Source organism: Oryza sativa, chromosome 9 (assembly GCF_034140825.1).
Source record: "Oryza sativa Japonica Group chromosome 9, ASM3414082v1".
In the NCBI taxonomy this organism is placed as follows: Eukaryota; Viridiplantae; Streptophyta; class Magnoliopsida; order Poales; family Poaceae; genus Oryza; species Oryza sativa.
In genome coordinates, this window is record NC_089043.1 from 4,922,852 (window position 1) to 4,989,101 (window position 66,250).

The 66,250-nt window shown below is 40.3% G+C and overlaps 4 protein-coding genes and 1 long non-coding RNA gene across 5 annotated transcripts; 2 read left to right on the forward strand and 3 right to left on the reverse strand.

The window, feature by feature from the left end:
* Positions 1 to 3,467: 3,467 nt before the first annotated feature.
* On the forward strand, positions 3,468 to 6,463 carry LOC4346389 (probable LRR receptor-like serine/threonine-protein kinase At4g37250). Its single transcript, XM_015756620.3, has 2 exons — positions 3,468 to 5,500; positions 5,572 to 6,463. Exons 1-2 carry the CDS (start codon positions 3,790 to 3,792, stop codon positions 6,243 to 6,245), a joined length of 2,385 nt encoding a protein of 794 aa, XP_015612106.1. The 5' UTR covers positions 3,468 to 3,789; the 3' UTR covers positions 6,246 to 6,463.
* A 1,808-nt stretch (positions 6,464 to 8,271) lies between these two features.
* On the reverse strand, positions 8,272 to 10,600 carry LOC112936461 (uncharacterized). Its single transcript, XR_003238668.2, has 2 exons — positions 10,495 to 10,600; positions 8,272 to 8,720 (listed from the first exon to the last, which is right to left on the reverse strand). It is a non-coding gene; the product is annotated as an uncharacterized lncRNA (long non-coding RNA).
* Positions 10,601 to 12,218: 1,618 nt separating this feature from the next.
* Positions 12,219 to 14,936, reverse strand: LOC4346390 (pentatricopeptide repeat-containing protein At1g79540). Its single transcript, XM_015756621.3, has one exon. The coding sequence runs from the start codon at positions 14,800 to 14,802 to the stop codon at positions 12,418 to 12,420; it is 2,385 nt and encodes a 794-aa protein (XP_015612107.1). The 5' UTR covers positions 14,803 to 14,936; the 3' UTR covers positions 12,219 to 12,417.
* A 2,566-nt stretch (positions 14,937 to 17,502) lies between these two features.
* On the reverse strand, positions 17,503 to 23,001 carry LOC4346391 (cyclase-like protein 4). Its single transcript, XM_015756622.3, has 6 exons — positions 22,412 to 23,001; positions 22,246 to 22,290; positions 20,120 to 20,192; positions 19,658 to 19,755; positions 19,128 to 19,198; positions 17,503 to 17,861 (listed from the first exon to the last, which is right to left on the reverse strand). Exons 1-6 carry the CDS (start codon positions 22,800 to 22,802, stop codon positions 17,736 to 17,738), a joined length of 804 nt encoding a protein of 267 aa, XP_015612108.1. The 5' UTR covers positions 22,803 to 23,001; the 3' UTR covers positions 17,503 to 17,735.
* Positions 23,002 to 23,916: 915 nt separating this feature from the next.
* Positions 23,917 to 30,575, forward strand: LOC4346392 (DNA-directed RNA polymerases II, IV and V subunit 3). Its single transcript, XM_015756899.3, has 3 exons — positions 23,917 to 24,543; positions 25,387 to 25,624; positions 30,057 to 30,575. The coding sequence occupies exons 1-3, from the start codon at positions 24,050 to 24,052 to the stop codon at positions 30,315 to 30,317; spliced, it is 993 nt and encodes a 330-aa protein (XP_015612385.1). The 5' UTR covers positions 23,917 to 24,049; the 3' UTR covers positions 30,318 to 30,575.
* Positions 30,576 to 66,250: the final 35,675 nt, after the last annotated feature.

Here is a 66,250-nt window from a genome sequence, read left to right on the forward strand (position 1 = left end):
TTTCTCTTTCTTTAGAACAGTTCATTCACATATCACTCTCACTCCATCTTTTTAATTTGTTGCCAGGGCATCGTATTCTTACAAATGTACTACTACTTCTTTCTATTTACGTTTTAGATAATAACACGATCCTCATGACATGTCTTAACTATTATTTTTTCTATTATAGTATAACAGAATTAAATAAATGTGTAATTTTATTATTAAAGTACTTTTTAGACTAATCTATACATCATGTCAAATGTCTTCAAACTATAAAGGTTATTGATAGTTAAAGTTTTAATTATTTAATCTTGACCTTGTTTAAAACATGTAAGAATTATGAAACATGAGAGTATATATATGCACTAGGGTGTACGTAACTGAACTAGTGCACTCCTAGGTCCAGATTGTATGTAGTATAGCAGTTGTTTCAGGAGCTTGACATTTCCCACAAAATTACAACTGTCGTATTCAACAGCTTGATTTCAATAGCAGTTTGATCAGCTATTGTTTCGTGACAATTCTAGAATAAACTTACACCGATATATATAAAGCCTCAAGTTTGGCTGGAGCCCTCTCCAAACACTTCCTCTGGCCTACATTTTATACTACGGGCTCCTTTGGAACGCTAGAATTTTAAAAGCAAAGGAGATCAGGATGTCATGGCTTATTGAATCCTGCAGGAATTGTACAAGGTAGATATTTGTGTGTCTCACATGAAAAGTACAGGAAGTTTTAAAACTGTATATTGATTTACTAGTGAGAGGAGGGAGAGAAATAGAGATAAGGCCCCCTTTTGATTTAAAGGAAAATTGTAGAAATTTTGGAGGATTTCATTTCTCTAGGATTTTGATTCAAAGGTGCATATTGAGACATTCAAAGGAATTGAAAACACAAAGTTAGAACTCTTGGTAGAATTCCTCTAAGGGTCCATTTGAATCGAAGGATTGAGAAAACAAAAGAATATGAAAAATATAGGATTTTGTAAGGAATTATACTAAAAAAAACAAAGTATTGTAAAACACATAAAAATACAGAAATGGTCACTTGATCGAACCACTAGAAAAACATGGGAATTAGATAAGAGATAGACTCATAGGAAACTTTCCATGAGGTTGGACCTCATGTTAAAAATCCTCCAAAACTTATATGGACTGAGCTGATCCTTAGGACTCCTTTGAAACATAGGATAAAAAAACATAGGAATAGGAAAAATACATAAATCTTGTAGGAATGTAACGGTAAAAATAGAGAATTGTAAAACATAGGAAAGTTGTGTTACTAGTCGTTTGAAAGGGTATAGGAATTTCACAGGAAACGGAATGCTAGGAAGTGTATTAATACATGTCATTTTGGTCTAATCCATAATATCGCAATGTACATTTTCTTCTAAAAGAATAACAATGATGCACAGATCTGTCATTTACCTAGATCCTACATGGAAAAAAGAGGTTAGGATGGATGTTTTCTTTTCCTATGTTTTCCCCGTGAAAATAAGTTCCAAAGGAAAACTTCATCTAACTTTCCTGTGCCCTAATCATGTGAATCAAAGGCTGCTACAGTGCCAAATCCTAAATCCTATATTTTTCCTATGAAATTCCTATGAATCAAAGGAGGCCTAATTAGGAATTTCATAGGATCCAACAGTTTTCAATCATTTTATTTCAAAGGACCATATAGAAAAAAATCCTATAGGATTAGAATCCTACAAGATTTCTAAGGTTTTCAATCAAATTAAAAATACAGAGGAAATTCCCCTATCCCATGAAATTCATATGAATCAATTCTACCATCTAAAGGCTCTCAAAGCAAAACTTTCGGATGGATTTAATTCCATCGTATTTCGTACTACATCTGTCCTAAAATATATTGCACTATTAATTTTTTTCATAACATTGGATCATTTGTTTTATTAAAAAATTAGTATAAATATGTAAAAATATAAGTTAAGATTATATTTCTTTGATGATAAAACAAATCACAACAAAATAAATGATATTTAAATATTTCTCTTAAGTAAGATGAAAGGTTAAACATTATGTGTTAAATTAATAGCATCATACTTTTGAGACAAAGGGAGCAAAAATTTCTTCAATCCAAAGGAGACCTACAAGACGATGATGATTCTATTTGCAGCCGAGGAGTTGGGCTCCTGTGCAGCTAACTTGCAATTTTGTGAAATTATTCTAGTCCTGGTCTACATATATATTTACATGCTTTCAGCTTGTGCCCTACACATACATACACAGTGATACAAAATGCACACGCTTCGAGCGTTCGATCAGGGGAAAACAAAAAGGGTTACACAAGTGACAGAAGACAGGACCCAACATATATATGTCACAGGTCGACTCCCTGCCTTTTCATGGACAAAATAGTTTAGGTGGTGTTTAGATCCAGGGACTTAACTTTAGTCCCTGTCTTTAGACACTAATTTAGAGTATTAAATATAGACTACTTACAAAACTAATTACATAAATAAAAGCTAATTCACGAGACAAATTTTTTAAGCCTAATTAATCTATAATTAGAGAATGTTTACTGTAGCATCACATAGGTTAATCATGGATTAATTAGGCTCATTAGATTTGTCTCGCAAATTAGTCCAAGATTATGGATGGGTTTTATTAATAGTCTACGTTTAATATTTATAATTAATTTTCAAACATCCGATGTGATAGGGACTTAAAAGTTTTAGTCCCATCTAAACAGGGCCGTATTTTGTGCATGCTTGTATGCATACCCCTTTTCATGATTCAGCCATATCCTATTCTCTTTTTTTTCTCTCTCTCTTTGTGAAAGGCCACCCCTTGGCAATGGATTGGACCAAAGTATACCAGACCAGAACTGGCTGGCTGGCATGCACCTTTTTACCAATACCCCCAATCCTTCATCCATCCATCAGCCCCATTCTTTTTTTTAAAAAAAAAACAACAACAACTCCATCCATCCATGCATGTGGGGGCCCAAAAGTTGGCAAACAAAAGCATCTAGCATCAAACAAACAACCTCACCATGCCAATTCCACAACAGCCTCAAAATTTCTTGATACCACTAGGAATCATTCAATTCAATTCATGGATATCCACTAAGAGCAGGTATAATAGAGTACGATAAGCCGGCGACACAAGCATCCACATCATAGAAATCATAGGTGGAAGAGAGAGAAAACCGGAGAGAGAAGGCAGTGGGCGCTAATGCAATCGCTGAGCTCCAGCACAGGAAACGATGTAAGTCCTGAGAACCAGCCCTCAGTCCTAGATTTTGCCCAATGACTTAACCATTGCTCCATCAAAGATTGGGTAGAAAGAAACAAGTCTCATTAAAAAAATAAAAATCAACTGCTTAGAGAGGTGTGGGTAGATAACTTAGCAGCTAGTTATTATACGTATCATCTATTAGTACCATCTATTAATTACGTGTACAAATTTTCAGCCCATCAAACGGGCGACACTATTAAACTTGCTCTAAAGGGTGATGATGAGCTATCCATTTCACTCATTTATTCATTCACATTCTTGCATGATTGAACACTCCCTTTCATCCCTCATAACCCCTTTTGACAACATAGAAAGAGGGGCAGAGACAGACAGACCCCTTTTGATACTACTTTAGTCAGACAGAGCCCCAGAGAGAGAGAGAGGGGGGGATCTACTACTACTCCACTCCACTCACTCACTCTAGAGTGAGTAGAGCCTAGCTATCTATCCAACCATCTTCTCTTCCTTCCCTCTTTACAACAAGAGAGTTTTTGGTGAACTACCATCCTACTATCCCTAACCAATCCAAAACCCTCATTCCCTTCTTATGCCCTCAAATCTCCATGCATGCCATTGGCATCTCCATTCCATGTCGTCGTCCATGGCGATCTCGTTGCTGCTGCTCCTCCTCCTCCTTGGCGCCGGCCACATGACCCAGCCGACGGCGGCGGCGCTCAACCAGGACGGCGTGCTGCTCCTCTCCTTCAAGTTCTCGCTCTTGGCTGACCCGCTCGCCTCCCTCGCCGGCTGGGGCTACTCCGACGACACGCCCTGCGCCTGGAACGGCGTCGTCTGCATGGCCTTCCCGTCGTCGTCGGCGTCGGAGGCGGCGAGGGTGGTGAGCGTCGTCCTGCCCAACGCGCAGCTGGTCGGCCCCATTGCCAGGGAGCTCGGCCTCATCGAGCACCTCCGCCACCTCGACCTCTCCGGCAACGCGCTCAACGGCACCGTCCCCGTCGAGCTGCTGCGCGCGCCGGAGCTCCGCGTGCTCTCGCTCGCCGGCAACGGCATCAACGGCGCCCTGCCCGACCAGGTCGGCCAGCTCCGCAGCCTCCGCGCGCTCAACCTCGCCGGGAACGCCCTCTCCGGCCCCATCCCGGCGAACCTCACCCTGCTCCCCAACCTCACCGCCGTCTCCTTGGCCAACAACTTCTTCTCCGGCGCGCTCCCCGTCGGGGGCTTCCCGGCGCTGCAGGTGCTCGACGTCAGCTCCAACCTCCTCAACGGCACGCTCCCGCCGGACTTCGGCGGCGCCGCGCTGCGCTACGTCAACCTCTCCTCCAACCGCCTCGCCGGCGCCATCCCGCCGGAGATGGCGTCGCGCCTGCCGCCCAACGTCACCATCGACCTCTCCTACAACAACCTCACCGGCGCCATTCCCACGCTGGCGCCCTTCACCGTGCAGAGGCCCACGGCGTTCGCGGGCAACGCCGAGCTGTGCGGGAGGCCGCTCGACAGCCTCTGCGCCTCCGCCGCGGATCCACCCATCAATGGCACGGCACGCTCGCCGCCGGCCATCGCGGCGATACCCAAGAACCCCACCGAGGCGCTGCCCGGCGATGACACCGGAGCGCCGGCGTCAGGATCAGGCCAGCAGGGCAGGATGAGGATGGCCACCATCATCGCCATCGCCGCCGGCGACGTGGCCGGCATCGCCGTCCTGGTGGTGGTGTTCATGTACGTGTACCAGGTGAGGAAGAAGAGGCAGCGGGAGGAGGCGGCGAAGCAGAGGATGGGCGTCGTGTTCAAGAAGCCGGAGCCCGACGAGTCGCCGGACGGCATCGGCCGGAGCCTGTCGTGCTGCCTGCGGAAGAAGGCCGGAGACGAGAGCGACAGCACGGAGGAGGTGACTGACACGTCGGCGTCCAAGGAGGGCGTCGTCGCCGCCAAGGCCAAGACGGACGACAAGAAGGGCAAGGACGGCGGCGGCGGCGCGGTGCTGGTGACGGTGGACGGAGAGGTGGAGCTGGAGATGGAGACGCTGCTGAAGGCGTCGGCGTACATCCTGGGCGCGGCGGGCAGCAGCATCGTGTACAAGGCGGTGCTGGCCGACGGCGCCGTGCTGGCGGTGCGCAGGATCGGCAGCGACGACGCCGGCGTGAGGCGGTTCAGCGAGTTCGACGCCCACATGCGCGCCATCGCCAGGCTCCGCCACGCCAACATCCTCCGCCTCCGCGGCTTCTACTGGGGACCCGACGAGATGCTCCTCATCCACGACTTCGCCGCCAATGGCAGCCTCGCCAACATCTCCGTCAAGAGTAAGCCCAAAGCATCGCCATCGCCGCCGCCGCCGCGTCGCGCGTTGCTAACTCGCGTTTGTGCACTTCAGGGAAGACGGGGTCGTCGCCGATCAGCCTGAGTTGGAGCTCGCGGCTGCGCATCGCGCGCGGCGTGGCGAGAGGGCTGGCCTTCCTCCACGACAAGAAGTTCGTGCACGGCAACGTTCGCCCCAGCAACATCCTGCTCGACGCCGACATGGAGCCGCTATTGGCGGACCTCGGGATCCACCGGCTCATCCGCGGCGGGGACACGCTCAAGCCGGCGGCTGCGGCGGGGGCGGGGCGGTTCGGGAGCAAGCGGTCGGCGAAGAGCTTGCCGGACCTGTCGCCGCCGCCGGGCGCGAGCCCGCTGGCGGGGCCGTCCGGGTCCGGCGACACAGCGGTGGCGCAGTACCAGGCGCCGGAGGGCGTGAAGAACCCCAAGGCGAACGCCAAGTGGGACGTCTACTCCTTGGGCATGGTGCTCCTCGAGCTGGTCGCCGGGCGCGCGCTGACGAGCCTGGAGCTCTGCCAGTGGAGCTCCGCGGAGGAGAGCGGGCAGCAGGTGTTCCGGCTGGCCGACGCGGCGCTGCGCGGGGAGATGGCCGGGAGGGAGGAGGCGCTGGCGAGCTGCCTCCGGCTGGGGTTCGCGTGCTGCGCCATGGCGCCGCACAAGAGGCCGTCCATGAAGGAGGTGGTGGCGGCGATGGACAGGATACCGTCGCCGTCGTCGTCGGCTCAGTGACGCACGCACGCCGTTCATTCTTCATCTCTTTTTTCTCCTCCATGTCCCAAACCTGTAAACTTGTTGAGTTCTTGATGCTTTGCACCATGCATGTAGTAGTTTGCTCGCTGTTGGTTTTGCCATGGTTTTCCAGCCCAATTTCTGAAAGGAATTGGTGTGTTTTGTTCATACCATCATATTATCTTTGCCTGTTAATATGAGTTGATTATTCATTTGCATATGGCCATGATATGCATGGAGTACTAGCTAAGAGCAGAGCAATTTGGGACCAACAACATCAAACCTAGAAAGCATCAAAGCATTCTGTTGTCAACATCAAAGCTTTGCTGCTTTTTTTCACTAATTTCTTTCTACCTCCAAACCTTGAAATTAGCAATCAACTGGTGCTAATCAATTTCTGATGTATTATTCAATTGAACTACATGAATACTTTGCTGCTTAACCTTTTTTTTCTTTCTCTTCTTGTAGCAATATACACCTTTTTTTTTCTTTCTCTTCTTGTAGCAATATACATTTCAGGATTAATAAAAAGAACAAACATAGTAACTAGGTAGAGAGAGCAAGCACAAGCATATGCACATGCAATTGCAGTGCAGCATCACCCGTGACCATCTCTTGATGCAAATGCAGACAAGGGATCCCAGAAATATTCTGTTTGTGTGAGAAAACTCCAAATGGTGTTGGGACTTGGGAGATGGGCACCAACCACGCACATAGGAACAAAATGTGCCCACTCCCTAGCTGCACCTTGTACGTACTCATGTGTCATTTGTTTCTTTATTTGCATACAGTTTATACTAATATATGCTTCCTCTTGCTGGCTGTGTAACGTTTACCTTCACGTACCATTACACATTATGAAAATGATGAAAAGATTACTTTGGAGATCTTGGTAAAAGTGAAACCACCTGCCCTATTTCATGCTCACAATACAAATAAAACTACGCTAAATATGTTAAAAGAAACTACACCTCTAATGCCCCCCAAAAAACATCACACACTACAGATAGCTTCACAAACTGCACTTTTATTTACTTGCAAGCTGTTTTATGAAACTATACTTTTAGGGAAAAATATAATTAACATATTACTTATGTTAAACAATGTGCTACCAACGGTATAGTCTTGCCAAACTATTACTTGCAAATGCAGTTGTTTGATATTTTTTTTCAAACAAAGCCAAGGATTATGCATCAAGTCTTGTGAAACTACTACTTTTTATTCTAATTATAAAGTGTAGTTTTGTTAAGTTTATTGGATAATAATAATACAAAAGAACATAAATACATAACATGAAAAGAACGTCATTACAGCCCTCATTGAGGATGATCTTATAAGATTAAACACTTTCTACCTGTTATGCAAAACAATGGTCAAAAATCAAAACATACGTAAGTCTATGGATATCCAAAAACACAGGCATTTTGGTAGTTTTTTTTTCTCAAACACAGACCATCTACTGTTTGGATAAGCTAGATACAATCCAGCTATGCTGTGTTTATTCCAATGTTCTAAAACTACAGTAATAATATTGACGACAAAAATGCTTGGTTTAATTTTTATGCTTACCACTAAGATCGAATTGCCATTTGTCAAGTGGGAAAGCACAAGCATGCACAGAGCAGGGCATTTGCTAAATGGAAAAGGGAGAAGATTCGGCAAATAGAACCTCTTTTGTCAGCGTGTATTACTTTCATACAGCAGAATTGGAGGGTTTTTCTTCTATGGGGTCAACAGATAGTGGATTAGGCCAACTGACCTGTTGAAATCTTAGCACTTGTCTCCATTTCAGAAGTTGTATTCCAAGTTCCAAATCTAAATTGTTTCAAACAATTGTGACCAGTTGACAGTGACACTGGTCAATAAATACAACGTGGTGGCACATTTAAATGATCTTAATGAACATCAAGAAAGAGGCCAATCATCACTAGGGATTTCACAGCTAACATTAGACAGAGGATTCATATTTGAAGAAAAAAAATCGATCTACACTACAAGTGTAATCACGATGTCAAGAAACACCAGAAAATATTTTGCATTTCAGTTAGTACCATAAGGAAGGAAGGGAAGTTCATTTCTTCTAAAAATAACACTACTGTAATGTGTAGCACTAACAAGCATGCCTAAAGATAAATACTTTGCTGCTCCATCAGAATGCTAGGGCACGTCAGGAGGAGGCGAGAACAAGAGTAACAAAAATGGCGGCATGGCCATCGAATAGAGCCAGGCGCTTTCGAGTCAATGCTCATAGTAATATTAGGTTTCCACCCCTTTAGTTAGTCTCTTAGTGTATAATTGCTGTTAGTGCTAAACTGCTAATTTTGTAACTTTTTATCAGCATCAAGTTGAATCTGTAATTAATACTACAGTGTTCCAGAACAATGAAACCAAATTTGATTCCCCATTTCAAAACTAAACTTACCTGTTTACCAGATTGACTGGCTCCTTTATTCTTGCTGTAGCCAAGGGCAATACCTGACCCAATGAGTGCCAAGGTTTAAAAATTAGTTAACAGAAATAACATCAATGCATAAAACGAAAATTTATAAACAAATATCATTTAAACTGGATTCCGGATGATGCCATGCCACAAAACGATCGTAAATCAAAATGTTCATCAAGGACAGAAACACTCCAGCAACAGTTGATGAAAATATATGATGAAAGCTACCACGGTACAAACCATGGAAACCACTCTATAAAAGTTTTCAGAAAAACAACATATGTAGAATTATAAGTGCAAACTCGATTTTGGTTGAGATATGGAATTGGCAAACTGCATTCAGGATGTGCGATTCTTTATTTGTTGTTACAAACGAAATTATATTTTTTATTTAGAGATTTTTTATGGTTGTACTATTCACCTCCCCTACATATGACTATTTTTTAAAAAGCTTTTGAGGAAATTTCATAGCTCCAGGTAGTGTGCCCACATCTGGTGTTGTCCTGTGACATAGCCCCGTGCCCATGGAGCAGACAGCGTGCACACGCGTGTGAAGCAAAGCAAAGGAGAATGGGCTCTGGACCAGCAGTAGCAGGCTCAGGCTACTGGGGGCCTAGGTGGGTATGAGGGTTGGTGGATGGGAAGAAATCCTAACCCCTAACCCAAACAAGGGCTCACCATATATCATGTTATGGCAAATGTACTTGGACTGCAATGGGCCAACATGTACCCAAGGCAACGGGCCAACATGTACCCAAGGCAACTACAGGAACAATGCAGATAACACCCTATAGAAGAGGTTAAATAGACAGCTAGCAATGGTTTACACCATGTAAGTATGTCCCACTCCCACCACATACTCTCTCTCATAAAAGGGCAGATTTTGAGCATCAACATAGTTTCCAACACACATGTTTTCTAGTTTCTCTTACAAAATATTTGTAACATGTGATACAATTATAAATATTATGAAAGAACTTTTTGAGGCATACATTAGCATTTCATTTCTATGTCCAATTCAATTTTTTGTAGAATAGCTAAAGTTTATAAAGTTTGGTTACACTTAGAAAAGGACATCAGCAAGCTTTTTTTTTTTCTTGAACACGCAAGAGAGCTGCGCATCATTATATTGAGGAGGGAAAGATTCAAAAGGACTCAAAAAAACCCCAATAGGACAGGGTTTAGAAAAGGACGTCAGCAAGCTGACCTGAGCAATGAGTCGGTGGTTCGAGCTGAGTAGCTGACCTCAGTTGAACTTTGAATAACTTCATCAATGCAATTATATAATATTTTTTTATGCAATATAATATATTGTAGGCTTGAATAGGTAATAGGTTTGATCTTGGCTCAATAAGGCAATACTGTGCTGTGTGAGTATAGAATAGGCTCAGATAAGCTTGCACGTAACCCGATAAGGCTCACTTTACAAACACATATGTATTTGAGCCTAATCAAGCCAAGCTGGGGCTTGGTTCACTAAGAGTACAAGCCATCAAGTATATGCCAGAGACAGGCTTTATTGACAATCCAAACTGGAGGGAGTAGATGGCCACAATTTAATAGGCAATAGCTATAGAAATCATATAAGCCATAAAAAAAATAAATGAAGCAACCAAAAATATTAGGGTAAGACCTTTATCCGTCTATTCTTGGCGATTCAAAAGCCGTGGCTGGAAAATAGAAAACTATGAAAACACTTCACAACCAACTTAAAAATCAAGTTTTAAAATTCAATTCCAGCAGCGACTTATAAGCCAACAAGCAAACAATTAGTTATAGAATGCAACAATTTATAAAGATTATCACCTTTATCTGCAGCTATAATCAGGTTGCCTTCCCGATCATCCTAAGCTTCTGATTCCTGATATCCAAGAACACACTAAATAAAATTCTGAGATATGAGAGGGTCCTCATCTGTAAAGAGCAGACGCACAAAGACCATGTTAGAAAAGGAACTATATGTTAGAGTTATCCATCTGAACTAAAAGGAACAAAAAAACTTACACAGGGGTACTCTTTGTCCAAATATTCAATTGGCTGTCAGATGCTTGAGAAGGCCTGTAATTCGAGAAACAGAGTATTTGCACATCTCAAATATCACAAAAGCATTTGAATGTCCTAATACATTGCATGCTCTATAGTGCAGATGTCTTAATGATAGCTGTATAGAAGGAGCAATGTCTCATTTCAACTTCCCTTGGATGTTAAATAATGTAAAGGTTTATACCATATTATGAAGGTTATGGTATGGTATGATGTACATCATAGGCATGTGACTTGTGGTCCTTCATAGAATATTCTTTGTCACCTCCAGACACTACATTGGTAACCAGAACAAGTAGCTCAGTTAAGTACAATCAAAAGGTATGTCATGGATTAAACTCTAATATTCCATTGAACACTGAATAACTTGGTTGCAACTAATCAAATTCTTTTTTATGTTTTTTAGTTGATTTTATACAATCACAATTTCTTTAGACCATTGACCACACAACTACTATGTAGTGGTAATAAACGATACTCCTCTACACAAATATGATGCTGTATATACAAGGTGCAAGTGTGCAACATTCCAACATTCAATTAAATGGCACATCAAAAAGCTAGATCAACAGTCAGATTTAGTTGATCAGTTCAGGGCAAATCAAGGCAAGAAAAACCCTGACATCTGTATGTGACATTTAGGCCCCATCTGGGAGTTGGGGCATGGGAACTTCCTGTAGACATGTAAATTCATGTCTTCCAAACAGGGCCTTAAAAAACTTGACTAAGAACTAATATTGGATATAACCATTAACCACTCAGTAATTTGCTTGTAATTCATCAAGTTCTTCTAGGTTATTTTCTTAATTGAATGCCATTAACCATACAACAAGTACCGAAAAATATTAATGGCATTAGATATGTAGCTCTGTTTCAAAATGATTGAACATACCTGAAAAAATTGATTGAGAACACCATCAACTTTTAAGATTCATGGATAAAGATATGAAAAAGAAACTGCGGATTAGAACAGAAGAAACAAGAATATCATATACAGGTTATGTGCAATTTTCACAATAAAATACGGAAGCAGGGGAAACAATATCATATAAGTAATGTTTTACCTGCAAGGCTGCAACTTACACTACCAGCCCATTTTCACCTCCAGAATGACAAGACGATATACAAAGACCCACACAAAGAGGATAATAAATAGGGAAAAACCGATGATGTCTATCGCATACAAAGAATAGCTCAAGATCAATGAAAAAGCATAACTAAAAACTTTAAATATTATTGCATTCTTGTTGCAGCTGAGACATGTGAAATTTACTACTTCCTCCGTTTCATATTATAAGACTTTCTAGAATTGCCCACATTCATATAGATGTTAATGAATCTAGACACATGTAGATTCATTAACATCTATATGAATGTGGGCAATACTAGAAAGTCTTATAACCTAAAACGGAGGTAGTAGAATGCAAATATCTCAGCCTACTGAGTAACAGCACATTAATTGTACCGGATCAACAAGAGGTCTATGATAGACTGTGGAACATCAAAAAATTTGACTCATTATTGAAGTTACAACTCAACTGATGGTTACAAAATCCCTTGCAAGAGCTAAGAAATCAGTAAATAACACCCTATTTTGCTTTCTTCCTTAGAAAATTGGTACAGAACAAAAACATCAGCATCCCTCTTCAGGGCAGCTCTGTAGTCCTACAAACACTACAGACTTTTCTATTGACTGTATAACAAACTTTTTGTAGGCTCACGGAGATATACATCCATATCATATCCTACAAGATGCATTCTCCATGCAAGAGCTTGTGCATCCTGCCTTCTGTAACAGATACAAAGCCACCTAAGTAAGCGGTTGCCTACAGGTTGTGACAAAATGATGGATTTACTCAATGCATACAGCATAATATCAACTGCCGCATTTAGATTTCTATCCCAACATAAGTAATTGATAAGAAGGGCACAGCATGCTGGTGTGATGTCAATGCCAAACTCCTGAAGAGTATGAAAAATCCTAAGTGCATCATCAGTTCTCCTTACCTGACAAAGCCCAATTAGCCAAATGGTATAAGGGTTTGAACTAATATAACCATATTCTTGATCTATCTTGATTAACTCCCTTACTCCATCATCCAGGGAACCATCTTCAATTTCTTTGTGGGCATTAGCAAGTACTTCACTCTCCACTGGGAAATTGTACTTTTTTGGCAGGTAATCCAACCAGAGGTTGATTGCTTGCGACAATTTCTTCATCCTACATAGCGATCTCATCATAGAATTGTAGATTGACAAACTCGGGGAGCTACCGCTCTGCAAAATGTTCTGAAACAACATCATGGCATCATTTTCTCTGTGCGCCCTCAACAGCCCATCAATAAGAGTCCCGTAAGTGATTTCATCAGGAGAAATTCCTTTGAGTTGAAGCTCTTTGAAGAGCCTTACTGCTCCATCAAGATTCCTCGCTTTACAGAGTCCATTTATCAATGTGTTATACGTGACAACATCAGGAACGACTCCACTGTCTATTATACTTCGAAGAAGTTTGTATGCTTTTAGCACCTGGCCAGATTGGCACATATCATGAACCAGTTTACGGAGGCTCTCACTGTCACACACCTGGTTTGCACCGAGGGTCAACCGAAGGAACAAGGAAGGATTATTTCCCATCTCCATCTTATGGAAAAGCATACGAGCTTCCTCCAGTCTGCCCTCCCTGTAGAATCCGTCAATGAGTGCGTTGTATGTCATAACTGTTGGATCACAACCATGCTCTCCCATCTCATCAAAAATCTGCATTGCCTCATCAACAAGTCCTCGCTTGCACAGTCCACATATCATGATAGTTTGTGTAGTGGAGTCTAGGACCAAGTTATTCTGCAACATCTCTGACCTCAACGTGTGAGCTCTCTCTAGATCACCGTGATCACATAGAACCTTGAGCACTGTGTTATAACAAAAGGTGTCAGGCACGAAACCTTTCTTTTTCATTACATCAAGGAATGATAAGGCATCCTCAATTCTGCCGGCCTCTGCACAACCACGGATCATTATCGTATACAGAACAACGTCTGGTGAGATGTTGCGCTCTAACATTGTCTTGTAATAGCCAAAGCCCTCATCAAAACGCCTGGCCTGGAACAGACCATCAATCAAACAGCTATACCCTTTTAACCCCAGTGCAAATCCACCATCTTGCAGCATCACCAGGCGCTGAAATGCCTCATTGACCCTACCAACTTTGCACAGACCACTCAAGAAGGCGTTGTAAGTGACCTCGTCGGGCAGGCACCCCTTGTCCTTCATCGACCCCAGAAGCTGCACGGCTTCGTCAATCTTCCCTGCATTGCACAGGGACGAGAGCAGGACGGTGTAGATCTTCACATTGGGCATGATCCCCCTGTCAAGCATTTCGTCGAACATCTTGAGCGCATCCCCCGCCATACCCTGCTTGCACAGCCCGTCCATGAGTACATTGTACGTGGCCCTGTTGGGCGCGCAGCCGGCGGCGACCATCCGGTTGTAGAGAGCCAGGGCGAGGAGGATGACCCCGCTGTCGACGAGGGCCTTGAGGATGGTGTTGTAGACGAAGGCGGTGGGGCGGCTTTGGAACTCATCCATCCGGGAGAACGCCTGGACGGCATCGGCGTGGCGGCCGGCGGAGGAGTGCGCGGCGACGAGTGCCGCGAAAGCGGAAGAGGAGGCCGGGAGGCCGGCGGCGCGGGCGTCGGCGAGGGCGTCGAACATGGCCTCGTCGGCATGGGAAGAGAGTCGGAGGAGGAGGGATACGGCGTGGGCGTGGAGCGGGCGGGAGCGGAGGCGCGGCGAGAGGGCGGAGAAGAGGAAGAGGCGGAGGCGGGAGGCGGCGGGGATGGCGGCGCAGAGGAGGGCATCCGAGACGGCGTGCGGGGTGAGGGTTGGCGAGAGGAGGGAGAGGCAGGGGAGCAGCGCGGGGAGCGAGGGCGGGAGCGTGGAGAGGAGCGTGTGGAGGGCGTCGGCGGCGTCGAGCTCGGCGGCGAGAGATGGAGACGATGCGGTGGCGGTGGTGTGGATGCGGGTGGTGGAGGGGAGAGGGAGGAAGGACCGTGCCGCCGCCGCACATCTCATGCGGTCATCGAGGGAAGGAATGGGAGTAAGGCTCGGCGCGGCGGCGGCGGCGGCGGTGGCGGTAGCGGCGGCGGGGAGAGGAAAGGAGGAGAGGGTTTACTTGGGGCTCGAGATTGGGGATGATGGATCGAATCGATCGCTCTTCTTTGAAAGATTTGTTTTTTACTCTTTGATTTGAATGAATTCCTTCTCTCCGTTTCTATTAGATCCCCAACCAGCAGCCTGCTGTCTTATTCGTATCCTTTCCATCCAAATTTCATTTTAAAAAAAAAATGGTTCGTTTTAGAATTACATCTCTTAACAGTAAAACTAGACAAAATAAACATCATTCACATTTCAAAAATAGGCAAAATGTATCTCTTGTGCATCCTATTTGGCAACTTCGAAAAAGAGGACTGAAAGTTTAGTATTGAGTTGGTGGTGGGATTAGTCATTAGATTTTAAAATTGTTCAGGGTTACTTTGGAATGTATATTGTAAAATCGTAGAGATAGGAAAAATACAAGAACATGATAGAAATTCATATGGAAACAAACACAGATGATACATATGACCCAGTTGTACAACTCATGTACAACTAGAGATATGCAACTATAGATCAAAGGAGAACATGTTCATATGCACTACAACTGTTTACAACCATTGATCAAATTCAGTCGTTCGTATGTGAGTCGGACAGTTGGATCGTATGCATAGTAATTTCTAACATAGAATTAGAAACACAAAAAACTTTTATCGTTTGAATACGACAATAAATATATAGGAAGTTTTAGGTGCGTTTGAACCATTAATATACAAATTTCACACATTAGGATCTCTTTGAATCAAAGGACTCAAATCATATATGAAATTTTTCTATTTGGTCCTTTGATACAAAGGATTGGAGCTTACTAATGCTATAAAATTTCTATAAAATGGCTCATTGCATGTGAATTTTGAAGGAAAATCATCGGATTCATGTGTTTCTCTAGTGTCCAAGCAAACGGTCATTTATGTGTGTTTCTTGTGTTTTTACACTTATTTTTCTTGTCCCAGGACAACTACTACCGCCACCCAGATCCCATCAAGCCTGATCGAGGATGCCAATATCAGGCATGGCCGTAGACGGCGACACAAGCCCGAACACAAGGTTGCCGAGAAGATCGTCACAGTCCATGGTGCTTGTATCTCCTACACCGAAGCTTTCGTCGTTGACTCTGTGAAGCCCTCCGAGCAAAAGCCATCCATGGAGGTCAATGTTGACGCCACTGCATAATTGGAATCCTCACCTTTTCCTTCTTACCCTAAGGTAACAACAACCTACTCCATCTTAATTTCCATGGCAAGGTTGACTCTTTAATTTCTCTATAGCTGCAAGTGATCGAGGCCCTCAACAACAGGAGTGGCTCCAACAGTGCAGAGATCAAGGGCTACATCAGTGGCGAATCCAAGATGAAAATAGAGCGGTGCCTTGTTCAAATGAGAGTTTCAGATATGTAGTTACCCATCTTATCAGATAAGCTTCGTAATTAACATATTAAATGTTGACTATTAACATATTAAGTCGTCTAGTTAAGTGTTGACTACTATAAAGTTTAAATTTTGATTTATTTGAATTTTGATGAAACTTCTCTATAAGAAGTTTTTTTTCTAAAAAATCATAATGTTCAGCGGTTTGATAATCATTTACACAGAAAGTACCCAAAAAAACTAAAAATCTGAAAGAACATGGCTAAAGCTAGTAAACTATATGTACACGGCAATCAATTGTCAATCAAATTTTAAATTTATATCCGAAAGAACTCAAAATAAAGAATTAAAAAATAGTAGTAACAAGTATTGTAGTTGACCGTAAATATATATATGAAAACGGTGCAATGTACATTTTTCCCCTTTTTTGTATTTGGTTGCACTTACAATAAAAGAACCAGTTGGATATATGTGACCACAGGCACTAGGCAGTACTGCTTCCCAAGCCAACTTGTTTGTTTCTTGCTGTGATGGCTCACTAGAGCACGTGGATGGATGCGGATACCTGTTAGCACCTACTCCCTCCGTCTCAAAAAAAAAAACTAACCTCGTACTAGCATTATATTCAGATTTGTTGTATTATGAGGTATCACATCCTAGTATGAGGTTGGCTTTTTTTAGGACGGAGGGAGTATGGGCTATAGCTGGCTGAAGTTGGGGCTAGAGCCCCGACCAGCCCCATCGATGGATTCGCCGCTGCTTAAATAGGATAATTTAAAAATAAAACTCAAGGATCAAAGTCACAAGAACACCCATTTGTAATGCTAGTGAGCATATTAGACACCTTATTTCACTTGCCACTACCGCTTTAATGTTTAGCCTCCTTAACCCTCTCCAATTCACCTACCTACTTGGCACACCGCTCCCCCTCCCCCCCCCCCCCTCCAACTTATCTATCTTTTGATTAGATTATGAAGTATTTCGATTACAACATTGCTTCATCTCCTCACCCTTTCCCCTTCTATACTACATCTCACTGCACTGCTAAAGGTCCATGGCTAAAGGAAGCACAAAGGCATAGGTCCTCATACTGTTGCAAATAGATACTTGGATCTATGGTTTGCCAAGCAATAGCCTCTTAAATATTAAAATAAAGAGGATTCAAATTGGCATTCTGTTTTGCGCTAGTAGGCTTTTATTAACCTTCCTTGTTTGCGGAGGTAGCATTGGTGTCATATATCCAACTGTTACATTGGTAGTCAATTACAATAGTAATATATATAAGTTTATAGCTGATAGATGCACAGACATTAACCTGTTAGAAGGCAACATGATCTTATTTTACAATCATATATATGTGTCAAATACTATGCATAGTTTGTCATATACATATGTCCTAGGTGGATGCATCTGACTTGACAACCATCAACACCATTCAACATTTCAACACATATAAGATGTCGATGTAAACCTTATAAGCATATGTTACTTGATGAGAATACATCTTGCCGGGGAACCTTCAGAACCACGTAACCTTAGTGGCAAGCAATGCAAGGTATATATTCCTGGGGTAACATGCTCTAAATGTAAGGCTTCCACAAGGATGACTTCCTACATTGAAAAGCAACAATATAGACATTACTATCATCCTTCATAAGTAATCTACATCCCAAGAATTAATATAGAATATATAGGTTCCAACCTGCGAGAATTCACTTAAAATACTAGTTATTTGAGCCTCTTCTAAACTATATCACTTTCTTACCTTAATGAAATTACGATCCAGGTGTGTTCACTTTTAATTATCACCTTCTTGTTATTTAGGCCTTAAAATCATGTAACTTTGAAACCAACTCATTTTTTCTTTCTTTTCCTTGAAAGCATTGCACACAAATAACATCATCTATACACTCTATTCCCTTTCATCCATTTTTATAAATTTTGTGTTAAAACAATGTTAGGGAAGAAGAATATAATACTTAACATTGCAAATGCAGATAAGAATAATCATTTATAAATGTCAGTTTGTAGTAGTGGAACTCTAGTTGTTACTATATATAAAAAAATGTAAATTAAAGTTGACATTAGGTTAAAAAACACTGATGTATGTTTACAATTGTAAAATTTCTCATTAATAAACATGAGGGCCTGGCCCCACATCTCATATTCACATTGAATGTTTGTTTTTCAATTAAGATATGTTGACAGGGTTATGTATTAAGCTTTTCTGTTCCAGATATCAGAGCTAGCAATTGTACTTCTTTGTAAAATTGCACGTTAGTGATTACTGTGAACTATTTAATATTGGGATTGTATCTTTATCTTGGGTATAGACCTTCATCCCTTTGTTGGTCTAGTGGCGGTCGGTCACGCTTAACGGCGGCCAGTCCGGTGTTAGCCTTCTCCTGGGCTTGTGTGTTGGCGATGTCGGCATGTGGGTGGTGGTATAGTTTTTTTCTTTTTCCTGGTTACGAACCTCCAGGGTTGTAATCTTGTAATTTTTTCCTTCTCTATCAATCGAACTTCGCACCGTCTTGTGCGAGTCGTTCAAAAAAAAAAACCTTCATCCCTATCCAATTGAATTATTGTAATTTGTTCAAAGTTAGACATAGTGGCAATACCTAAAAAACATATGGATGAATTGTCCTAGAAAAATTTCCTGGATGATGTATAATGGAATTTAGGAAATTATAAAGCAACTTGAAAATATAAAATACATTTGAGCTAAACTTAGTTGTGCTAAGCAAGTAACGACAAAAGGGGGAGATATATGTCACGAAAAGTACAAATTTTATTCCTTAGAGAAGGTAAAATGACCGGTTGATAGTAACACAAAGTAATAATATATAGATATGTCACGTTAAAAAACAATCTTACTCTTTTCTCAAGAAAAACTAAATGAGCAGGAATGCATTCATCAAACGCTCCGACTGACAAGTAGTCAACGCCTGCATGAGAGAGGATAATAGTAGACTATAAGCCAACTGTAAACTTACATGAAAGATAGACAAAGAAAAGTGAGAAGTGTTGGTTCTTCTGCGAGAGCTAGTTCTACACATGCTCTAAGATATATGCATTAAATTATAGTGAGAGAAAGAGAGAGAAGGGAACAATTAAACTAAACTTATTGGTAATTTATTATACATATTAGCTCTAATATAAGCTAGCTAATAGCTAGCGTTACCTCTACTATTAAACTTGCTCTAAGTTAAGGTGCCAGACTTAAGGAAACAAAGGTGAAAATGGCACAACAAAATAATACATAAACATAGGTTGCAACTGTAAATTAAAAAAATGTATTTTGCATGAACGTGTCTTGTTTATAACAACACTATATTAGCAAATAACATACCTTAAAAGAACTACCATAGTTAAATACCAAGAGTAAGCAACTTAATTTAGCATACCAACTAGTCTAATGTCTGTGTTATCAATCAACCATTGAGCACCATCTTTCATGAAACCAACATAGCTTGTATCAAATTCTTTCTTCCACATAAGCTTCCTGTGAAATAGAAATCATTAAATATATTATTTATTAAATATATACTTGATTCAGATGCCATGTACTGGACGACCAGTTCAGAGAAACAACACAATATTGTTGAAATTAACTAACTCAAAGTGCCTCATTCTATATACTACGGTTAATAATATGTGCAAATGACATGTTTCCTTCAATATCTTGTTTATGAAATACTTGGAATTAATACTTGATTGTTCTGATATTTTTTTACGACATTATTACAATGGTACCTTTTAACATGATGTTGGGTTTGTCTTTGTAAAAATATATGTGTGAATGCAAATGTATTTTGCCTTAAATAATATATATTTTGTGTGCAAAAACAACATGGGAATAACAATACCTGTCTGTATTTAAAGTTCGAAAGAGAACTCGCCGAACTCCTTTGGGAATATGCAAGGATTCCATAACGTTAGCTGCAGGAACATGAAGGAACATTTTAGTGTTTTCTTTAGTGTATGCTTGTCAATTTTGCTATAAATTAATTATGGTAATTTAGTTTCTTTGTTATTCTAAATTGATGTGAAATCTATGATTTCAATTTAATATTCACTGTAATTTTCTTTCCTGATACTTGACACTCATAGATAAATCTATTGCTTATATTGCCGCTATTACGTTATGTAGAATGCAGGGACTATTGTTTCCGTTTCTCAAAATAACATAAGATTTTATATTTTTCCCAATTAATGCAGGACCCTCTAGCTTATTTTGCTTCTTAGGATCAATGCAGTTTCATGAATGAATCTAGCCATCCATTTAGCTAGGAAGACAATAAGAGTCACGACGTATTAATTACTAATTTCAAATTTTGAAATCATGAAATAAAAAAACTATAATTGAAACTCCAAACTATAAAACTTAGTACTTATTAATTACAGATCTTGGAATTATTAAATCTTAAAAACACCATGATTGAGACTTAAATTGAGTACAACTCAGCACTAATTTATTATGTATTATGGAACTATTAAATCATAAATGAAACTACACAATAATTCAAACTAAGAATTTAGCACACCTCAATATTTATTAAATTCTAAACCGCAGAGTTACTAAATCATAGAAAAAAATGATGATTGAGACTCTAGACTGGGTACAACTCAATATTTATTAATTATATATTTTAGAATTATTAAGTCAACAAAGTACTATTATTTCTGAATTATTGATTTCTTAAATTATCCTTTAAAAAACTAACCTCTTATAATTGATGAAACTCTAAATCGCACAACTTGATAAAATATAATTGTGACTCTAGGCCAAGTATATTTATTAGTTTGTATTTTAGAATTATTAAATCTTGAAAACATTTTTTACTGAGACTCCAAATCAAGTAAAACTCTTAACTATTAGTTGCATTACATTTTTTTTCTTTTACAGCAGAGATTGGCTCGTAAGAGGATATAATAAAAGGTATATATTTTCTCCATCCCAACACAAAAGTTTACTTATTTTGGAACGGAACGGAGGGACTACATGTTATGATGGTGACATATGCTGAACCAAAACAGGTAGCAATTTGTGCACGTACTTATCTCTACTTATTATAAAAATTGAAAATATTTTTGTCGATACTTTGGTACGTTATCCGTGTATGAGTCGGTTTCTAAGTTCGTTCGCTTTTGGAAATACATATCCGTATTTAGTGGTTTTTTAAGTTTGTTCGCTTTGGGAAATACAAAATGAGTCGTGTAAGAAATCTCTTAAAAAAAACTCGCATGCTAACTTTAGACGACAGGACTCCCAAGCGAATTACTTGAGAGGATCGAGCTCCTAAGTGCAGCTCATGATTTTTTAAAAAAATATATATCTAAGCAAATTCCCACGGTGAATTTCACCTTAACTAAACCGTATAATAATAAGATTAAAATAGCTTTCACCCCTTGCAACACACGAGCATTTTTTCTAGTAAAATAAAATTACAAGCAAGCCTTATGTATTACCTCTGTCACAAAATAAGTTTATTTTTCACTCAATCCACATATACCAATATAAACCATAAAGACTAGCATATTTGCACTTTATTAAATAACAATACAATTATTCCCCTCTTTTTATACTCCTAATACATTTATCCTTTACTTTCACAAACTCCGATGCAACAATTACTCAAAAATAAATTTATATTGGGATAAGGGGGAGATGCCAAAAATGATCTTATCTTGGAACATAAGGAGTATCTTATCTGGAAGAATGTAAACAGATGACATTGGGTGAAATTAATTTATACTATCTCCGTTTTTTAATAGATGACGCCGTTGATTTTTTCTTACATGTTTGACCATTCGTCTTATTCAAAATATTTACGTAATTATAATTTATTTTGTTATGAGTTGTTTTATTACTCATAGTAATTTAAGTGTTATTTATATCTTATACATTTGCATAAAATTTTTGAATAAGACGAATGGTCAAACATGTGAGAAAAAGTCAACGGCGTCATCTATTAAAAAACGGACGGAGTACCTGTTATGTTGCTATCCCTAGGAACATCGACCAACAACGCTGGTCCTGCTCATACAGACAAAAAGAAATCACAAAAGATGAGAAAAACGACGTTAATTGAATAATTGACGAGCTAGCTATAGTGTAGTTGATGAGTGTGGGCTAATTAGGAAGGAAGGAAGCGTACCGTTGAGGATGGCGAGGTCGAGCGTGTCGACGTCGAAGCCAGCGTGGTAGTAGTGGTCGAAGACGTGGCCCGGCGCGTCGACGTGCGTGCCGGAGTGCGCCGTGAGGCGGAGCTCGGAGAAGTTGGCGATGTCGGAGCCGTTGCGCATCGACCGCACCAGCCGCAGGAACCCGCCGCCGGTGCCGTCCGCCGACTCCCACTCCGGCATCTCCTCCCGGTAGTAGTGGCTGATGTCCACGATCCGCCCGCCGTCGAACTCCTCTCGCCTCTCTGCCACCGCTACCGCCGCCACGTCGCAGCTGCTGCCATCGCCCTCCGCGTAGCCCGGGTGCGCCGGCTCCGCCGTAACGCCGGTGAGCAGCAGGAGGAGGAACAACGGCGTGGGTGCCATGGAGATGGAGTGTGTGTATTAATTCTGCTTCCCAACTTTGATCGAGCTGCAGATAATTAATTAGGATTACTCCACGTACTACTAGTTAAAGACACGTACGCCATCGGATCGGATGGAAACAAAAGTTTGCAATTGATTGATTGATTGATTGATGTTGAGACGATACCAAAGTCTACAATTTTTCAGCATCATTGCTTACGATCGTACTGCCATCCTTTTTCTTCGGGGGGAAAACATAAATAATTTGGTTGCATAGTTGCATTCCCGACTTCTTATTGACTTTTTTTTTAGCTGCTCGTAATAATAACTAGTGCCTACCCGCGTGTTATAGCAAATAATTTAGAAATATTTTAAACAAAACTCGAATAAAACTGTGTTACCTAACAAACAATGTTTTGAGCACCAATCACACACCAATAACGCCAACGTACAGATCCAGAAAAAGGCTAGCACCAGATCGGCGCCACTAAACCAACAATGGAACACATCCGATACCACCCAAAACCGACCCTTACAACCGACATAAAACCATGCTCCATCCAAATCTTTGGGATTGAAGGAGAGAGGGTGAGAGAGAAGATGGAACCGCTCTCTCCCCTAGGCCCTCTGACGTAGCCAACTTGCGGAAGCTAGGACGCCAACAAAAGATGAAAGAATATAGATCTAGCGGGCGGGCTTGCACCAAATGCTTGGAAAGTTTTGGCAAGGGGGGAGGGGTGCCTAGACAAAGTCTCGAAAGAGAGGAGCAACGGATATATCGCTGTCGCCGTTTGTCAAGACCTCAAAGAGGAAGTCGATTTGGTACTATACTATAGGAGGGAGGGGTCTAATTTAAAATTCTAATCATCATCGTGGATGACTATGTCAGTACCCGAACTGAGTTATTTTCACTTTGGATTTTGGGTAAACTATAATTAGTGATCTATATATGCATCTCACGTAGATGGTTCAAGTTTAAGGTCCAGCAGTGTATTTTATTTTTGTAAAAAAAAAGAAAAGAGAAAAAAAACCATGAGATGAGACACCGCGAACCGAGACTGCCAGATGGCCCCACCCGCAGCCGCAAGAGCAATACAAGCTCCAAATGAAGAGGGTAACCCCTCCCTCCTCCCTCGGCCTATAGTGTTGGGTTTGGGTGTTGGTTTTTCCCCAAATCAAAAACCCTCCCGTCCCATCCCCTCCTTGTGTAGTTGTGTTGTTTGCGGCGAAACCCTAGGATTGTCTCCGGCGGCGGCGGCGGAAGGATCATGGAGCGGGCGGCAGGCGGCGTGTCGTACCAGCGGTTCCCGCGGGTGCGGATCCGCGAGCTGAAGGACGACTACGCCAAGTTCGAGCTCCGCGACACCGACGCCAGCATGGCCAACGCCCTCCGCCGCGTCATGATCGCCGAGGTCCCCACCGTCGCCATCGACCTCGTCGAGATCGAGGTCAACTCCTCCGTCCTCAACGACGAGTTCATCGCCCACCGCCTCGGCCTCATCCCCCTCACCTCCGCCGCCGCCATGGCCATGCGCTTCTCCCGCGACTGCGACGCCTGCGACGGCGACGGCTCCTGCGAGTACTGCTCCGTCGAGTTCCACCTCGCCGCCCGCGCCACCGACTCCGACCAGACCCTCGAGGTCACCTCCAACGACCTCCGCTCCACCGACCCCAAGGTCTGCCCCGTCGACCAGGCTAGGGCCTACCAGCACGCCCTCGGCGGAACTGAACCCTTCGACACCGCCGCTGCTGCTGACCAGAGGTAACCCCCCCTCCCCTATTGCCCCATTATGGCTATTATTGCAAGTTTATTTCAGTTCAAAATGCTGTTAGGAACAGGTTGACTCTATTTTTAACATTATAGACTATCTTGTTTGGCAACTTTAGGGAAGAGGATTGGGAGTTTAGATGAGGGAATTGTTGGTGAGATTAACATGGAAATTTGCTTTTTAGTCCCAATCTCTTGTTTGGCAGAGATGGTGGGAATCGATAAGGAGTTTAGCTATAGATTAGATCTTAAATGAAAATGGATGGTTGAGATTTGTTTAGGTAAAGTAAAGGAGTTCCTTCCCAATTACCACCCTCTACCCAGGTATTAGAAAGGAGGGAGTTCCTCCCTCAATTTTTCTCTATCCCCATCCCACCCAAACTCATGTTTCCCAACCAAACAGAACAGTTAATAACCTCATCCCTCTAAACTCCCAATCCCCCTAAAAGCTCCGCCCAAACCAAACGGATCCAGGTCTAGCACTGATCTCTTATCCGAGGCTTTTGTTACAAGTACACCATATGTTCATTTGCTTCCATTTTTCATTCCTATGTGAAGCATTGAGCAAATGCCCAAAATTCCAAATTAACATAACTAATGTGGCGAATATTCCTATATCAGTTCCATGTTTAGACCGCAGGTCATGTTCCAGTCTTATATTTGGATGATGCCGACATACATGTATTTTCTGTTCTCAAAATTGTCCTAGTTAGATTAGGAGCATCTGCTAGTATTTTATTATCTTATATTTTCTTTTAAATGCCATAAAAGCTGTAAGTGTACTCTCTTTCTGAACTAATACTTACAAACAACCAACCTATAATATTTTAATTCCAGGGGCATACTAATTGTAAAGCTGCGTCGGGGCCAAGAGCTCAGGCTCCGAGCAATTGCTAGGAAGGGAATTGGCAAGGACCATGCCAAGTGGTCCCCCGCCGCTACTGTGACTTTCATGTATGAGCCTGAAATACGTATCAATGAAGAACTCATGGAAACATTGACACTCGAGGAAAAACGAAATTTGGTGGAGAGTAGCCCTACAAAAGTGTTCAACATTGATCCCAACACTCAACAGGTCAGCATGTTCTTCACCCCCCTCTTTATTTTTTTTGATAATTTGGTTTATTTCCCCCCATGATATCACCATCTAAGCTTTAGAGTTCAACACAGATAGCCATATTTGATTACTTAGATAGTGATCAATATGTTTTGCTGTTTTCAAATGGCATGCTGTTCTAAAATGGCATGTTCTATTGTCTTACAGTCTGTTACTACTGAGTCTTAGGTACTTCTGTTATAGAAAGCCGTCACTGAAGTGACAATGTTTGTCACTACAGTCAATCTCTTGTGGCTTATCGGTTTTTATGCTTAGCTATAGTCGAATGCCTTGGTTTGAGTGCTGATCTATCAAATTGCATTTGATATACAGTGATGAAATGTATTGTTAAGTTCTCTAGTGATCACATTTTTAGGTTGGTACCTGATCTTCTTTTTAATGAAAATTGATACCTACGTGGGATTGCATTGTTGCTAGTATATGTAATCTTCTGTAAATTCTATTACCAAACTAAATGAGTAACAATGTTTTTGCCTGGATATATTGTGTAGTAGCATGTTCGGTGAATTTGTGTTTTGTCTGTTCCCAAGTTATGTTCAAATTGTTGATGAACATTCAGGAATTGTGATGTCCACATTGCGCACTGAACTATGGGAAAACTATGCAGATACTGTTTTTAAATATAAAATTTGTTAAAGATGTGGAATTCAGAATTGCTCTGTTCAATCTTGTTATAGCTGACATAATGAAAAGATATATGCCATAACCCAATCACTTTTTTGAGCAAATGATAAGTGCTGGTATCACTCAAAAGAGCCCCTTGCATGAAAATGACACCAAAAAAACTCCCTAGCCTACTTTTCTATTGTAAGCTTCCAAAGTAGGGGTATTGAAGACCGGGTCATCCCGTTTTGCCAAACCCAGTGAAGAACTGGATGGCATGCAGGCTCCTCCAGCTGCAAGTGTGCATGCACATGAAACTTGTACACTGAGTGGGTGAGAAAATTCTGAAAAAATATTTGTTTAGGCCTATTATTACATATCGTCAAGACATCCCTAAATTCTCAGAGTACTCCCATCCTGGGTTCATTGAAGCCTTTTTTTTAATTTTGCCTTCTTGGAGGGAACTAACCCATTGCCATCCAAATCACATACACCTACTACTGGCATTAACCAGTAATTCATTTTCTGCCACATATTGAATACCTCACATGTACTGGAGAATTAACATATCTAAAATGTTTCATGCTAAAGTCAAGTTTATATTGTTTGTCTATTGGACTTTTTATAGTACGCCAAGTCATTGTGAACTATACATTGTTCACAGATCCAATGGCTAACATTCATGTTGAAACACCTGATACGTGGTAATGGTAAAAAAATCAATTGTTTACATTTTTAGTCTATGAATGATTGTTGCATTCCAATAAGGAATGGAGCAATATTTTCTAATTTTGAAATTCAAGTTTGTATTATATATAAAAAGCAATAGGTTCCCTATTTGAATTAAGTTTAGTATTTTTTTGTGCAGTGAAGTATGGATAGTATAATTTTGAAATGGGGATTTCAGTTTATAATGGAAGTTTGAACAAGATTGGAAAATTATAATAATGTTTAATTTATGTTTCATATAATGGCTAAAGTACAGTCACTTTTCGTCATACCAAACTTTTTTTGCTGTATATTTACATTTAGTACTGTATAACTTGGCTGTTTCTTTTTTTTTTTAAAAAAAAATCAAACTTTAGCCTTCCGCTGATATGTGAACCCATTTTTTATTTATGATTGTTGCTGATTTTGGTGTGCTGCATCATAGTAGAAAACTTGGACTGGTCACTTAACCATTCAGGCCCCTGGTTCACCGATGACCGGCCAAGTGGTCTGACTGCCAGTTTGGCTGGTTCAAAACTATTTATTTAAATTGCATGTTCCCCATAGGACACAACCAGCTGCTTGGCATGGTGGCCAATGGAGTTAAACTCCATCCAGCTGACCCAAAGCTCGAGCCCCTGCGTGTGCAATTTTTATGTGTATTATGACACAATAGGCACAATAGGCCTCCGCACGAGTAATGGGACCTTTATTTGACCCATGTTTGTCACAACACACAGGCTAACCTGTCCCAACTGGTTTATCGTCTCTTCAATCATTTTTTACATCCAGATCGCACAAGCCTCCAATTCTGGTTTATCTCTGGTCAAACCAGTTGTCCGTAATGATTTTCGCACCATGTGCTACACATGTTTATTTTACAAAGGATACTGTGCTTTTGCCAATGATGTACCAATGGAAGCAAAGTAAAGCACAGACAATCAACATTTAGTATCTATTGTTGTCCTCATAAGAGGATAGATGGACCACAATAAAAGAGCTTTTGACAATTTTAGCAATTTTACTGAAAATCCACTAGACCACATCATTTTCCTTAACATTTGTCCCATAGATCACTTGGATCTTTGTTACTTCACTGTATTTCTATGTTAAACCATGTTATGCTGCTCGGTGCATTGCTTTGGGTGCTTTGCTTTGTGAATGATATGAGAAATATTCCTCAGGATTACTTAATAATGCTTTGGACATTCTGCTCTTATGTCATGTTCCTTGTGCATCCGTTATTAAGTTGTACGGAGTACATTCAAGTCACTGAGCCATTGAATTTCCAACTATTCGACGAATACACTCTTTGTATGTATGGAATGCGCTCTCTGGGCCAGCAGCCCAGCACTATTGCCGCTGGCATTCCACCCAGGTCAGCAGTTGTCTGGCTATGGCCGGAGTTCAGCCAGTACCATATTATCTATTTTATGCTACAATAGGCATTTTTATTTGTCAGTTGATTTGGTTGATATTTAGGAATATATTAAGAAATATTAGACGATTTGTTAGGTCCTCTCCTATAAATTACTTCTCATCTATATCTATATATCCTATATAATTGGAACCAAAAGCTTGACATGCATAATCACATCATCAAGAAAATATTAACCTTTGGATTTTTCTCATGCTTTGATCTCAACCATTCATGTGTCATGTGCATTTACAACCCACTTAGTGTAGTTATTACTATAAATCTCAATATCCATTAAAACCATACATGCCACCTAGACAAATTATAGCCACTAAATACCTCACATGTTTGGTACATAACAATTTTTGTGTAATATACACTCGCAATTCGATGACCATTGTCACCTACTATCAAGCTTAAAATATTGTCCTCTTAGACATTACAAACTGTTTTCTTCAAGTTTTTTTTAATTATTTCTAAATTTTTCCACTGCAACGCACTGGGTAACCACTAGTACATTATGATGAAAGGTAATCAGAGAAACAAAAAACACAAGCCCTCCCCTTCTCTTTGGTGTGGTACGGTGTCAGGGCGATGGGTTATTGGCTGCGATCCATGATTATGCCCTCCCTTAAATCCCTTGATTCCCCAAACACATTAGCCCCAGACAGATGCCTTCTACTGACTTGTTGCTGCTACTGACAAGTTTATAACTTGTTGCTGCTACTGTGATGGCAAAACAGGGAACAAAAATCCATGTGGTAAAAACATAATTGCACTCTCTCCTTTATTCCCTAGTGATGGGCCGGATTGGCCAGGCCTCCAAGCAAAGCCTGGATACTCTTTTCAATTAATTTCATCGCCTCTTTATCCTCCCACTTCCTTTATCTTCCAATCAAATTGGTTGCACTTAGTTGCCTAGATACCCAACGGCCATCCAAATCAAGTTGGTCGCACAAATTGGGAGCAACGCAGTGTCTATGACTAGTGCACCAGCACGACTAGTCAACTTAATACTATGCATGCACCTATTTCTGAAAGAAAACATTATTTTATTGGATTTGCTTTGTTTTAGGGACTGCTAATTATAGACGTTGGTGATGCTTTACATAGATAACTCACTTACCTTTTTAATGTGGACTAACTGAAGATGTTCCCAAATCTTTTATCTTATAAATTGGAGTGCACATGAAAGCTAACGAAGTGTACCAGTCCAAGTGATTCATTCCTGCTATCCAATAAGTCCAACTAGCAAAAAAAAGGAAGCATGTTAGAGCATAAACTCCACTGGGAATTTCTAAAATTACTCTCGTAGTGTATAGGCTCCACCATAAGCTTTCCCCGTATAGATTATTATATGGAAAAGCACATTTAGATACTAAAATTTGAGATACATGTGCTCTTCCACAAGACACTGGGGTTTATTCTGGTTATTTGTTCAAATTATTTTCGTATATTCTGTTGATTTTCTCAGTTTGCACATATGAGTAGGCTTGTGGAGCTTTGTGTTTTTAAGAATGTTACTTATAACTTTTCTTTTCTCGAACATAATATTACTTATAGCTGATTATAGCTGTACTCTAACAGCATAAGATTCTTCATATTTGTTGTATTGGAACAAATCATGATTGTCACAGAGCTAATTTTCTGTGACTTTACCAGGTGGTAGTTGAGGATGCAGAGGCATATACATATGATGATGAGGTCATCAAGAAAGCAGATGCCATGGGAAAGCCCGGATTGATAGAGATCAATGCCAAGGAGGACAGCTTTATCTTCACTGTTGAAACAACTGGCGCTATCACAGCTTATGAGCTGATCATGAACGCTATCACGGTCTTGAGGCAAAAGTTAGATGCTGTTCGTCTACAAGATGACGATGCTGACCTTGGCGAGCTTGGTGCCCACCTTGTTGGAGGCTAAGCGCAGAGCTGCTTGTCTTGTGTTACCCACAAAGTAGGTTTCTCTAACTATCGTGCTAGAGGCAAAACATGATGGTTTCTTCGTTTGGATCAATCTAGTACATGTAATCTCCCTGATCTGTGCCATTAAATCTGTGCTGGAACTTTGTGTGGACGCACCAGACTACTGTTCAATTTGATGGCAAATCGACACACCAGCCAGCTCATCTCTGGGACAAATGTGGAGCTGCTAGTAATACTGAATGCTGTTCACCTGTGATGTGTCTTTGGGACTTGCAGCCCGTCGTTTTGATTGGCCTACGGTATATGCTACGGCTTGCTGTGTTGAATGCTGGGTTTTGTGCAGGTCTCCCCAGATTCATATGCTCAATGCAATGTGGCGTTTAATGCTGTACATCTCCAGGTTAATTGCTGAATAGTGGTGGTACTAGATGGTTTGATGGATTCGCTGAGCGAGATGCGTGGAGTTAAGCGCGCGTGCATGTGGATCAGTACTACGATCTTGATGGATGTACCAAATGATTTGGTAATGTACTGATATTTTGGACCTAAATGTTGGATCTTTCCTGCTTCTTGCATACTAGTATCAGTGTATGTGTGTATGCGCGGTGTGACAAGAAAAATGGAAGGGCAATATCTATCTGATCCAAAATGCATCTTTGATATGCTGATACTGTAGGCTTTGGATGCTCATATTGGTAAGCAATTGGTAGGTGAAAAAACAATGGCTGGTGTCTGTTTGCTCGTAAAGTTCATCGGTTCTTGAGCTTGTCCGTTTATCGCCTTTCTTTTTTAGGTCTTCTGTAGGTTTCCTATATGTGTACAATAATATTGTTTGTACGAAGGAACCGTGCCAAATCGGCTCGCAAATTTCACGAGGGATGTTTTTGGGCTCTTTTCTCCATCTCGCGACGAAAGCATGTGAAATGGAGGGACTAGGTAGTCCTCTCTGCTAAAAAAGAAAGAGTAAGAAATTAGCTTCTTATTAATACTTCTTTTTCTTTCAATGGAATAGGACAACTGAATATATTGGATTGTTTCTGGTGGTACTACCTTGTGGCAATTCAGGGCTCCTCTGGAAGGTAAGAATTTTACACGATTTTTCACTAGTTCATTTCTATAAATTCCCGTAAAATTTCTCAATTCCAAAAGAGGTCACATATTCGTAGTGCTGTCGTTTACATCGTACATTGATGTATCACAAAGCTAAGAAAATAAAACAATTTGGATGGCACATCTGATTCATATTTTAATTAAATTTTTTATTCTGAATACAAAATCAATTTAGGGGAATACTGATCAAGCATGTTAGTATTGAACATGACAATACTTTGAACATCCCTAGATTTTTTTTTGGGTACCATAACCACTAGGTTCTTGGAAAATACTGATAGCAAAGTTCAATCAAGTATGGATCTCGATCCATGCAGCGGCGATGATTAATGATTTAGTAGAGATAAATGGAATCCACAGTTCCATTCTAAAAAAGAGTACCTAAAGAATCTAAGCCAAGAACTGGGTGAAACTGAAATTTACAGTGAAGTAGAGATGGAACTGTTTTGTTGTTAATTATTCAGGTGGTACTGATAATGTACTACAGTAGTCTGCTTACGATTTGGATTGGTGAGGCAGAGACCATATAAATGCAGATCACAGAGGCATTAGATAGAAGGTGAGATTCATTTGGATACGGATGCTGGCAGGCAGGGCACTGGGAGAGTGTCTGTCACCACAGCTTCTTCTGTGGACACGCTTTCTGGATTGATGTGTCGACACGCGACATATAGGAACCATACTGTTAATTCTTGCAACCCATCCAATCTTCTGATCTTCTCCTTGTTACTACTAGTACTCAACTACCCTCTTGTTTCATTCTACAAGAATTTCAACTTTCCTTAATAAAATTTTGTTGAATTTAACTAAGTTAATAGAAAAACATAGCACCATTTCCAACACAAAACAAGCATACTATTAAAATATATTCAATCTTAGATTTAATAAAACTAATTTAATGTTGTGGATGTTATTTATATAAATTTAGTTAAACTTAAAAGAAGTTTTATTGTAAAAACAAATCAAAGCATCCTAAATATAAAATAGAAAGAAACTTGTTAAAAATGCACTTGCTATTATGCTATAGTTTGGTGACCTGTATCCGCCATTTCAGGGCTCACAAAGGTTTTACTCCATCCGTTCCAAAATATAAGTATTTTTAGCCAGATTCATAGCCAAAAGTTGCTATATTTTTGGACGGAGGTAGTACATCATAGATTTTTTTAAAAAATAGTTCAGTTTTTGTATAACTCCTCTATTTCCAAAGGAGATAATATTTTTTCTCTGATTCAAATCTCTATAAGTGAAAAGTTTTTCTCACGATGCTTCTAGGGTGAGCCACGTCATCAAGTGAAAGATGACTGTTGGATTCATAGGTGAAACCAATATCAGCTGTTGGATGAAATGTGGTAGTGAAGGAAGGATATAGAAATAGAAATAAGGAATCTGGAACCTTTGTGCCTTAGGTTGGAAGGATCCATCAGATGTTGAGAGAAACAAGAAGGGTATGCGCGATGACACGCCGCGCACGACAACAAATACATGCACTTTTTAACCCATATATTTTAGGTAGAATAGCAAAGATAAAATGCATTTATCCTCCTTCTAAAACAAAAATCATTACCATAAAAAACAGAAGTTATTAAGCCAAAGTTCCATACAACTCCACAAGATAAAATGCACAAAGTTCCAAACAACTTCATTAAGCTAAAGCTATTTTTGTGTTCAATCCTCCAACCCCAACCACCTTTCGCATTCTGAAATCCATTCTTGGTGGCTTTCATTGGTGTTGCATCAATAAATTAGGAGGGGATAATTGCGGCCAGTCATAGTATGAAAAATGTATGCTTTGTGGTGTCGCAAGAAACAAACCTTGATACCTCTTAGTTGGTGATCAGAACATGTACAAATAGGCTCTAAGATCATTGGCTTTTTTTATAGAATGATTGTTAACATCACTTAGGTGATGGTAAGTTTGTTGCTTCCAAAAATTATGCACGACTTTTTCTAGGAAGTCTTAAATGACAATCTCATTCCTGACCCCATAAATTATTTACGCTTTCACGATACACTCAATCGGTGAAGGGAAAAAGGATGAACCAAATCGGTGCCAGGAGCGGGAGACAGCGGCGACATGGACCCCTTGACTCCTAACAGCAGAAGCCGATCATCTGCCAGATCTGAGCGCTGGGCGGTGGTGCTCAAGCGGAGAGGTAGGCCAGAGCCAGCTATCCCGGCGCCGATAAGGACGACGACATGACATGCCGGCCTATACCATCGCTATGGCGGCGGCCGCCGCCGCCACCGTGCACGATGAGGAGGAGTCATCCACCCTCCCTATCGTAAGTAGTGGGGGAGGTGGGAACACTACTACAGAAATGCACTAATCTACAGTGCACACAAAACGGAGCGACTCATTAACTCATAATTAATTAAGTATTAGTTTTTTTTAAAAAATAGATTAATATAATTTTGTAAAGAAATTTTTGTATAGAATATTTTTGCAAAAACACATCGTTTATTAGTTTGGGAAACGTGCGGAAAAAAAGTGGAGTTAGAAAAATGAAGCAACGAGTACAACCTTAGAAAACCGGGACAGCCGGTCAACCGAGCCGGTGGATCGTTCTACCGTCGTACATAAAAAAAATCAGATGGGGTCTACCATCATTTTTTTTGCGGTAGGTCCCACCATAAAAAACCAGAAAAATCGCTACTTCCACCGCTCCTTCGTCCTTCTCTCCGTCCTCCTCCCACGGCGCCGACTCCCCGCGCCCTCCTCTGTGTCCTCTCCCACGGCGGCGCACGGCGACGACTACTCCACCCTCTCCTCACCTTCCACCGGCGGCGCACGGCGGCGGATGCCCCGCCCCCTCTTCTCCCACCAGCAACGGCGACGGCGACGGCTACGCGAAGAACCCACCGGCAACGGCGACGGCGACGCAAAGAAGAGGGGAGCGGCGTCCGACGGCATTGACGCGGCCGTCCGACGGCATTGACGCGGCCGCCGTGCTGTGCTCCATGCCGGTGTGGCAGCGGCGGCATCACCACCACTTTCTCATCCCTGCCTTCCCTCCCAATCCTTCCTTCGGCTGCCTGCCTTCCCTCCCAATCCTTCCTTCGCGCAGACGGACGGTGGTGGCACGACGCCCGTGCCCGGCCGGATCTGCCGCAACCGCAAGCGCCGTTGCCGGCGGGCGGGGTGGTGGGAGAACAAAGGGGGAGGGCGGTGTCTGGGGGAAGGCGAACGATGAAGGCCACGATGGTGCCGCACCTGTCGGCCTCCGCCGCTCCGTCGCCCGCGCCTATCGCGGTTATCCTCTTCTGTCGCGCCGTCTCCTTTGACCGCCAGATCTGGCCGCGGTGGCGCCGGAGATGAGGCCACGAGCCGCGTCGCCGCGTGGCCTGCCCACGCGCCAGTCTGCCTCCTCGCGCCGACACGTACGCTCGCCGAGACGGGGCGTGTCCCCGGGGGGAGGGGGGTTTGGTCCCGCCACCGCCGTCCCGTGCGTGCCCCGTGGTTTCCGTCGGCGGAGGCAGCCCAGCACCGCGGCTGCCTCGCTTCCTCGCCAGCGCTGGCGCGGAGCGAGTGTGGCGGCGTCGCTGAGGCCGGGCCCGCGGAGGTGCGGGGAGGCGGCGTTGCGCTGGGGGCGGGGAGGGGGGGGGGTGTGTTGTGGATGCGGCGCACGGAGGAGGAGCACCGGCAGCGAGCCGCGGGTGGGGAGGCGGATGGCGGCGGCGGCGGCGCGGGTTGCGGGTGGGCAGGATGTGGTGAACGGCGGGTTAGGGTTTGGATGGGGGTATATGCGGCATGTTTTTTAGAAAAGTCCCTTATTTTACTATGTTTACAGCGCTACCCCTAGAAATGGAATTTTCTCTTCTTCACGTTGTATTTCTACGAAAGACGAGGGGTTTTTCGGATAAAGCACAACGTGGTGTCAGGTGATTCGAGGACGCGGGCTTTATACGATTAAAAAAACGAGAAAATTCGTAACCTTACGGCTTTAAATGATTGATGATGAGAAAAACAAAAAAGTGGCTAAAAAGATTATAGATATGTAAATGACCCTTTCTAATATTTATTTTACAAAGTAAAAGCTTATTTACAAATAGATCCATAGATTCTCCCCGCAAAAAAAATAAAAATAGATCCATAGATTCACACATATTTTTAAATGAGTGTTTAACAAATAAACATATATTTTTTTTACCTAGATTCACACAAGTATAATACACAAAATTTATCTAGACTTACATAAGTATAAGTATAGAAAAAAAGTATGTTCTAATAAATATGCTATAAAACAGGATGGAAAACAGGCCATTTTCAATGAAATACGATCTACAGGTTAAATTAAATGTCACTTTAAATGTATAATCCTTGCAAGAATTTAATGGATATTAAATATACTAATCCAGCAATCCTATGAAAATCATGCATTTTCTTTAGGGGCTCTTTATCACTAATACATGGGCTACAAAGAGCGGCTAAAGAGTTTGTGTCAACAACAGGTATAGGGTGTACTCTTTTACCGTAATGGAATAGAACATAAATATGCATGTTTTCTAAACTTTTAAATGGGGATTTTTTTTTTCAAAAATGCTACATCAACTTTCTTTAAATACCATTTATGTATTTTTCATCCATGTGTTCCTCGACATTCAACTTTCTATTCGATTTGATTCAGCCTTATAGAAGAACACGCCTAAACCTAAACAAAACATGTTTACATCTAAACTTTCATGTTATGAGCTAATTTGACCAAGGGTGGCCACTTTAACAAATATGTATCATAGAGTCTCTAGCTTCCCAAAAAAGTTAAATTATTTGATAGTTTTCTTATCCAAGAAAATAATCTAGAAGCTAGAAGCTAATAAACCTAACTTTCTCAAAATTGCACCAGCTAATTACCTCATATTTTCACCAGTTAATCACTCATCATTTATTTCTCATAATCTTAAACTCCAAAAAAAAAAACATGACCGAAGTGTAGGCGTGGAACACCATAGAAAATAAAATAAAATAAAATGTGGACAACTGATGATTGCGTGCGTGCATTGGCAGCACACAAGCAAAGATTTCAGAGACATACGATGCCTCCAATGGTGGAACTTCGATTGATCAATCGATCAGGTGCACTCCATCACTTGTGAAGACTCATCATGGACATATGGTCTCTCCTACCACACACGCAAAGCCTGTGATATGATCCATTTGACCACAACATTTACTCCCTCCGTCCAAAAAAAAAAGTCAAACCCTGGATTTCCGTGTCTAACTTTGACTGTCCGTCTTATATGAAATTTTTTTATAATTCGTATTTTTATTGTTGTTAGATGATAAAACATGATTAATATTTTATGCGTGGCTTGTCTTTTTAATTTTTTTCATAATTTTTCAAATAAGACGGACGGTCAAATGTTGGGCACGGAAATTAGGGTTTGTCTTTTTTTTTTACGGAGGGAGTACATACACGCAGGCAGTATATATGCTTCTCATTTACATTGCATGGCTGCCAATTAAAGAGAAGAAGAAGAATGTCTTGCCAATTAAGGTGGTGTTAGGATCCAGGGTCTTAACTTTAACTTTAGTCTCTATATTTAGACACTAATTTAGAATATTAAATATAGACTACTTACAAAACTAATTACATAAATGAAAGCTAATTCGCGAGATAAACTTTTTAAACCTAATTAATCTATAATTAGAGAATATTTACTGTAGCATCACATAGGCTAATCATGGATTAATTAGGCTCAATAGATTCGTCTCGCGAATTAGTCCAAGATTATGGATGGGTTTTATTAATAGTCTATATTTAATATTTATAATTAGTTTCCAAACATCCGATGTAATAGGGACTTAAAAGTTTTTAGTCCCATCTAAACAGGGTCTAACTGCACACATATATATATATATAAACACACACAACTGTGGCCCCAGAACTATGGCAAGGACATGTAGGCATGCCATTCCATGTGGTCTTTTCTTCAACGCTATTTTGGGCCCCACCACCAGCTAGCTCAAAATGACTAGCAAGTGGGCCCTCTAAGTCCAGCATGTAGTAATAAATGAATGTTGGTCCAGCATGTATCGCAAATGTTTTTTTTTTCATTCATACATCTTCCCATGCTAGAGAGTAGAGACATGCAGTCAATGCTTTGCTTGATGTACAACAAATTATCAGCCTAGTAGTATTGAGCAGTAACAGTAGAATATGCAAGTATATATGGGGAATTTCCCAGGAGCCCACATTAAACCACCAGGGTAACTGAAGTCATGAAACCATTCAATTCAAAAACATTTAAACCACATCACATCCTCATGATCAAACACACAAATTTATGGTCCTCAAGCTAGTAGCTAGTACTAGTAATATGTACATGCGTATTGAATGGAATTACACGATGGCAAGCCCGTTTCTCTTGTTGTTGCCTTAAATTTCTCCAAGGTTCACATTCAGAGAGTGACCAAATTAATCGATCCAGGAGAAACCAAATTTAGAGCGAATACCATGGCTTTCAAATTTCAATCCATAAGGTTTGATTGATGGGAGCTCGTAATTGATCAATTTGTTGCTGCATCTTTTCCGCTTGATATTCGTGACTACACATATGTGGAGCACCAGTCTTGTCAGAATATATGCATACGATTCTAAATACTCCCTCCGTCCCATTTTAAGTGCAGTCATGATTTTTCGTGTCCAACTTTGATCATCCGTCTTATTTAAAAAAATTTTGAAAAAAATAATAATAATGTAAGTCATGCATAAAGTACTATTCATGTTTTATCATCTTACAACAATAAAAATACTAATTATAAAAAAATTTAAATAAGACGAATGTCCAAAGTTGAGCATGGAAACTCATGGTTACCCTTAAAATGGGACGGATGGAGTAGATGTTTGGATGGGAGTACAATTTAAAACGTCAAAATTATGAACTTGTTACTCCTATAATTACAATCTAACATCCGTGATTCAGTAATAGAAAAAAGTTAGATACTTAGATAAGTGGCTCGAAGTCATATACTTCCTCCATTCCAAAATACTCCTATAAGATATAACTACCTTAACGGTTAAAGACTAACGAACAATTATTATCACCTCCTTGTTTGAAACCATTCAATTCAAAAAATAATAATTAAAGATCTTGTGAGAGTAGGATTTAAGAAAATAATAATTTTGGAGAGAGGAGATGCTAATTAATTGTATGCTACATGCACATCTTATATTATGAAACAATTTTAAAAAATAGGCACGCTCTATATTTTATAAAATGGAGAGGGTAGCAGTCTACATTAAAAGTTACAATGTCTAAATTAACTTACTCCCTTTTGTCCTAAATGTTTAACATCGTAACTTCTCAAATATTTAATTTTAAAATAAAATAGTATGTAGATTTGTCTTGAAAAGTATACTATACTACTCCCTCCGTTCCATAATATATGGGATTTTGATTTTTTTTTATTTTTTACCACTCATCTTATTCAAAAAATTTGTGCAAATATAAAAAAACGAAAAGTTGTGCTTAAAGTACTTTGGATAATAAAGTAAGTCAAAAAAAATAAATAATAATTCCAAAATTTTTTGAATAAGACGAGTGGTCAAACAGTGCAAGCAAAAAGTCAAAATCCCTTATATTATGGGACGGAGGGAGTACTATTATGGATTTAGGAGTGTTAGGCACCCCTTTTCCTAACCCTCTCCCTCTTTTTCCGCACACACGCTTTTCAAACTGCTAAACGGTGCGTTTTTTTTGTAAAAAGTTTATATACGAAAGTTGCTTAAAAAAATCATATTAATCTATTTTTGAAAAAAATAGCAAATAATTAATTAATCACGTACTAATGAACCGTTCCATTTTTCGTGGGTACTGTGCATGTTGGGAGCGGACTGTAGCGAACACACCCTTATTAGATTTTGTAAACACAGCTCCATCGTTTACTCTTCAACTATTAGCTCATAGTTTATTTTCACAACACTGGCTTTTATGTCGCTAAAAATTTTACTACAAATTACTTTTTGCGTTAATGAGTGTGGCTTATAAGACGAAACAATGGGTCGTATAGAAATTTTTTTGGCTTTTTCAATGTTTGAAATGTTTGACTAAATTTTATTCCAAACGTTAAATATTTATTACTGAAGGAGTGTATACAAAATTCAAGGGAGCACTATTTTTATATTCCAACATATGTATTCACACATTGCCTTGAAAAAGCTTTTCTTGTCAAATTAATGCTGATGGTGCTTTATTTGGCAAAAAAATCAGCTAATTAACTACAGATTGTTTTTTTTAACAAAGCTTAATTACACATTGTTGTTGTAAATATGTGTTGTCTACTTCTTTTAAAAAAAATGCTGAGAATAAAATTCCATCCTGGAGAATGAATTGGCCAACACCACCAAATACTTTAGGACGAGGGAGTACTAGTCGACTGCAAAATTTCTCCAGTTCGCCCCTGTCATATATAGTGTCATTCATCTCTGAATCTCCCATACGATGCCTGTGAAGAACAGCCGTACTCCCATGGCATTCCTCCTTCCACCTCTTCCAATTAATATGCAGCAGTCAGCAGCTATACTTCTTCTCTCTTTCCTGCTTAGGCCCTGTTTTCCCGCACAAAAATTTTACACCCTATCATATCGAACGTTTAAACACATGCATAAAATATTAAATATATGCTAAAAAACTAATTAAACAGATTACAATTAATTTGTGAGACGAATATTTTAAGCCTAATTGCTCCATGATTTGACAATGTGATGCTATAGTAAACATTTGCTAATGACGAATTAATTAGTCTTAATAAATTCATCTCGCGGTTTACTGACGGATTCTGTAATTAGTTTTTTTTGTTAGTGTCCAAAGACCCCATGCGACACCTCATATAATACCCGATGTGACACGCTAAAATTTTACAACCCTGGATCAAAACACCCCCTTAATAACTCTTCGCTTGCATTGCACTCCACTGCACGCATTAATACTGTTTTATTTACTTCCCATTGCTAGCTTCTTCTGCCCCTGGCAGCTCGAGATGTTTGCAGCTTTCTTTGGCCCTGTTTAGATGGGACTAAAACTTTTAAGTCCCTATCACATCGGATGTTTAAAAATTAATTATAAATATTAAACGTAGACTATTAATAAAACCCATCCATAATCTTGGACTAATTTGCGAGACGAATCTAATGAGCCTAATTAATCCATGATTAGCCTATGTGATGCTACAGTAAACATTCTCTAATTATAGATTAATTAGGCTTAAAAAATTTATCTCGTGAATTAGCTTTTATTTATGTAATTAGTTTTGTAAGTAGTCTATATTTAATACTCTAAATTAGTGTCTAAAGACATGGACTAAAGTTAAGTCCCTGGATGTAAACACCACCTTTCTTTCTCGCGAGCGACAACTGCATCTTGTTGCAGCGGCAACAAGGCCGGTCTCTGCAGCTTGAGAAGATTACATTCAATTTCTTGAGAGGGCACAACAGAGTCCAGAACAGAGTCCTCATGTTCTTGGCTATTGTTAGTAATACAAAATTCACCAAATATATATGCTTATGGACAAGATTTTGCTAGAGGGTATCAAATGTTGTCGCTAGAGACAAAGTATTTTACATGGTACCATAGTAGCTAGGGTAGGTTATTTGATCGGACCGATCAATTTAGTCTTGGTCTTCCATCTTTATAGAAATTTCGGTCATCAAGATTGAATTACACTATAAAATACTCAAGACCCACCAAATCCACCCAAGTTACCCAAGTTATGACCCAGGCCTGGGAGATCAAGGTGTCGATATCGAGGGGATCGGCTGACGCTTGTTAACTTAGGGTTTGTTGTGCTAGTTGGCCTCATGGTCTTCTATTAGAGCAAACTGCGGTATATTTGATTAAACAAGGGTGGTGACCGAATTGACTGAACCAATAGCTTAGAAAAACTTTTAACAAAATTTCTCGGTCTAATATATTTTCCACCCTAAGAGTAGCACCATTTTTGAGCTGCCACGCCCAAAGCTTCCACCACCTATAGTCCTCACCGGTTTGTCCTCTCAGATGAGACCATATTCTTTATGTTCATACCATTTCAAACTAAGTTATATGTCAGAACCCGCTATCTCTATTTCTAGGTATAAATTATTTCTAAAATTACATAGAATTAACAAAGAAAACTGACCAAAACCATTTCTTAATACATGTAACATCCTGAAATTCTAATAACATACTCCTTCCGTTTCACAATGTAAGTCATATCTAGATTCATTAACATCAATATAAACGTGAAAAATACTAGAATGACTTACATTGTGAAACAGAGAAAATAGCATGTAAGATCTTAAGCTTTTATAGTATTTTCTGAATCAGGCTGTGTTTTGCTCTTGGTTGCAGATCCTTAATGGAAATTAGAAAGTTATAAATTACCTAAATTTTTATTCTGTTAATAATATTAAATACAGGTATGAGTCATATACAATTTTCACGGAGATGGAAATGAAAAAAAAAAGATTTCCAATGCTCAACATGTAGTCCAGTAACAATATCCAAAAGTTCTACATATTTCCATTCTATAAAATTTAAATTGCTGGATAAAGCCCTGGCAGTATTCCCAGTCAAAACTAAAATCCAAAAGTTCCACTGTAAATTAATTATTATAGTAAAAGGAAAATGATAAAACATAAAAGGGATCATATTGTAAGACTTTTTAGCACTGACCATATTCATATAGATGCTAATGAATCTAGACACGTACTTTTTAGCATGTTTATATATTCATTAGTACCTACATGAATGTGTGCAATGCTAAAAAGCCTTACATTATGAAATGGAGGAAGTATTAAACAATCTTAACTATCAACAATTTACCCCCACCTTCTAAAAAAAATTGAAGAAAAACAAAATCGATAAAAGAAAAAAAATAATCCGAATTGTTTTGGATGGAAGTTTGAAGCTCAAATTCGAATATGATTATTTGAGTTGCAAAATTCCCAAGAACGGAGGGGGTCAACTCGATCATAGCAATGCAACGTAGATACATGCTTTGATTCTGCAGCAGGACTGTTTGGACCGAATCGATGGGCTCATCAGGCGGGCGGAAATGCCTATCGGCGCTCCAATATAATGCCCGTTGAATTGCTTGGTACCTATTCCTTGCCCGGTCCGTAATTAACTCCATATAGTCACTATGCATGGGCTTACTCCTACAACACCAAAACTCCCATCATTTACCCTTCAATAGCATAAATTTAAACTTTAAAACTTAATTTTAAGTTTTTCCTTGCTTCTTATTTGCTACTAGGAATACATGTCTATATAACAGTTTTAGTCACAAATTACTCTTTTATTGTTCATAAGCAGTTACGGCAGCAGAAGCAAAATGATGGCAGTACAAATTAGCCTCATTAAATTTACCATTTAATGTATTTTTATAGTTTATTTGTGTTAGAAATATTAATTTCTACATTTTTCAATAGATTCGAATAAGTTTGTCCTAGGACGAACCACATTGTCTTAGAATGGATGGAGTACATTTTTTTTGTCCAATGGATTAATTACTACTACATTAGCTGCTTAGAAGCTGTTTTTTTTTCCATTGATGGTTGATAGATTTTAAACCTAAAAAGGCCAATTTGCCTTGTACCATAACAAAGACCAGCGAGTTAGATAATATAATCATATGTATTATTGATATGTGGGTCCAGGCCTCACGTTACTCTCATATATGATGGTATTTTGCAATTCACATATATTTGCAATGGTATTTTCCATATTGTCCATATAGACTATGCTTACAAGCTATTTTTGTATGGATGATTCAACCTGCCAACACTCAATTTGGTATCAATCCGAACCTTTGTAGATTCTACTAACAATTTGACTCCTAATTAGCACCACACCAAGTATAACATTTACGACTCTGTCCTATTAAGGGCTTTTTTGACCAATGGGAGTGAAAACACAGTAATAGGAAAAACACACAAATAGAGTGTTGTGCACATTTTCTATAGGGATTAAAAACACAAAAAAGTTTCAAAACTATTGTTTGGATGATAAATAGAAAAACACAGGAAGTTTTTGTCATTGGAAGAGCAAAATAGGAGGTAGAATTTCATGCTACATTTCCTCCAAAATAATCCAATCCATAGGAATTTTATAGAATTTGGGAGAGCTATTCATTTGTTCAAAAGAAGCTCATAGGATTTTTTTTCATAGTAACCAAATCCTCCAATGCTTTTTATAGTTTTCCTTTGTTTCAAAGCAGCCCTAAAGTTTTGGCACTGCCAATATTACTTCTGTTTCTCCTACTGTAAAATATATTTTTAATATTGTTCGTTATATTATCTCGTGTAAAAAAGTACTTATGGCTCCTTTTGGATTGTAGAACTTTCATAGGAATAATGGAGGATCTGATCCTTTGAGAATTTTCCTAATTGACTTGTTTGAATCATACATTCATATTCCTCAATTCCATAGGAATTAATTTAAGCATGAGCTCCAACCTCATGGTTTGTATTTCCTTTGCAAATTCCATTGCAATCTCTCACTCTAAACTAAGTATAGCATATATATATATATATATATATATTTGAACACTTTTACTTTTTTCATCTGAGCCATCGAATCCAAATAAATGTTTTGAGAAATTCTTTTGCTGTGGTATTCAATAATAATATTCTAATCCTACATTTTTCCTATTTCTACATTATGTTCGCGATCCAGAGGATCTTAACATTGTTTTTTTCACTGTCTACAAGGCGTGACTTTTAGCTAATTCTATATCACACAATAAGTTTATGACATCATGGAAAATTTTCTTTTAAACTAAATCTACATATATATACTCCCTCCGTTTTTTAATAGATGACGCCGTTGACTTTTTCTCACATGTTTGACCATTCATCTTATTCAAAAAATTTACATAATTATAATTTATTTTGTTATGAGTTGTTTTATCACTCATAGTACTTTAAGCATGATTTATATCTTATACATCTGCATAAAATTTTTGAATAAGACGAATGGTCAAACATGTGAGAAAAAGTCAACGGCGTCATCTATTAAAAAATGGAGGTAGTAACATTGTTATATTTAAACAAAGTATTTTAAAAGTCAATGATTACCAAAATAATATTGACAATTTGATTGGATTAAGTAAAAAAGGGCAAGTATTTGTGACCAGGAGAGTATTAGTATGTCGAAAAGAGTCCGTGTATTTACAAATCAATGGTCAAATTCGTGGCTATTGATCACTACAGATCGAACAAGTTCATTGTACACGAACTAGACACGGCCATAGTAGCAGCAGACCAGCAGTGACTGATCAGTGTGGGGAGGGTGTAAAAAGAGCAGATTGTCATCATATTATTCCCTAATTATTACCTTGTTGGTCCACAAAGCAAACGCTTTGCTCCTCTCCTGCTCAAATTTTTTGCTTCCACTATCTCGATCTCTTCGCTATCGAAGTGGACTTGACAAAGCAAGGGAAAAAAAAAAAGGGGAGAAACGAAGGTCAGAACACAGAGAAAAAGCACCATGTGGCTGCTTATGCAGCAACAGGAGATTACATGCAGGCCCTTTTTTCTTGAACAATCGCACCACCCGACAGTGCGAAGCTCATATTAATAGAGTAGAAAAAAGTTACAAAATTATAACCCTAAAAGGTCATAATCGAAAAAATGAAGAAAAAATAACCCTCACCCACATACCGATAACTCCAACACACGGATCTAAGAGAAGACTAGCACCGGACCAGCCACCGCTAGACTAACGAAGGGACTACAGAGATCGTCCAAAACCCAACCCTAACAAAATGACACAGAACTGCACTCTATCCAACTTTATCCATAACTTTGGATTGAGGGAGAGCGTGAGAGAGAAGATGAAACCGTTCTCCCCGTAGTCCCTTCGACATGCAGGGACTTTTTACATGTAGTACTGCACTGCTTCCTTCGTTGTACAAGATAAAACTTCTAGAGTTGAAAGTATATCCCAAATACTCTATTTGGGATCGTTGAAATTGATTATTGATAGATAGTTTGATTTCTATGATAGCTATTAGAGAGTATAAAAAAATAAATTAACTAAAAAAAGGTGAAAAGTTACTTTAGGAAAGTCTTCTAAGAAATTATTATACAAATTTTCAACATGAAATGCACCATTTATAAACTTGAAAAACATGTGCAAGAAAATCTAAATTTTAGAATTAGAATGTTTGTAAAATTTTGAGAAAGCAAGATAAGGACGCCTAAAATGTATCTGGTCACTACTGCAGAAACCATCTTTGCTGGGTTCACCAGAAACCACATTAGTCCCGGTTCCAAAATCATTTTTCATGCTATCATTGAGCAACCATTAGTGGAATCAACTTATGACTTTCCTTCGTCACAAGTTAATTTTCTTGCTGGCAATTCTGATAAAGATGAGTTGTGTGATAATGCTTCACTTATCTACATGCCACAACTTGTAAATGACCATGCTAATTCAGTTGTTGATTTTTCATGTACTGATTTTAAACATGTTGTTCACCTTGCTAGTGAGAATGAGGAACTTAAATTGTTGTCTTCCTTAAATACTTTAGGCTATATTAAGTTTGATGATCCTTGTGAGCTCAGTGATTTAAAGGATAAATTATTTGCCAAAGATAATTTGCCACGCCCAGCTAATGCGAGATTTCACATTTTAGGCACATATAACGATAGAGAAGTATATTTGGTGTATATAGTTTTCATATGTTGAGATATGGAACCTCCTGTAGTTGTGAAAGAAAATAGGAAGGTAAAGGGTTGTAATATGACCAATCACGTTATGTCTAGCGTGTGTTGTGTTGTTTTGATTTAAAGAAGTAGGTTGGCTATGAAGAAGGGGAGCGACCGAATCGCTCGATATTATTTCCATCCACTACTACAATTATACCATGTGAGAACTTGGCCTACAAAGAAAGGAAACGATATGAGCAGCAAGAAAACATGGTATCAACATCCTTTGTTGTGTTACCTCAAAACCAGGTATATCTGTCTCACTGGAGAATAATTCTTTTTGCTAAAGAACTAATGATATTACATGACAAGAATTTGTTGCGTTTGTTTTCATGTACACTCTTCTATGGGCAAGATCATCCACTACGCGAAGAGCACCATATGGCATAACCGAGGACGGTTTTCCGTGAAGGAGGAGGATGTGACCATGCCTACTACAGATAGAACCATTGCTCACATCATACATCAAGAGGAAGTCATGAAGATCCCACACAACTTCGGAAATCTAATTCGGCCACCTGCAATAGCGCTGGATTCAAACGGGCGCCAAATTTGCATACGAGCTCCATTTCGACCATATGAGTACTCGTTGGAAAGATCTTGTTGTCTACTTTCAGATATGTCTGGCCTCACCATCAGATTCAAACCGAGCTGCTCAGAATGACCAAAATAGTTTTCGCATCTGAAACTTGGGCTTGGGCCTTGTATCTTTACAGCCCATTAGGGGCCCACAAAACTAGGGTTTTCTCCCACCTCCTCTCCTGGTCATTCCTCCACCTATATAAACCCCTAGCAGCCACCATTTTGCATTTTGGGTTTTGTTTGGATGTAAGTTTAGCTGCAGCTACTTCCTTGTACTCGCGTGTGTCGGCTAGACCACCCGGATACTTGTATTCAGAACACCATTTTGGTTTGTTTCAGTTTCATCATTTGACAAGTGCCGTGAGCTGTTTCCTTGTCAACTTGTTCTTGCTTGTTCTTCTATTGCTTGCAGGTTCAAGGTTGTTCTTGGCACGACAAGAACAGCAACAACGTGGAGTCAGTGTACCGGTTGCTAAGGCGCAGCACCCCTATGGTAGTTGTAGTCGGACCGCCAACGTCGTGTCCTCCCTCAAATCGAAGTTTATCCTCCTCTCATCGAAAGATTGGGAACCCCCGTTGCTGCATCACAATCTCTGGTCTAGTAACTTCAGAAGTCTCAACAATTTTGTTAGTTTTCAAAACAAGTACACGATAGCCACGTGAATGTGTGGGGCAACTAAGAAACATTCCATCAGCACAGCGTGCCTCAAACTTATTCAAATTTCCAGATTTCAAGACAAAGCACTTGCAACCAAAAACACGCAAATGTGAAACTTTGGGTTGACGTCCAAACCGAAGCTCATAAGAAGTTTTTCCAAGTTTTGACCTCAAGAAAACCCGATTTTAAATATAACATGCAGTGTTAACCGCTTCAGCCCAAAATTTTCTAGGAGTGTGATACTCATCCAACATCATTCTAGCCATCTCAACCAAAGACCGATTCTTTCTTTCAACAACACCATTTTGTTGAGGAACACGAGGAGAAGAAAATTCATGTTCAAAACCTTTTTCGTTGCAAAATTGTTTAAAACAAGTATTCTTAAACTCACCACCATTATCACTTCGAATTATTTTCAAAGAACCAGGAAGTTCAAGATCCAATCGAAGATACAAACCACAAAAGTGTTGAAACGCCACATCCTTAGTTGCCATAAAGAAAACCCAAGAATATCGAGAAAAATCGTCAACAATAACCAACACATACCACTTTTCTCCAACAGATTGCACTCTAGCTCGACCAACAGTGTCCATGTGTAATAGCTGTCCCGGTGTATCCATCATCACAGAAATAATAGGAGCATGTGAAGAAGCAACCATCTTAGCATGACGACACGGTGTACAAACCAAATCAAGATGTTTCTTAAGTTTAGCAAACCATGAACAAGATTCAAACCACTTAACCCCTTGAGATGATCAAAACCAACATGTCCAAGTCGACGATGCCAAAACATCACATCTTTATTAAATTTAGCAACCAAACATGTTATCACAGGTGAAACAGGATTTTCAAAATCAACTTTAAATACTCTTCCATATCAAGAAATATTCAACACAGAGTCTCCACAAGAATCAAATACTTTACTTCCAGTATTCTTAAAGTGAACCTCAAAATTTTCATCAATAATTTGTGAAACTGAAAGCAAATTATACTTTAAGTCCTCAACCAAAGCTATGTTTTTTAATTCAAACTTATTACTTTCCTTGACTAAACCCGTAGCAAGAACAATACTAGTAGAAGCATCACCAAAGATCTTGGATGCCTATTTGAGGGAGGAGAACCAATTTTTTATCACCGGTCATGTGTTGCGAACAACCGGAATCCACGATCCACACGTTCTCCTTCCTCGCCACCAAAGCCTAGACACAAGAGGATATCGAAGCCTCGGTATTGGGGTTAGATAAAAGAAATTTAGCAATCCAGTACTGAGACACACGACCAGTAGATCCAATAGGTATATATCCACGGGAGAAAACGATTTGAGAATTTTTAGAAAAAAAACTCTCCTAGGCTGGTCTGACCACCGGGGTACTGCCGGTCTGATCGCTGTCGTACCGCTAGTCTGACCGGAGCCCGGTCTGACTGAGGCACTGCAGCCGGTCTGACCGTGGGACCCACTGCGGTCTGACCGGTTTCCTCGAGGGAAAACTAGATTTTTGCCACTTTGATTTTGCAAAAGCAATTTCTCTCTCCTTTTTCTGTTTACGAGCTAATCTGAAACAAAAACCAACAAGATGACCATCTTTACCAAAAAAGAACAAGTATACTTTTCTTTTGAAGTAGATGGTTTTGAAAGATTTGCTTTTGTTTCTTTTATGTTGCAGAAAGAGAGGGAATAATTCCAGCAGACTTAAAAACTGTTTTCTTAGCATTTGGTTTTGTCAAAATTTCACCATGTTCAGTCACACTCAAAACATTAGGTTGATTTTGGTGAAATAGTCATGAACATCAAAACTAACACCCCTATGTAGGATCGACACACAATAACTAAGCTAACCAGAGGGGGGTGAATTGTTGGTATACCCAAATACCGAAAACTTTTAGCAGAAATAAAAGTTACCCTCGAATTCGACGGAGGTCGGTCTGACCAAAGTTGCCCTGCTGGTCTGACCACTCAGATGCCGTCGGTCTGACCGGTATAGATCAACTGGTCCGACCGCCGAAGTCGCCTGCCGCGCCTGTTGCCGCCGCCGGTCTGACCGCCTTGCTCCCGCCGGTCTGACCGCCGCCTTGCCGCCGGTCTGACCGCCGGTGAGTCGTCAGTTAGACCGCCGAAACCCGGTGAAACACAAATCGAAGAACTCTTAAAGTGGATGACGACTTTATTGATTCTCTCTGTGTTTACAAAGTGCACCAACAGCACTCCTTACAAAAATTTCGACTAAACTCGAAACCCTAATTCAGAACTCAACTCAATTGCTCTCAAAAGCGATACCGGCAAGCCTCACGCTCCCCCTCTATTTATACCCGAGGTAGGCAGCCTAAAGCCACGAACCAAACTCATACTAGAAGTCCTAAACACCTTAGGAAACCCTCTAGTACAAGAAACAAACTTTACATAACCAATCATACCAAATTTGGACTCCTTTCAAATTCGACTCCGCATCCCATATGTACACAATACCTCCATCGTATGCCATATGGAATATCCATCAATCACGTGCATCAACTCTAGCCTAAGTATCCCGCATGATCTCTGACCACCACGGACGTCGTCTTATCCCCAAGCCGACTCCCGGTCCATCACCGCAAATACTCTCCCGAGACATCGAGTCACCTACACATGAAATAAACAAAGAAACCATATTCCGAGACCAAGCTATCTCCAACTTGACTCATTAGTAGCAAACAACAGTATTAAATACGTATAGTATCCATCTAGAAGCCATAATCATGAAACAATCACGGATATCCAAATAAACAACCCGAAACCGAAACCGACACAGAGTCAGCCGGTCAGACTGCGGGCTGCGCCAGTCTGACCGCGCAATACACGTCGGTCTGACCGGCAGCACAAACACCTTTGATTTTGCATCCTATTGTAGCTAGTCACTTTAGATTGTTCCAAAATCATGTTAAGTTATTTCTTACCATTAGAAAATCTTTCCAAAGAACTTTTCAAATAAGAAACCTCTTTTTGCAAATTGGCACAATTTTCATAATCAACCATGATATCTTTGCTTTTACGACATTTGGGGCAAGAAAGCACTTCATCAGATTTTACAATTTCCTCCATGTACTCAACACGACCTAATGCATCTTTTAGCTTCATCTTGTTTAGTGTGCATGTTGAGCAATCCAAAACACCATGTTGTTGTTTTAACTTTTTAGCACAAATCATGTTAAACATCAAACTAGCATAAAAAGCAGTTTGATATTTTTCAACAACTTTTTAGTTAAAAACAACTCATCCAAAGTGCGTGTGTTCAAGGTAAAACCAAGAGCAAAAGAAGATCTATTTTTCAAATCATGTGAAACATTGATATCTCTAATTTTTGAAATTTCATGCATTAAAACCTCACAATTTTTGCAATAATCATCATTAGGAATAAGAGATTTTAATCTAGCAATTTCAGCATTTAGAGATTCAACATAAATTCTTGTTTTTTATACATCTTCTCACACTTCTTATTTTTTGCGCTTAAAACAAAAATAGCTTCTTCAAGAGAACTCACCTCATTGTCTTCACACTCTGAATCTGATTCACCACTTGCCATGAAGCAAACACCGGATATGTTCTTTCCTTTGTCTTCATCTTCCCCACTCTCTCCATCTACATCGCTTAGTGGCTCAAAAGCGGCATAGACTTGATTCAACATCTTCTTGAGGTTCTCCTTGGTTTTCCTTCCCTTGAACATGCTCTTGGACTTGGGCTTGTCGTCCTTGTTCATGCCTCCACCATTGTCTTCTTCTTGCCTCTCCCAAGCTTAGGACAATGCGAGCGAATGTGATCAAGTGCTCCACACTCAAAGCAATGAGTTGGACCTCCTCTTTTCCTGTACCTGACATTGTTCATAGCTCGAGAAATCTTGTTAGCAGCCAAAGCCAAGTCCTCCTCAAAATGTTTGAGTTGCTCATCGGACATGGCATTAATTAAGGCAAGAGTGGTAGAATTTGACGATGAAGCACCAACATCCAAAGAAGTCAAGGGAGAAACCAAAGCACTAGACTTAGAATCAACTTTGCGAGAAAGAATATTCATCTCATGAGTTTTGAGTTTAGTGTAAAGTGAATCCAAAGTCAAAGTAGACATATCAACAGACTCTTGAATAGATGTAACCTTCATCTCCCAAATAGACATGTCAAGACCATTCAAAAAGTGGTGAGAAATCTCAGATTGTGAGTAATTAACATCATAAGCAGAATCAACAGATCTAAGATTACTCAAAATTTTATCAAACCTCCAAAGCCTCTCTAGGTTTCATCTCAAATTTTATGTAATCCTTTTTTAAAAGATCTTGACGAAGTTTTTTAATGTTTGTAGTTCGTTGATGAAAGTTTTTCAAAGCATTCCAAATCTCATTGGCGGTTTTAAGATGCGAAACACGATCAAAATCCAAACGAGAAATCCCACTCAACAAAATATTACGAGCTTTGCAATTGTTATTAAACTCAGTTTTCAAAGAACAATGTCAATCTGCTTAGGAATCACATGTGGCTGTGCAACCTTTTGCCAAACATCATAATCCTCAGCCATAATGTAAGATTGCATCTTATCACACCAATAAGAAAAATCCAATCCATCGAAAACATGGGGCTTAGTTGTAAACTTGTTAGCCATGGCTAAAACTCTAGATTGATTAAAATCAAAAGAAGAAAATAAAGCTCTGATACCACTTGTAGGATCAAACAGCAAGAACAAAGCCAACCAGAGAGGGGGGTGAATGGTTGTAGTACCCCAAAACCAAAACTTTTAGCGGAATTAAAAGTCACCCTCGAATTGATGAACTGCGATCTAACCGGAGTAGATTAGCCGGTCTGACCAAGCCAAAGCCGCCGGTCTAACCGGTGTTGATCTCCCGGTCTAACCGCCGAAACCTGTTGCCATCGCCTGTTGTCGCCGCTGGTCTGACCGCCGCAATGCCATCGGTCTGACCGTCGGTATCCCGCCGGTTGGATCGCCGAACCCGAGCAAACACAAATTGAAGATCTCTCAAAGTAGATGACAACTTTATTACTTCTCTCTGTGTTTACAAAGTGCAACAAAAGCACTTACTCCTCACGAAAATCTTGACTAAACTCAAAACCCTAACTATTCTCACAACTCAATATTCTCTAAAGCGATACCGGGAGTCCTCACCCTCCCTATCTATTTATACATAAGGTAGGCAGCCTAAACATGAACTATCCATCTAGAAGCCATAAACATGAACTATCCACGGATATCCAATGAAACAACCCGAAATCGAAACCAACATAGAGTCAGTCGGTCAGACAGCGGGCTAGCCGGTCTGACCGGCAACCACTGCCCGGTCTGACCGGACCAAAACTCTAGCAGTCCCTGTATTTCACCTGCAAATCCAATCATCTCTAAAACCACTTCACCAATAATCTCCAAATATCAAAACCAATAATCTCATATGCCAATTGTTTATCATAGAGTAAGAATCAAACACACTTTGATTTTACAATAAATATAGCATGCTTATGCAAAACATAAGAAAATTTCAATCATATAGTGGGAAAAGTTTATAGGGAGGTCTTTGACACAAAGGATTAGATCTATCTTTTTTTTAAAAAAAATATCTAAAGAATAGACAATCCTATAAAGAATAGACAATCCTGTAGAGATTTTAGAGAAAGTTAGCAAGGGGTTTAACATGTTGGAAATTTTTCTCCGAGCCTATCTCTCTTATCTGATTCAAACGATCATTTCTATTTTTTCTTATATTTTTCAATATTTGTTTTAGTTTCATTTTTTTTTCAAAAATCTGCGTTTTTTTTCTATTTCTCTGTATTTTTTAATCATCCGTCTCAAAGGCACCGTGTAACGCAGACGATGATCATATATGTGGCAGTATGCAAGCAATAGCATAGGAGTATGAGTGTATGACACAGGATGTTGCAACGGAGGCGATGGAGAATGAGTGGATGCCCTTGCAACGTTGGCTTCTACCGCATGCAGCACGCACTTGTCGTCTTGCGAACTGAGTTGAGCAACGAGGAGATGGATGGATGTGTTTGCATTGCAACAGTGCATGAACAAGATCTTTTCCCGTCTAGCAGAGCAAGAACGAGAGCAGAGCAGAGCTGACGGCTGCATCATTTTGTTGTTCCGGCCGTTGGCCTTCCTGCAAAGCAACGTCAGTCACCCAGCACTAGCTACCTATAGCTAGCTACCACAACCTTTTTCACTCCTGCCTCTTCATCTCTCTGCACCGCATGCCTGCATCTTTTCCTAACTTATTTCCAGATTTCCAGTACTAATCAGATTTCAATCTGTGAATCCAATAATTTGAATCTCTCTGGATACTTGAGTTACAAAATGAAGATAACATATGTCCAGCCTCATCGTACGGTATATTTGCAAACGAAAAATAATTTGTGAATAAAACTTTTATGTACGTGTTCTTGGCGGTCTAAAAGCGCTGAAAATTAAACTTCGATGAAAAAAAACAAAATCAACTCCAAATTAAGTTTGAAAATTTAAATTTCGGTTGATAAGCATGAGCGAAAAGATGAGGCTGGTCGTCTATACTCGAGGACTGAATAGCGGGCCAATGGATTATATGTTGTCCCTGTCCACCGTTCGTCTAATGGGAATTCAGCTTTCAATTAAGGATTAATTGGATTGTGCCATTGTAAATTTTACGGTTTTAAAATATACCATTACTATTTAACTATTTGGAAACATACCATTACAATTTCTCAAGGATACTACCAATCCACCACATACCCCTTCACTACATTTTATATTTTTATAGGATAAAATTACCCCTTTCTTTTTTTCCTTCTCCCCTTCTCCCTTCTTGTTTCTACATGCTCTCTCTCTCTATCTCTCGAGAAATTTGGGATTATACCATTGCAAAAGAGTGGTTTCGCTGGAATACCATCGCTACAAATTGATTCACTATAATAACATCCTATACTGAGAAGTGTTCATCAAAATGCTATTTTCATTCTTTTTTGTTAATAGAAATGCGTTTGCTCAATTTTAATTTTTCACTAGACCAAAATACCCCTACCTCTATCTCTTTCTCAATGTCGTCGGCCAAAATACCCCCATCGTCTCGAATTCCCGATGTTGCGAGGCGCTGGTGGCGCCATGCCGATGCAGCCACCACCGTCTCCTCGCTCCCTCCGCTGGTGGCGGTGGCGGCAGTGATCGCGGTATCAGAGGATGACCGAGCTCGGCCTCCACAGGCGTCGGCGGGATCCGACTGGTTCGACAGAGGGTGCCAATCCGGGCGATGCGGCAGCGAGGAAAACATTGTGGATCGTGACGGCCCCACCCCCCGTGCATCATCGGCGGCGGCGGCGATTGCAGCACCGGAGGGCGACCGCGCTCTGCCACCATAGGCGAATTGGCGGGATCTGGTTGGTTTGACGAAGGGCGCCGATCCGCGCAATGCGGCAGCTAGGAAGATGGCGCGGAACGTGCCGGCGCTGCCCCCTACAGCGGTGGTGACGGGGGAGATCACCGGCGTCGACATCATTGGGGGCAGGCCCGGGTCTTGGCTAGCGCTCGCGCAATCTGTGGCGGCGCGTGGGTCGTGGCCTAAGTCGGCGTCGTCTGACTCCCAGGAAGTGATAGAGGCGGGGGTATTTTGGTCGAAAGAAAAAAATAAAATTGAGCAGAAACATTTCTATTAATAAAAAGAACGAAAATGATATTTTGGTGAACACCTCTGAGATTAGGATGGTATTATAGTGAATCAGTTTGAAGCAATGGCATTCCAGCGAAACCAATCTTTTGCGATGGTATAATCCCAAATTTCTCCTCTCTCTCTAGGTGGAGCACCCAAGCAAGAGTTCTCATCGGCGACGAAGCTCGGCATCTCTCTCGTCGGTGAAGCCAAGGTGCAGCGACTGCAGGGGCACTGCTTCTAGTAGATTGGGCGACGAAAGCTGTCTAGCTGTGTTCATACAAGGGGAGGGGGATTTGGATCCGACGACAACAGAGACAAGGAGGTGCAAGGGCGGAGGGGCGGCGAGCTCGATGGCGGGAAGAAGCAAGGGCATGGATCCGGTGCTGCTCGTCACTCCGCCCTTGTTCGTCTTATACTCTCTAGTGTTGCCCGTTGCTCCGGCGCAAAGAGGGACCTAACAGGGGATGGTCGGCGGGGAGGCACAAGGGCACAATGGGGAGACGCATTTGGCTGTGCCCCTGCAGTTGTCGGCAAGAGGGATGCTGAGCTCCGCCGGGTGTAGCTCCTGCTTGGCTGCTCTACACAGAGAGAGAGGGCAGAACGAAGAGGGGATGAGGTAGAATAAGGGTAATTTTTTCTTAGAAAAATAGAAAATACATAGATGGGATATGTAGTGGTATATCTCCAGTATCTTTAAAATTGTAATAACATGTTTCTAAATAGTTGAATAGTAATGGCGTATATCAAAACCGTGAAACTTACAATGGCGTGGATCCAATAAATCTTAGACCTCAAAACATTGCAAATGCAATATTTCATATTTGTTAAAATAATTCTGACTCAACCCACCACCACGATTCAATTATAGCACTACACTTTTACCAATTACTACGCGTATATAGCTGAGTTCAGATTGAATCTTTTTTTTAACAAACACAATACAAATGCAAATGTAGGTACTAATCACAACACATGCACACTTAGCCTATCAACACACGTACACCTTATTCTTATAAGCATCTCTAAGAATAAGCATCTCTAAAAGCATCTCTAACAAATAGGACCAACAAATCTCGAGATTGTCGATTTTATATATGGTCATGCTAACAAGCTTACTCATTGACCAGATACATCCTAGGGCTCCTTTCGAACATTAAATTTTCATTTTAAAGTTTATTTTTATTTTTATTTCATCATAGTTTATTTTTTATATTGGCTTTTAAATTGTCAAGAGCATTTATATAAAGTGAACATAACCTATGCACACAAGTTTCTACTACTACTGTAAAAAAACACTCCCGAACAACCTCAATACTTGTAAGTGTGTGTTTCATATAGGGGTTGTTCGAATACCTAGACTGTTGCTACGGCGTAGCCAATAGGAACAGTGCCACAAGCACAGGACGCAGCAGGTTGCAACCACAAACCCATATGCCAAACAGCCCCATAATCGAAAAAGGCAAGTGAATATGTAATACCCCAGCGTGTTCGTAGTCTGGTTCAGTCCATGTGCGTATTTTAATTCTGGTTTAGACCCGTTAGACCCAACTGTTCGTTTGGTGGGAATAATCCCACATAGGAAGTTCAGATATAGGTTTATATATCCCATGTAGGAAGTACATAGGAAGTTTAGATATAGGCTTATATATCCAGTTCACTCCAAATATAGTATGAAGTGAGAACAAAAGTGTAAGTGGGGTGCTATGTGAATGTTTGTCAACTACAAATAGTTTTTCCCTCAAACCAAATCCGAGAGATCTTCTGTTTCTGATCACATGCTTGCAGCTTATCCAAATTCCTCACAATATTATACAATTTATCCAAAATCCTTGACCACCTTACACCGATTTATGTAAGGCACACCTTAAGTCAATGTATGACTTAGGTAATCCTTGGAGTGCCAATAATCACCCTACTCTTTTTATCACCTACCCTTGTCCTTACCTCTTGTTTGGACTAGGTAGATGAGCAATTGAGCACATATCCAATCATTTATAAGAAAATCGATGTTACAATGTATATATTACTAGCAAGCAATGCAGTGAGATACTGATATATAGTGTTTCATCTGAAAAAAGAAAGCACGGTGTTTTATTTATTACTCCCTCCTTCCCTAAATGTTTGATGCCGTTGACTTTTTTAAACATGTTTGAACATTCGTCTTATTCAAAAACTTCTGTGAAATATGTAAAACTATATGTATACATAAAATTATATTTAACAATAAATCAAATGATAGGAAATGAATTAATAATTACTTAAATTTTTTGAATAAGACGAACGGTTAAACATTTAAAAAAAGTCAACGGCGTCAAACATTTTGGGATGGAGGGAGTACTAGCAAACAATGTCCCATACACACATAGTTTCTCGAGTGAAGGAAACCCAGGCCAAGTATGTCCAAAGTTGTGAGTGGACCATGGCATTTGGCATGACATTGCAATGTCTTGTTTTCCTTCTCTTTTTTTTTCTTTTTGTTGCACCAGTAGTTAAACTTTTTTTTCTTTTTTTTCCTTCACTATTCTGCAGTGAAGGAGTGAATGAATAACGGTTGCCACTCGTGAAGAGAAGAGCTGGAGCGGCAGTAGCCCAGAGCTTGGGTGGTGCATGTATGCCAATGCCAATGCAAACTCGAATGGAAATTGGGGTGATATTTTCTTATTTTATTCTGGGCACTGTTTCCTAGTACCAAACCACTGTGGTCCATGCAACCAATATGTTGGGCCCTTCTCACCATCCTCTCTTTCTCTCTGCCTCTCTCCACTGGGAATAATTTTTTAGCAAGAAAAATACTGCCCCAAAGTACACAATCCAGCCTCAACTGCCCCTTGTGCCCCACTCCCTACAAAAGTCCATGCTCCACCAACAAAACCTACACACATCAGAGTCCCCACAATTATTTCTAGGCCTTAAGTTGTTTTCCACTTCAACTAGCAAACTAGTTAGACCTGAATTAGCAAGTGAACATGAAAGACATAAATAGTTATTAGCTAGTACTCCCTCGGTCCCTCCGTCCCAAAATAAGTACTAGTTTGAATAGCTAAGGTGTTACCACAATGCATCATCTCTAGCTAATTTCGTGCAAAAAGGAAACTTAAATCCACTTCCTCCTTTAGAACGCAGGGACATGAAAAATGTAGAAATCGGCTATCAGGCCATTTGTACTCCTATGTACAGGAATAGAGTTAAGAGAAGAGATAAAGAGAGATGGTGTATTGGTCTACTTAGATGGATTATAAACTATGAGATTTAAGCTTATGTCTGAACTGCTGGAAAGAACAAAAAGCAAAGGAAATGAAGTATTTGAGACGAAATAATCCTATAGGGTTTGACAGGGTCATCGTTTGGCTTATTCCGGGAAAAAGCCAAATGACATAAAAATTTTATATAGTGTTCTTAGCGATCTAAAAGTAAAGGCTGAAATATAAACTACGATGAGAAAACCCCCCAAAATCAACTCCAAATTTAAGGCTGAGAATTCAAAATTTAACTTATAAGCGTAAGCAAATACTCTAGATGAGACTGTCAAATCCTCCCATGCTCCAAAGGACCCCTTCATGTCAAAGGACAAATAGTACCAGAGTTACCCATAATATAATTATTAATTCTTGATTATCAGATCAATGCTAGTACAAATTTATTCATGACTAAATGGAACACTTACCGGTATGCATAGTTTACTATGTTCGGATCAATACACCGTAGTATACTTAGTCTGAGTTCGAGAGTGAATGTTCGGAACATATCTCTTCGGAATGGAAAACAAGATGGCTCATTAGTGAAAGTATGAGTTAAAAAAAACTTTAAAAATAGATTAATATGATATTAAAAGCAAATTTTATATAGATTTTTTTATAAAAAATAACCATTTACCAGTTCGAGAAACGTGCATGTGGAAAATGAAAGAATAGAGGTTGGCAAATATGAGTTCCAAATGAAGTCTTATACGAGAAATCAAATGCGTACCTATTTCTTGTGGTTGTGGACACAAAGAGCATGAATAATAATATAGTAATTATTAAAAATACCTTGTTTTATGATATTATCCTTGTTTTAGTAACAAATAAATTTTGTTTCAAATAGTAAGACATGTACTTGTGCTGATTTTTGTAGCAAAAAGCTTGTTCTGATTTTCCTGTGGGTTGTGGCTGTAGTAGTGTAGCATGTAGGGGCCAGCCTGCTTGGAGGAGGCAGTGTGTACTTGACTTTGTGGGTACACCATGTTGGTGGGTCTAGAGTTTTACTATGTGGGAGAAAGGAGAGTACTGCAGGCAAAGGTCCCTGTGCCCACTTCTTCCTGCATGCATGCTTCTCTGAACTTTTTTTTTAGTTTTTTCCCTCCTCTTCCCTTCTTCCTCACTTGTCTGTTCCACCAAAGGACAAAACAATGCTGTTTATATATTATAATTGTTTGTGTTTTTGTTTAATCATGTGGGGGGCATTGTCACAAACTTCTCAGTGCTTAAGTCCAAAGCTCCAGCTGTGTCTTGGATTACCTAGGCCCAAAATGGTGATTGAATTTGTGATGCCATAGAAGCAAGTAGTGACAAACAAATGATTTGTGGGAGAAGGGGAGGTGGTGAAAAGGTTGAGGGGAGCAGCACATGGCCAGAGGACTTGTGTATGTCTTCATGTTAGAGCATCACCAATGTATATGGCAAAGTGATCCATATAGATGAGACCCACATAAATAGTTTTTCCCTATAGCAATCTCCACAATGTATATAGATACAAGGTATCAATAGGAGAAGAGAGAGGAGTAGAGATAGATAATATAATTTATTCCATATGGGTAGTCCATATGCATATGGGTATCTTTTGTTATTTTTTCCATATGGACTAGTTGTAAAATAGTTATAGATGGTTGAATGAAATATTCTATTGCTTATGGACTACTTTTACACCACATTGTAGATGCCCTTAGACTTGAGGAGGCCTTGGTTTCTGAGTTTCAGGTGGTCTTTGGATCCATAAGTCTTAGGGACTTATTTCAGTCCTAGGACTAATCACTTTATTCCATAGCTGTTTGGTTATAAGGACTAAAAGGGACTAAAGTTCATTAAATGCGCTCCACAATGACCATGTTACCTCTAAAACCATGCAAAAAGAAATGCACCATACCCATACCCATACACATACATGAGGGCAGCACGTGGAAAAGAACTACTTTAGTCCCAATAAGCTCCTCCCTTAGGGACTTATGGACTAAAGCACTTTAGTCCCTTTTTGTCCCTCCTGTTTGGGACTCTACAGACTTAAAGAGACTTAAAGTGGAGGGACTTCTTTTTTAGACCCTCAAAGAAATAGGGCCTCATTTTCTCCTCACTTTGAGTCTTTGAGATGTGGAGGTGGTGTTGCCCTTACTGGTTTACGAGGACTAAAATTCTTGCAATGCTGGTGTCAATTTCTTGCCGACAAGTGGGTCCAAGTAAATAGCGCAATCGAAATGGTCCACGCGTTGGTGACCATGTGTAACAATTGCTTTTGTATGGCCGTGTTTAGTTCGTGTGCTATTTTTTAAAAAAAATATACGGGCACACATTTGAAGTATTAAACGTAAACTAATAATAAAATAAATTATAGATTCTACCTATAAACTGCGAGATGAATTTATTAAGCCTAATTAATCTGTCATTAGCAAATATTTAATGTAGCTTCACATTGTCAAATCATGACGTAATTAGGCTCAAAAGATTAATCTCGAAATTTACATGCAAAATGTGCAATTGGTTTTTTTTCGTCCACATTTAATGCTTCATGTATGTGTCTAGACATTTAATGTGACAGAATTTTTGGAAGTTTGAAGGGAACTAAACACGGCCTATGTAAGTTTACTTTTTTTTTCTTGTTATTAGTCATAGGTAGATGTTTCAAACCATAGGAGACTTTTTATGGTTTGTGACTAGTGAGACACAGAGTAGAAAGAAGTAAGGGGAGACAGGCCCAGCACAGATATAGAAATACAGTGCCAATCAACGCACATCATGGGAAAATTGGTCAAGGCATGGCCCTCTGATCTATGTGGCACATATTTATCAATCATTTTCATGCTTCATTTGGGGAAGAAGGATGCAATGTTGTAGAATAATGGTCTTTGAGCATTTTGGTTTGCCCTTAGAAATTCTTTGACTTACAATGTTCTAGTGAGTTTGTACCCCAGCTATGAGCTAACACACACAAGATATACAATGTATATTATGTAGGAGTACTCCTCATCAAGAATAACATGTAATTTTATTTTCTTGTACACATCATTGAACAAGAATCGCCTGATTGGACTCCTCAAGAATAGCATGTCTTCTTTTTTTTTTCTCTTGCACACATCATTGAAAAAGGATGGCCTGATTGCACAAATCTATTATTGCTTATAATTTGTGGTGGGGTAGATGGCAAAAGTCATTAGTAACGTACACTTTGTCTTGGCATCTACATGCACTTTGCTTTCTCAACATGCTCATGTGTAGTGCTCCAAAGGAGCAAAACAAAAGATAAGCCCTTGTTTAATTAGGTGTAGCAATTAAACTAGTGCTACATATGGCAGTGTGCTTAATCACCAGAAGAGGCCATGGAGAGGGGGACAGAGTGACACTCACTCCTTTGAAATCAGATACTAACAGTACTACTAGTATGTACTCCTACTCCATGTGTGTGTAGTCTTTGGAGGAAAAGAAACAAAAGGAAGGAGGGCCACTCACCCATAAGAAATTTATGTAGTATATGTTATTTATACATGTGTATATATATAGAAGATGTCTTGTATCGAGGTCAAAGAGGCTACCTACAAAAGTCCAAGAAGGAGACTACGAGCAAAGCGCTTTGCAATTTCGGTCGGTTTTTTGGTTCCTTGTGGCGATTTGTTTACGTACGGGGGTTGCTTTGGCTTGGCATCATCTACCATGAATGTTCGTAGATTACAAGCGACGTCGTCCTACTCCTAAATCCTAATGCTATCCTCTGCTTTCACATGCAAAGTGTAACCGTTCCCAATGCCCTCTCTATGATATCCATGTCAACCTCAAAACACTCTTTGCATTCCTGCCCCTTTCTTCAATGAAAGTTTCTTGCTAATTACCTCCATCAAAGTATACTTCCACACTTACACCTAGAGTAGATGGGCTCTGTTTGGGACTTCGTGACAGTCTCGATCTCCCTCTTTAGGTTAGATTTGTACAATCAAACTTCGAAAAATACATAGCCAACATGGAATAGGTTAATATAACATTGTTTTTTATATAAAAATTGATATCGACAAAAATTTCATGGAAGTTGTTTTTCGTCACTATGTATTATTAAAAAAATGTGATTCGAATTATAAATGGTCAAATTTTTTTTAGGAAATTATTGTGGAGATTGGAAATATCTACAGGCCACTTGTTCAATGTTATTGTGACAATGATTATCGGAGGCTAACTTTTCCACGACTTAAATTGTTACAAGTGTACAAACTTTGTCGGGCTAAGTTTCCAACCTAAATGGTAGTATATATTTGGTTGGATGTAGAGGCTGTGTAAAAAATACCATTCTCTAGAAAAACTAAAAAAAATGTGTGCAAACTTTGGAGCAAAATGAGTGTAGGGCGTGTGAGCCAATGTGATAATTAAGTGTAGCTTGCCTCAACTGAAATTAATCCTCAACCGAATAGCTATCTAGCGAAGTTTGTCATAAGCCCATGACTAATATTTGGCGTGGCAACAATATATCCGCGAACAAACAAACAAAGCTCTTAATAATTCAATCAGATCCTAAATAACCCATGAAATGACTAGGTGTAAAGGGCGTGTAGGCGGTGAATCAGGTTGAATGTGAAAGTCGCCAAACCTAATGCTCCGAGTATAATGTAGTTTTTGGCTTCCCAAATTTTGATTGATATTTGTAAAACTTCATATAAAATCCTTGCACCCTATGCATGGAAAAATAATAATGCTCAACACCATTACAAAGTTTAGAGCTTCTTTTTGATAAACCAAAAAAATGAAGGAATGTTGGAGGAATCCTTTGGAAAACAATCCTACATGGTCCTTTGGAAAAAAGAGACGACCTTCCCAAATCCTTTGAAATTCATATGGAATAGCTAATTTCATAGGAATTATGAAGGAAACTTAATGAGAGGCTAACCTTATGTTTTCTCTTCTATTCTCTAAAATTTCCCTTGTTTCCTAGAGTGCTGTAAAAGAAATACTTAATCCCTTGTGCATTTACGTGGATTTACAACTTGTAGGATTCGTTGCGGCGTGATGGCTTATTCCTGTTTTTCTTTAATGGCAAAATGTCTGTGTTGTGTCCGCGCTGCTCCCAAATGTCCCGAGAAAGCCCAACGAGAAATTAAGAATCTTGTTATATAGAAAAAAATGGTTATCATTTCTTTTTCTGATGAATCACGCAATTCCCCAAGTTCACGAACTAATAAGACTTAGAGAAAGATATTTTCTATCTTTCGATATTCATCCTACAATATGGGGTCAAAAAGCCAAAAAAACAAGTGATTCGTTTTTAGCCTTCATAAAAAGAAAACAGATTCTTAAACCTCTTTCATACTCATGCCACATCGAGGTACTGCAGAAAAAAGAACTGCAAAATCCGATCCAATTTTTCGTAATCGATTAGTTAACATGGTGGTTAACCATATTATGAAGGATGGAAAAAAATCATTGGCTTATCAAATTGTCTATTGAGCCGTGAAAAAGATTCAACGAAAGACAGAAACAAATCCACTATTGGTTTTACGTCAAGCAATACGTAGAGTGATTTATGTTTTCTCTTTCTTTTCCTTTTTGTTTGTTTCGAGAAAGATATTGTCTGATTCTCCTTCTATTGATTCTTTTCTGAACGAGATGTATGGATCCATGTGTCTACATACCTAGATTTTGTTCATGGATTAACGAAAATGTGCAAGAGCTCCACCCCAGGGGCAACTTAGACGGCGAAAATCTGCCGCCTCCCTCCTCCTCCCCTTCGCCTCACCGCTGCTCGAGTGGATCGCTAGAAAAGCCGGGCAGGTCACAATGATAGCGGCACTGGGGCGCTCTGCCCTCCTCGAGGTAGCTTCAACGGCTAGGGTCTGTGCCTGCTCGGTGGCGGTGCCGCCCAACCCTGGGTCTTCTCCCTCGGAGCCAACGAGAACACCGATGGAGGAGGCCACAGAGGAGATGGTGGCGGTGGGGGCGGGGCCTACATGGCCGGATCTGGCATCCTCTAGCTACCCTATGGTTCCAGAGATGGCGGTGGAGGCAAAGAAGAGGCATGCGGCGGGGAAGAAGCCCGCGCGGCGACGACAACGCTTGGATCTGGCCCCTGTGGCTGGATTCGGGCCCTCCTACGCTGGATCTGCCCGGGAGCGACGAAGAGGTCACCTTGGCTGATGGCTTTAGGCAAGGGGCCGATGGCGGCAAGGCTAACTCGGCTGGCGATGGCAAGAGGACGTTCGGCAAGGCTAGCCTGGCCAATGACGGTAGGAGGTCGTGCGACGTTGCCGGCGGCAGTAGGAGGCCAGCGCATCGCAAGCAGCGACGATGGGGCATCGGCATGGCAACAGTGGCCGTCGAGAGTGCTGTGGCGCGGGCGACGGGAGGCCGTAGACGGCGGCAGTGAGCTGGCACGGACAGTGCTCCGGTTGGCTACTGGCAGCAGGAGGAGACAAAGCGAGTTGACGGCGATATGAGCGAGCGGCCTAAGGCGGGGGTACCGCAGGTCATCCGATTGAGGCATCGACGAGACGGTGGTGTCGTGAGGTGGGTGTTCCAGGCTTGCGACGGGCCCTGATCCAGACGCTTGTCCTCTTGCAGCGGCACCTTTGTCGTCACAAGATGGCTATGTTGGTGGGCTAGTGAAGGGCAGAGGGAATCCATTATTCTCTCTCACTCTCTCCCTCTCCCTCTCCTTCTCCAGCCCAACTGCGTGGATGGTTTCGAGTGCATTGGTGGCCGAGCTCCTTCTTGATGACCGACTGGCGACGAGGCACTGGTGCGGTGGCTACACATCAAAGGTGTGCGGGTGGTGGGCTGTTGTTTTTGGCAAACGACTTTGACTCGAGAGGGCAAAAAGTTCACGGGCGAAAGCCCAGCATTCGGCTCAGCAATGGCAACGTCTACGAGTGCCGCTATCCCCTTAGGGTGTTATTGTGTGATCTCCTCTGCTCTCCATGATGGATTTCTTCAAGTGAAAACTATGTCATGGCCCAAGACAGGCGGCGGGACTTTTAGATGTTGTTTCTTTCTCGAAGGCGTCGTCTAGAAGGTCCTTGTTGTATCCATTTGCCCTTCAGTAGCATGGTCTGTTTGTAGACGTGTGGTGTGGTTCTTTTTTCTTTTTCTGGTTATGGCCTTCCAAGGTTATAGACTTGTAACTTTTTTTACTCTATCAATAAAAACGTCACGCTATTTTGTGCGGTTGTTTAAATAAAATGTGTGTGTTTTCAAATAATTCGTTACCAAGGAGACCAATATGGGCTTTGGAACTAACAGTACTGTTAGAATTCACATCGGACAGTGCAAATTGATCAGGACAAAATACTGAACAGTAACCGGATACATTGAAAATTTCTATAGGGCAGTGTTAGGTGTGATACTGCACGAGCTATGTTATGAAGAAATGACTTGGGAAAAATTAATTAACATGATGGAGTAGAATCTGCACATTTATTTATGACCATACCCATCATTCCCATCCATAATTAACTTGGCCACTACATGACGATTCCGACTAATAATAGGAGTAAATCTACCAATGTGCGTCCAATCATTGTGATCTCCAAATTATTTTCCCTCCATTGCAAGAACAAGATGCCTTTTCCTATTTTTTTTCTTTCTTTGGCTTTAACTAGGAGTAGTCCTCGCTTGTCTTTACGTGGCAAGCCCGGGAGTTCTTTTGCCATCTTTAATTCTGCTTTCTCCTCTTTATTTTACTTAAGAGAATTTTGCCAAAAAGAAAGAGGCTGTCCTCACTCAGTTCCTCACCAAAAGAAGAGTCTAGCAGATTTTCTCTCTGGTCCTTTTCTTGTGTGGACACATGCTTGTCCACGTAGGAATTGAAGAGAAAACAAAGTCAAATCCATATTGCACCATCAAGTTTTTGAAATTTAAAATTAAGCAATAAAAAAAAAGAGAATGTCAGGGTGAGCTAGAAGACCGGTGAGTCATCACTACTATGTTTCTCTAGCCATTCCCACAATTTGTGAGGAAAGCCACCTGTAAAATTGATCTTTTTGTTTTCAAAAATTTTTCAGTAGGGATTTTGTTTTTCAGGC

Bases quoted from the DNA above. Each gene is read 5' to 3' on its own strand.
- LOC4346391 (XM_015756622.3), bottom strand. From the start codon at position 22,802: ATGGCACCCACGCCGTTGTTCCTCCTCCTGCTGCTCACCGGCGTTACG. The intron at 20,193-22,245 runs GTACTCCGTCCG...ATGTTCCTGCAG, and splicing joins TAGGGATAGCAACATAACAG to CTAACGTTATGGAATCCTTG. The intron at 17,862-19,127 runs GTAAGATTGTTT...TTTTCAATGTAG, and splicing joins TAGTTTTTCTTGAGAAAAGA to GAAGTCATCCTTGTGGAAGC.
- LOC4346389 (XM_015756620.3), top strand. From the start codon at position 3,790: ATGCCCTCAAATCTCCATGCATGCCATTGGCATCTCCATTCCATGTCG. The intron at 5,501-5,571 runs GTAAGCCCAAAG...TGTGCACTTCAG, and splicing joins CGCCAACATCTCCGTCAAGA to GGAAGACGGGGTCGTCGCCG.
- LOC4346390 (XM_015756621.3), bottom strand. From the start codon at position 14,802: ATGAGATGTGCGGCGGCGGCACGGTCCTTCCTCCCTCTCCCCTCCACC.
- LOC4346392 (XM_015756899.3), top strand. From the start codon at position 24,050: ATGGAGCGGGCGGCAGGCGGCGTGTCGTACCAGCGGTTCCCGCGGGTG. The intron at 24,544-25,386 runs GTAACCCCCCCT...TTTTAATTCCAG, and splicing joins GCCGCTGCTGCTGACCAGAG to GGGCATACTAATTGTAAAGC. The intron at 25,625-30,056 runs GTCAGCATGTTC...TGACTTTACCAG, and splicing joins TTGATCCCAACACTCAACAG to GTGGTAGTTGAGGATGCAGA.